Below are 67,498 nucleotides of genomic sequence, written 5' to 3'. Positions count from 1 at the left end.
GTAGGGAAATTTAAACCCCCCCTGGTTTAAGTGCATCTCCAGGGTACCAGCACCAAGAGGGTTAACAGAGCTCCTCCTTAGTATCAACCTTGTAGCTCTGGCGGTTGCTTCCTTTTAAAGCCTGACAATGTTCTTGTTGTGATCCTTATCTCCAGCTGTTTTGCATGCACTCCTTTAACCAGGATCTTGTCTAGGGTTTCCTTACTCCTTGAAAGCCGAGCTGTACTAGCCCTTGTGAGGACTTGTTTTCTCCAGCTAATTAATGAGCTCTGGATGAGCAGGCTAATGGCACGGCCCTCCCCTCTTTTCTAGTGGTCTGTAAGAAGAACTTGGACAGCACCACCGTTGCGGTGCATGGAGAGGAGATCTACTGCAAGTCCTGCTACGGCAAGAAGTACGGCCCCAAGGGCTATGGATACGGACAGGGAGCAGGGACCCTGAGCACTGACAAGGGCGAGTCTCTGGGAATCAAATATGAAGAGTGAGTTTAGGTCTTGTTTTCAAAACTGGGGTTGTTGTGGGCACCTTCTCCCTCACATCTGGTGATGCCTGGCTGTGTAGCCCACGCTGAGCTCCCAACAGTATCTCATCTGGAGAGTGCCGGGGGCTGCCCTGCTTTTCTCTCCTCGGGGGAAACCCCCTGAATCCTATTTGCAGGGTGGGATGGGGCTTGATGGGACACGTCCCCATCGCCTGAGCGTGCTGCCTGTCCCCTCCTAGCACGCAGCCGTGAGGCTGAAATTTCCACGGGGCTCCACACATTGTGCTGAAAGCTCCGGGCCCTTCAAAACTGGGTTGGGATTTGTGATCCCATAGCTCTTCCCTCCTCCGTCTTGCCTGTGCAGCCCTGATCATGAACTCCCTCCCACCCACAGGGGCCAGCCCCACCGACCCACCAACCCTAACGCAGCTAGAATGGCCCAGAAAGTCGGAGGTTCTGATGGGTGCCCTCGCTGTGGGCAAGCGGTGTACGCAGCCGAGAAGGTGATTGGAGCTGGAAAGGTAAGAAGGGGAATGGAGTGGATGGGACACGCACGTGCCACAAGTTGCTGTGTGGCAAGGAGACCTTCTCTGACCTTGATGTGTCCCGCAGGCTGCTGCAGGCTGGGCTGCCAGCGCCCCCAGCCAGGGCTGGGCTTGGGGACCGGTGGCCACGCTCACCTAGAAGCCTGGCACCAAAAGGAGACCTTGGCATGTCTGGAAATCAGGTTCTCCAGGCTGCCTTGCTCTTACAGGCTTGTAGATGGGAGAGAAATACATTTTATACTAAATATTTGGAGCACTGCTCAGCAGAGGTCACGGTGGATGTCCCTTCCTCTAGATGTGTTGGGGCGATGGACAGTGATGTGGGCCATGGCCACTGCCACCACTAACTGAGCAAGTGCAACATCCAGCGAGATCCTTCTCCACCCTCTGCCGCAGGCTGGGATGCCGCAGCCCGAATTCAGGGCAGGGAATGAATTCCAGTGGTCAACATTGCCCATAGTCAGGACAAGTAGCTGGAGGTGTGGGCACAGGCTCGGTGCACCTCTCTTGGACTGTTCTGCTGGTGGACTGGGTCTTCTCAGGGTCCAACAGCTCTGGTACTTCCTATGTCAAGTTCATCACTTCACCCGGGTCCTTTGCCATGGCCTTGTCCTACCCAGCTCTGGGAAGCCTCTGTAAGGCATGGGGACACCTTCTGCTCTGTCAGCCCTGGGATCTCAGGCGAGGTCCCTGCCCTGAAGCAACCTTCCCCCTGAGGTCAGGGGAGGCAGAGCTTGCTGAGGCTGCTTGGCTTCATGCCGCAGGGGCCGGGATGGCCATGCTGGGAAAGCCTCACTCCTTCCTGGTGACACTGGGTCACTCGCTGGTCCCTGCTGTGCTCCCTGGGGTTTCTGTTTGTCCTCTGTCCCCAGAGCAAGGGAAGGAGGCATCGAGTCAACAGAAAGGGCCTCCCAGCATCATGATACCCTGGCTGGCAGTGCAGGGATTTGTGATGGACACGTTGAGGGTCAGCCCAGGGTCAGAAGCCAAACTTACCCTTAAAATCATGATCTGGGCTTCCTGGTAGGCTTCTGGCCTCAGTGTTTACGGGGAACCAAAGCTGGCAAAGCAATTGCACTCAAGCAAACCCGGAGAGGATTCCAGAGCATGTATTTCATGTGCTAATGTTTGCTGGATGACTCCATCTGCTACCTCCTCCTCCAGCCCCTTAATTTCACATTTTCTTCCAAAAAAGGTTTCGTGTTTTCCAAAGTGTTTATTTAAATTCCTCCGTGAGCAGCTCTGGCTACTCTAGGTCTGCTCAAAGGCTGTGAGCTCATTTATCCCAGAGGACTGATGGAGCCGTGGGGGGGTGGTATTTTTAAACACTGGCTGATCTCTGCATTCTTAGTATGTGTTTGCTGCCTTCCTTGGAGCTGTCGTTGGGTAGGGGCAGGTGTCCCAACCCTGCCACCACCCAGCTGAGGTACAGCAGCGGTGGGTCTCAGCTGGGAAATCCGGGGGAATTATCACGCTGCTTGAGAGAGGACAATCTCTAAGGAGGGGGGGTGATTGCTCCTTACAAATCATTGTACAAATGAGTTCTGTGAGTGGGGGCGAACGCTCTCTGAAACCGGATCACCATGGGAGCAGTGACCACAGCTGATGTTTCCTCTCTGTATCTGCCCCCTGGGCTGGGAGGACCGTTCCTTCCAGAATAAAGCTTTCGTCCCGCTCAGACCCCGTTTGCCCCCCCCTCATTGTGGGTCAGACCCCGTGTGACAGCCGAAGCATTGCTGCCCTCTCCCCGGGTGCCGTCTGACCGGGCTCTGCTCCTCTCCCGCAGTCCTGGCACAAGTCCTGCTTCCGCTGTGCCAAGTGTGGCAAAAGCCTGGAGTCCACCACCCTGGCAGACAAAGATGGGGAGATCTATTGCAAAGGTGAGTGCCCCCTTCCCCACTGGCTTGTCCTAGACCCCGAGGGGTGGTGGCAGGGGGAGAAAACCCCTGTGCAGGGAACTAGGGTGGCACTGGGGTTTGGGGAGGTGGTGGCCCCAGAAGCTGCGTGTGGGGACTGGCTGGCTGCAGAGCTGGGGGATTTCCCGCTGTGCCTGGAGCCTCTCTGCTTGCCCAACAAATACGGCAAACCCCGTCCTGTTTAGGCAGTGCCTGCTTCGAGAGGAGGACCCGCTCCTGTTCGGCTGCCGGTCTCACCCGTCTCTCCCTTCCCGTCCTGTGCAGGTTGCTACGCCAAGAACTTCGGTCCCAAGGGCTTTGGCTTTGGGCAGGGCGCCGGGGCGCTCATCCACTCGCAGTGAGGCACCAGGAGCCAGGCTCTCCGCTGGCTCAGGGCTTGTCTGTACCGGCCCCTGCTGCCCGACCCTTCCCGCACCCGCCGTGAGCATCCTCACCATCATCGATAACAACCCGCTACTTCTCAGCACGAGCCCCTTCCTCCCCGCCCTGACCCAGCGCACCCCGAAGCTGCGGCAGTCCCAGCATCGTCCCCATCGGGTCCTGCTGGTGCGGGGGGACAGCTCACACCCACCCGCGGCGAGGCCCCCGCGTCCCAAACGTGCTGCTGCTCTGCGTCGCCCGTCCCGCCGGGATGCGTGCTCAGCTGCGCCGCGCCGTGCCACCGAGCAAGCAATAAACATCAAAGCTGACCGATGCCTGGCCTTGCCGGAGAGTTTATTCCCCGTCTGGGGCTGCGGGGGTGCACTGGGCGAGCCGGAGGTCTGGAGGTAGAGGGAGGACGGGAGTTGTTTGCAATCGTGGCTTGCAATTAAAGCGTGAAGGCAGGAACTGCTGGGTGCAGTTTGACACGGCCCAGCTGTGGCCAGCTGTGCTCTGCCGGACGGGCTCTCCCCCGGCTCCCGCGGTCAATAACCAGTTCAGAAGCAGGGGTTGGTGCTGGGAGGCCCAGGAAAGACCTTCTGAGGTGTGTCGGTAGCACAACACGCGTGGACGCCCTATCCAAACCCCTATCACTGCTTTGAGGTGGCGCCTCTCCAAACAGGCGTGCCTGGCAGTGCTGAATAATTAACAACTTTTCACCTACTCCCTGGATTTTTAGCAGCACCGTGAATCATTAAAGCCGGCAGTTTGGCAGCTTCCCAGATATAATTCGTTTTCATCTAAACTCTTTACTTTCCTCCTGTGATTCTCTGGTTTGACCGATGTGACATACCCATGAGATCAACTTCACTGAAGCTTAGAGTTATGAACTCCACAGGGAATTTAGTTTTGGCTTTATTTTATTTTTTTTTTTAAGTTATAAACATTAGGGTTGAGTAAATGAGATGGGTAGTGTTTTGAGAAGCACAACAGAGGCAGAAATCCTTCTGTGGGGCAGGACTCAGGCTCCTTTATCAACTTAAGCATTGTCTCCCGTTCATCACACCCTGGGACTTTACATGATGCTTTTGAAGCTGAAATGGGGAGCGAGCTCTTCAAACATCTCCAAAAATCCCCCCACTCCAGCTTTCCCAGTCTGGGACCCATTCTAGCTGGTCCCATTGCTCTGGGGTATGTGGCTGGGGTTTGGGGGGGCGATCGCAGATGGCACTTGGTGTGTGGAGCAGCCAGCCCGGGCTTGGGGACGTGGTGGTGGGTCGGGAGCTGTAGCACAGCAGGGTCCCACCACCCTCCGTGCAGAGACAGAAACCTGGCTGCCTTGTTGGGCAGCGGCCCTGCTCTCCCGGGGAGGTGTCGGGGGTTAGGAAGCTCCCTGCTTTCTCCAGGAGCATGCGGTGGATGCTGGGATCCTGCGGCACGTCAGCTGGGTGGGCCACAGGGATTGCACCCAAGCAATGCTATTTAGTCAATAAAGGTAGAACAAGTCTTTCTTTAGTCTCTTCTTCCCATAGTTGTAGAGGTTGTGTCAGAGAGAGGGGAGGTACTGACATATCGCAAGTGTGATGGACCCCAAAGAAGCCGTTGGCTCCTGGAGACCTGCTCAAAGTCAGAAGAAAATGTTAGGTTTGGGTTTCCTGGGGTCACAGAAAGACGTAGGGCAGAAGGGCCCTGCAGAGGTCTGGAGTCCAACCTCCTGCTTAAGGCAGGGCTAACTCCAAAGGTCAGGTTGATCAGAGCCTCTGGTGGCCAGTCAGGTTTGGAAACCCTTCAAGGATGGAGGTCCCGCCGCTGTGGGTCTTGTCACAGCGTTGCACTGTACACCCAAAGAAGGTTATTTTCCTTATGACATCAGGGTTTCCCTTGTGCCACCTGTGCCCGTTGTCTCTTGTCCTTTTGCCATGCACTGCTGTGTCTCCCTTCTCCACAACCCTTCTCTAGGTAGTGGAAAGCTGAAGTTTGGTCTCACTGAGCCCTCTCTTCTCCATGCTGGTGGGTCTCTGGTGAGCTTTCAGCCCCAGGTGACATCATGGCCGTGTCCTGGGACAGGGACCTTGCCCTGAGGGTTTGCAATGGGTGCCACACGCCTGCTGAAGTTGTGTTGTTCACCTGAGAATGGCTTAGGGAGTGACAGAGACCAACACCCCCAGCGTTATCAGAGGCTGTCGGCTCAGAGAGACCAGGACGGGCATTGCTGGGGCTGCACATCCGGACAGAGGGCATGAGGTGGGCTGGAGGATGTGGTGGGGCAAGGCCCAGGAGACACGTGGTGGGATTCGACGTGTGTTTTGGGCATCCCCTGCCCAAACTGCAGCGGGACAGCTGTGACCATCTGCTACCCTCTGCTGGTTACTGCTCCCCGTGCATGGCCGTGGCCCCACACCGGTCAGCCAGCATGCCTGGACATCTGCACACAAGTGTTGTCCAAGTCCCTGTAGAGGCAGCAGAGCTGCGTTGCACCCAGCAGCACCCATCCTTCCCTGCTGCTGGCATGGGGGGCTGCCAGCCCTTGGGAAGGGGGCTGTGGGACCCAAACCTGCCTCCGAAGAGACAAGCCAGAGGGTCGACTCGTTGGCCGAGCACCCTGAGCTTGGAGGCTGGTGGTGATGGTACCACTCCAAGTGGTTGGACTGGAGCCCTCAGAGCCCCACGGCCGGTGGTGCCAGGGGATTGCTTGGCCATGAGCACTTTGTGGTTGTCACCCTGCCCAGCTGAGCCCTGCAGTCCCCGTTTCCTGCCCGTAAGGGGTCTGTGTGGACAGGACGTGCGTGGGGACCGCGGGATCTCTGCTTGCCAGCAGCCTGATGCAGTGAGTCCTGTTGGGTTTGCTGGAGGACAGGAGCTGCAGCCTCGGCCTCCAGGATGAGCCTCCTGCCCTGCGGGTCTGGGCATGGACAGCCAGGGAGAGAGGAGGGGAGAAGGACTTGGTCAAAGCTCCTTCACATCCATGGCTGTGGGAAAATGACCTTTCCGTGGTGGCTGGAGCCCGGAGAGGCAGAAGGCAACGGAGCTGGGGCCTGGGGTGGTGGTGGGGGGGTTGGCTCTCCTCAGGGTGGCAAGGAAGGAAAGGGGGCTGGCTGGTGAACAAAAAGTGCCCACGGACATCCCAGCTCGCCAGAGCACAGCTAGGAGCGACAGTCCCAAAACTACTCACCCCCAGATTTCCAGGGCTCAGCATCCCTGTGCGTGGGAAAGCAGCCTTAGATGCTCCTTCAGGGAGGGAACCCACACATCTGCCCTGCTCCTCCCAAAGGTCCTGGGGTGCTCGGGATGACCTCCGAGGCTGCGCTGCCCCCGCCCCGGCTGTGCCCAGCCCCGTGCTTCCTTTGTCTGTGGGGGTGTCGAGAGCCGCAGGGGTGCCGGGGCCGCCTGACGTCACCAAACTGGGTCTCCTGGGACCGCCGGGATCTCTGCCAGCGTGGCGAGGTTGGCCCCAGGGAGCACGAACCAGTTCCTCGCTCCGGCAGCCGCTGCCCTGCCCTCTTAATGAGGGATAATTAGGTGCATCTCATCAGCGCTGCAGACTTGCCCCCCAGCCACGTCGGCTGAAGGCAATGCCCCCAGCAGGGACGGGGGACATGGAGAGGCTGGGGCAAGAGGGGCTGCAGCTGGGGACACCAGAGGGGTGTTGGGGTCTGTGGGGGCACAAGCAGGATGATTTGGGAGGCGAGCGCGGGGACAGCAGCTGTGAGCCAGGGAGCCGGGGGCCGACCTGCCGGCTACCAGCCCCAGACAGTGACCCCGGCACATCCCCAGGGGGATTTTTTCCCCTTCTAGACCTGGGCAAAGGGACCCGCACCCTCAGTATCTCCTGGGGCACATCCAGCCGCTCAGCAGGCTGTGACCATCACCCCCTTTGGCAGCCCACGGCCAGCATGAAGGTCCCCGATGTCCCCGCTGGCATGGCCCGGTGAGCCCCTCTGTGCCAGGCGCTGGCAGAGGAACAGACGAGGCTGCGGTGGCCGGGAACAAGATGGGCTGGAAAGGAGACGGGTGTTTCGCTGCAGGGGAGGGTGGACTCCGGCGGGACTGGGCTGTGCCGTGCTGCCCCGGCTCTGCTCCGGGGGTGCATCCCACCCTGCACAGGTCACACCAGGCTGGGAGACGCTGTGGGACAGGCTGGGGGCTTCCACCCCCTGTGATCCAGGGGATCTGGGGGACGGGAGCTCTGTGTGCTGAGGGCTGGGCCAGCACCCTTGGGTGCAGGGCTGTGTGGGTGTCAAGGGCTGTCCCCGTTGCAGGAGACATCTCAGAGTGGTGACACCAGACATCTCCTGTCTGTGTGCGTCCCCCCTCCCGGGCTGCCACCCAGGGGTCCCCACAACCCCTGCCTGGCTGGCACTGCACCCCATAGCCCCCTGTCCCAGCTGGCACTGCACCCCACAACTCTCTGCCCTGGTTGGAATGGCTGGTGCTGTACCCACAGCCCCCTGCCCCAGCCGAAACTGCACCCCACAACCCCATCCCTAAAGTGAGACTGTGCCCCATAACCCTCTGCCTGGCTGGTGTTGCACCCCACAGCCCCCTGTCCCCCCCCAGCACTGCACGCTATAGCCCTGTGCCAGCTGGCACGGCCCCCCCAACATCTGGCACTGCAACCCCAACATCTGGCACTGCACCCCATGCCTGGGCTGCTGTGCAGAAGGCTCCAAGCCCTGCCCGGCCCCGCTGCCGTGCAGACCTGCACCCCCCCCGCCTTTCACGGGAGGACCCCGGGGGCAGCGCCTGCCTGCAGGCACCCCGAAAACGCCTCCCGGGTGAAGCGGGGCTGCACCAGGCCTGGCTGGGCTTCTCCTGGGCGTGAAGGGTGCCTGCACGGCAGGAGGGGCCAGGCGAGGCGGGGAGGAATGCGAGTGGGAGAGCGGCCGGGCATGTAGCGACAGCTCCTGGGGCGCGCGGCGTCGGGGATCCCACACGCTGCACGGGGCAGGGAAGAGAGCCCCGGCAACAGGGCTGGCAGCTGGCATGGGGCACCCCATCGCTCACCCCCTCTGAGAGCCAGCCAGCTGAGGGCGGCGAGTCCCCCGGGGGCAGCACGGCTGCCGTGGGGGTCCTGGCCCTGGGGAGCTGGGCTCCGACTGGAGGGGCTGGAAATCCCCCCGTGGGTGATGCCCGGCTGCACCGACACAAGGTGCTGAGGGTCCTGGGGGGGCAGAGGAGCCGCTATGACCCCCGAGAAGGTGCTGAGAGAGGGGGTGCTGGAGAAGCGGAGCGGGGGGCTGCTGCAGCTCTGGAAGAAGAAGCGGTGCCTGCTGACGGAGAAGGGGCTGCAGCTCTTCGAGCCCAAGGGCTCGCGGCGCAAGGAGCTGAGCTTCGCCCGCATGAAGGCGGTGGAGTGCGTGGAGTGGAAGGAGCGGCACATCTACTTCACGGTGGTGATGGACGACAGCCACGAGATCGACTTCCGCTGCGCCCAGGAGGACCCGGGCTGGAACGCCGAGATCACCATGGGCCTCGTCCGCTTCAAGAACCAGCAGGCGATCCAGGTGGTGCGCGCCCGGCACAGCTGCCGAGCAGGTACCGGACCCCCCGCCGCGCCGTGGGTCGGGGGGACAGGACCCTCCGAAGGATGAGGTCCCCAACAGCCGCGTCCCATCTCCGAGTAGTTCCCCATGGGAATCAGAGATTCCACGGGGAATCCCGTGGGTGGGGATGGGTCTGCAGGGTGGTGGTCCCGTGTCCCCCCGCACTGGCTGGGCTCTGCCCTTCACATCCCCCGCTGGGTTTCACCTCCCACTTGCCTGGAGAGGGACGTTCTGACACCCTCCCTTGGTCTGGGGTGGCTGTGAGGGACATGGGGCTCTGCCGTCTTGCACGTGGGATGGCAGTGGGGGCCAGGGCTGGCTCCACTCCCCAGCTCCCCTCGGGGCTGAATCCTGCCCCACGTCCCAGCGCTGGCCGGGGGGTAACAAGCGCCTTCTCTCTGCAGTGGTGCAGTTCGACGCAGCCCCGGTGGGACAGCCTGTGGACGCGCAGCACCCGAAGAGCAGGATGGAGGTGGCCCTTGGCTCGGCGGGCGGTGGGGAGAATGGGATCCCAGCGGGCAAGTGAGGCCACTGCTGTCTGCGGCCCAGGGACAGGGACAGTGGCCCCAGGGAAGCCAGTGCAGGCGCTGGTTCCCCCCATCCTGGGGCACACAGAGGCACCACAGGAGCCGGGCTGGCACAGCTGCAGAGGACAACCCACATACCCTTGGCACAGCGGGGCAAAGGACACAGTCAGGGCCACCACCTAGGGCTCTGGACGTGGCAGGAGGTGACATCCCTGCCTGGGGGCCCATCGTCCTTCAGCTGACATGGCCAGGACATTGGTGGACTGGTGGGGACCCCTGGGCCCCTCCTGCAGGACAGGGGACGGGATGGATGAGGTGGAGCCCGAAGGAAGCTGTGCGACAGTGAGCTCTGACCAAATGCCAGTTGCACTGGGACAGACGGATATGGCCGAGGACACAGCCCCCCCGAGCCCCCACCTTGGGAAGGGGCTGGAGAGCTGCTGCTGCAGCAGGGACCCCTCTGGGCACCGTACCCAGATGGCACGGTGAGACGGCCATGCTGCTGGACACTGGGAAGACAATAGGGACCCCGATGCCCTGTACCAAAAGTATCCCCAAACAGGACCTTCTGCTGCTTACTCTGGTGTTGCTTTGATTTGTGGGACCCCGCAGGGTATGGGAGCGCACAAATCCTGCACAGAGCTTCGCCAGTCATTGGCATCCCCCTAAATCTGCCCCTAATTCCTACAGTCGGGCTCCAAAGCCCCCTGCTGCCACCCTGAGCCTCTCTGGTCACCCATGCTGATGCGCCCGTGTCCCCAGGGATTCCCACGGTGGTTTGTGGGACCCGGGACCAGCGCTGCCCGGCTGCGCAGGCAGGGACGGCGGGCAGGGGAAGGGATGGCTCTGCCCCGACAGGCAGTGCAGACGCCAGCGCCCGGAGCCACTGAGCTCCACAAGCTGGAGCCTGAGCCCCAGCCCCGCGGCCGCGGGCGCTGCAGATCCTCCCGGAGATTGCCCGGCTGCGTGGGAATCGGGGAGCTGTGGCAGCCGCCCCCAGCCTGGGGCCCGCAGAGTCCTGTCCCCGTGCCAGGGCAGCTCCGGGGTGGCTTTGGGGAGGGACGGTGGCATGGACAGAGCCCCCCCTGCCACACAGGGCCAGGCTCCTGCTGACTCTTTGTGAGAGAAAGAGGAAACAATATTCCCAGAGCCTGGGAATAAGCATTTTGGTGTTTTTCAACCCAAGGAAGCCTGCTTGGCCACCCCTGTCCTCACAGCTTCATTGGGCGAGAAACCCCCCTGCTTGTGAGCAGAGATAAGTGCAGGGTCCAAGCTGGGGGGGTGTAGATAAAGTCGGATCCAAACCCTGCATAGACGGAGCTTTGCACTGTCCCGGTGCCACAGCAGGGACAGAGGGACCAAAACATGGTGGGGCTCCAGGCATGGTGGGACCTGGTGTAGGCATGGGATCTCCTGCTCTAGGCACGGAGCCCTGTGTGGACCAGCTCCCCGAACCAGGTCCCCGCACACATTTTGAGGGGAATGGTGTTGTCAGTGGTTGGAGGAAGGTGCTGGTGCTCACACAGCATTTCCATGGCAAGGATCTCTGTCCTGGGGTTTCTCGTAAATCCCCAGCTCCTGGAGTCAGGGTATTCAGTGAAGGTCATTCAAAGTTCTACAAGCATCCTGAGCCTGTGCCATGACAGGGTAGCAACCAGGGGTGGGGAGCACCCATCGTGAGGGGTTTTTCAGTGTCTTTTGAATTTAGAGCCAGCTTTGGGTGGTCTGACCTCATTTTCCACTTTTCTGCTTTCTCACTCACTGTAAATAGGTATTTTCTGTTTTCCAAGTACCAGCAAGGAACTGGGGAAGAAAATGGCCAGGAGGGGTGTGTGTAAGCACCAGCCCTGGCCTTGGACACATCCACTGTGCACTGGTGGACGAGGCATCAGAGGGGCCACGGGACCTGCGAGCTGGGGAGAAATTTAGGCGGTTCATAGAGGGAGAGGGACAGAAAGAGCAAGGCAAATTGCTGTGTCGGTGTTTCCCCTGGGCATGGGGAAAGCCAAGGTTTTCCGTCCCCATTCTCAGCTCTTCATCCCTCTGCAGAAGAATCCACAGCCAAAACCCCTTCCTGTAGCGCGTATCCCCCCAGGTTTGGGAGATTCTTCTGTGCAGACACCCAAATCTGCCAGATCCAGCCTCGGCGGGTGGATTCAGAGCCTGGCCCCGGGAGCAGGCGAGAGCTGAGCCAGCGGCGTGCGGGTGGGAGGCGGGATGGCTTCACCCGCCGCCTGCGAGGGCTGAACTTTTCATGCAGAGGAAAAGGTCACCCCGAGACTGAAAAGCAAATAAACAGCCAAGAGCCTCTGCCAGAGAGCGGAGCAGGGATGGGGCCGGTGGCTGGTGCATCCCCCATCACCAGTAACGTGCTGCAGCACATTGCCCGCCCCGATGGGGCTCAGCATAGGTGGGTGAGGGTGGGGTGAAGATGGGGTGATTTTCCCCAGTGAAAATCTCCTGCAGGCAGGGGCTCAGAGACCAGGGGAGTTTGCAGGGGACAGCAGGAGTTGGGGGAGAAGGGCCAAGGAGCACTGCAGGAGGGCAAGTGCTGGGAAGGTATTCCAACTTGACTATTTGCACAGCGTTAGGGATGCAAAGGAAGGTCACAGGACGCTTCCAGCCAGCCCAAAAAGCAGGCAGAGGACACAAAGGAAGCATTTCTAACATCCCCGGGGGTGGGGAAACTGAGGCACGGTGGGGGATGGTCGGCATGTGGCCTTGCAGTGCCCCCCAGTACCCTGGCTGCGGCTGTAGGGGGAGGCTGGCTCCTGGGGACCCCGTTGCCAGGGACAGCAAGCGGAGCTGGGGCTGAGCCCCAAAACGGAGCGAGGTGCCCTGGAGCCGCCTGAGTTCAAAGGCAGAAGCCTGAAAATCCAGCTCTGCTGCTCCCAGCCCCGAGGTGCCCCCGCTCCATCGACCCTCCCCGCGCTGCTCGAGGATGCTGGGGCTCCTCTGCACAGTCTGGGGGCTGCCCGGTGCCTCCAACCCCGGGGCCAGGGGCTCTGCCGGCACCCAGGGGTGCCGGGGATGGCACCCTTTGTGCAGCACCACCAGGGTGAGGTCGGGTACAGGGGAGGCTACAGAGGGAGCTTCAGGGCCCTTTTTTCCACCAACGAAATCCCAGCGCCCAGCTCTGGCTTTGGGGTCAGTCTGGGGCTGGCTGGAGCTGGTGAAGGCAGTGGGGGTCACGCTGCTGGGACAGGGGTCTGCAGCATTATGGTACCAGTGCTTTTTGGCAGGTGAGACCCGTGTGTACCTCTTCCACCATCGTGTGCCCCACGGGGAGGCTGGCAGCGCCTTGCTTCTCCTGTGAAGGTCGGTGTAGTTTGTGGGTGGTTTTTCCTCAGATAAAAATGAAAAGAAAAAAAAAAATCACACTTGTAGCAAGCAGTATTATTTTTGTTTAGTTTTGGGTCAAGTGTCTGGCTCCCTTCAGATACTCCTGTTGCCCATCCTTAATTATAATTCCTAAATCACTGGATTTTGTTTTGGAATCCAGAGCCTGTCCCAGGCAGTGCCAGGCTGCAGAGCTGCCCTGTGACCTGCTGCACCCACACGCTCAGGGGGAGCCGACGGCCGGGATACCCACACCCGCTGGGATACCCACACCAGCCGGGATACCCACACCAGCCAGGATACCCACACCAGCGCCGTGCTGGGTTTGGCCACCCCCTGTCAAGTCCTCTTGCGTTTGAGTGTAGGAGGAAATGCCACCGACTGTAATATAGAGCTTGGGATGAGGCAGAGGGGTCCAGGCATGGATGGTAGGGATTGCACGTGTGTTAGTTCCCCATCCCCAATGTCCTGATGTTGTGTCTTGAAAGGGTGTCCCGGGGACGTGGAGGTGGTGGTGGGTGATGAGCGTGGTTGTGGACATCACCCACCAGCAGAGCTGGTGGAGCCGGTGGGAGGGAAGGGGCTCACCACTGCGTCCGGCACCGCATGAAGAAATAAAAATAGCGGCCAGGCGATGCTGGAGCTGCAGAGGGCAGCAACGGAGCTGAACACGCGCCAGCGCCCGGCCGTCACCCGCTGTCCCCGAGCAGCAGTCACCAGGCTGCCCCCGGTGATGGGGAGGCTCAGCCCAGCCTTGCAGCAGAAGAGGATGCTGAGATGCGTGGGGTGTCTCAGAGACAGATGGGAAGGCTTGGAAATACTCCAGAAATGTCTAAAAAGTGTGTCAGGATCTCTGCCCAGGCCTGAAATTTTGGATTACTGGGAATGGTATTTTTTTTTTCCCTGTGAATTATTTTCCCTTAGGCTGAAAACCAGGCTGGTTTTTAGGATATTTAAACTGACATTGCCGTTGAACCATGTCAGCCCATTAGCACGGACAGAACAGCCAACATCCCCCTCTTGTATATAAGAGCTGTCAAGGTCGACATTGGGAAGGTTTCATGTGTCTCTTGGCAAAACCACAGAAAGCTTAAAGTCTTCAGTGGGTATCTCAGCTCCATTTTAATAATGTCTTTCTGCTATCCCAAAGTAGATAATGCCTCCTTATTTAATAAAGAGTGGCATGAGGCAGGGAGCATGTGCTGCTCCTAAAGAACCCGTTGGCTTTGGGAGACCCCTCCACAGCTTTGGCACCTTCTGCAAACATTTCAAGTCTCCCTAAAGCATTCCACCTGAGAACAATGACTTGTCCCACAATACTGCTAGAAGCTGGGAGGATTTTTCCCATTTTGTGAAAACTGTCCCGACTTTGGATCCAGCCCCACAGCTGCTTCCACATGGATTTACTGCCTGCAGCCGTGCAAAGTGGGAAGAGCAGGTCTCATGCCAATGGGTGAAGAGGCTGAACGTAGACACCGTCCCCAGATGTTGTCCAGCCAGGTAGGTGGCTGGAGAAGACAGGGCTCTCCAGCTGCAGTAGCTTACCCTGGGACACTGGGACATGGAGCAGCAGATCCCAAATGGATGAGGAGCCTCTGCCCCACCGGACAGTGGGCGATGAGGTGTCCTGGTGGGGCTGATGCAATGGGGTGGTGATGGGCAGGGCGGAGATCTGAGCTGGGAGAGGTCTCTCAGCCCCATAGGGCATGTCTGGGGTCTGGCCTGGGGCCTCGCTCGTTCCAGGTCGGGCTGTGATGATCATCCAAATTCTCGTCCACTTTCCATCTCCACAGCTGTCCCCACTGTCAGCTCTGCCTCGATGCCTCAAGGATCACCCAGGTTTGGTGAGACTCGCAGAGGCAGCAAGCTGAAGGAATCCTTTCCAGGGCTGCAAAAAGCATTGGTTGTTGGAGACCCTCGCCAGGAGGCTGTCACAAATCAAAGGAGCAGTTGGGACAATCTGGATCCCTTCTGGCAGCTCATGAGGGGTGAGAGCTGCCGGACGATCTGCAGGAGAAACACCCAGGCAGGGACCATTTCTTCTGGACAACTCACATGGACCCTCATGTCTTCATTGCAATGTGGCACTGCAGTCCCGCAGCCTTGCAACCGCTTTGCTTGTAGGAGGTGACCTCAATGTCTCTGTGTTTCTGAGCTGCTCCACAGAGGGAAAACCTTCTCCCACGCCATGGAGACTCTGTGGGGCATCCTCTGTCCCAGCCCAGTGAGAAACCTGAGGCAGCTGGTGGGCTCCTGTCATCAACCCTGGCATTTGAGGCTGGCTCTGAGTGTGGCAGCTAAGGGATGGGATGGACCTGTTTGGAGGGTGAAGTCCCAAAGGACAACAAAAGCTCAGCTGTTGTTTCTAAGTCTGTCCTGGATGCCCTGGGAAGCCCATTGTCTTTGTGAATGCCATCAGGGTAGATGGAATGAGGATGGTGCTTGGAAGAGGGTAAGGACAGGATGGGTGGGATGGCTCCAGGGCCTTGAGCAGGGACAGGGATTCCCTGATGCAAGTCTGCTTCTTCAGGGAAATAGGCTTTATGTGGGGCAACCAAACTGCTCACAGGGATCAGATACCTTTGAATTTGGAGGCCCAACATCTCCAGGAGCCAGGGACCATTGTGGCCCCATTGCGGTTCTCCTGAAGCTGGAGGGCAGTCGTGGTAGCCCCTGCCACGCTTGTGGGGCTGATGCCCAATGATGAGGAAACACCAACACCCTCCAGGGACACAGCATGTCCAGAGGGAGAGAGAAACTGCCCACATCCATCTAAACACATGCAGGGCTGCCCACTCACGAGAGACTGAACACAGGTGACTTGTAGGACCACCGGGATGTTTAGACACAAGTGGGCTGTCCTTGGGGATGTGGTCCTGGGTGGGTCTGGCATCCCCATACAGCTCTCTGGGAATTTTCTGTTGGCATCTGTGCCCTCGGTGGCAGCCCATGGGGAATCCTTCACTTGAATCAGTGGCTCCCAGGAGTGGGGGGGATACTATTTTGCTTTGAATTTGGCCTCAGCATTGGTTTGCCCTGTAGATTTCCAGCCTGTGCCCTTCCTACCTGCCAGCAGCTCAGAGGGGTGCCCACAACCTCAGGTGGCACCTAATAAAACAATCCCTCATCTTGAGGCAGCTCATTGTGGTTTGTGAGCCAGGGATGGAGACCCAAAATGTCCTCACCATGTCGGCTGGAGAGGAGGGGTGGGGAGATCGTGGGCTCCTGCCAGTCCTTCTGCTGCCGGCCCCCCACAGCAGTGCTGGGGCTTTGAGAGCGATGCTGAAGCCTCAAATCGAGGGGTCCCGCTAACTCATCCTTTGCTCGCCCTTTCCTCCTCCTCACTCCAGGTCCCAGCAGAGGAGGAAACCCGAGACTGGAGCAAATGGCATCCGAAGCAGCCCCAGCGCCGGCAGTGGGAGCTGGTCGGGTCCCCGGGGCAGGGCTGCGGGGAATGCGGCGCCTTTGTCACGGGCTAATTTTGGCTCCTCTGTGCTCTGAAAACAATCCCAAGGCAGCCGGGAGGAAAGATGCTGGAGGCACGGCCCTGCGGGGGCTTTTGCCTTATAAAGGTCTAAGGGGGCTGGTATAAATTCTCCTCCTCGGCGGCTGGGAGTGGATCCACTGTGCTGGAACTGGGGAAGGAGAAACATCCTTGGAGGGGCCCCCGAGGAGGGTGGGCACAGGGGGGTTTCTCCTGCGCTTGCTGGGACTTGACTAGTGCAGGTCAAACAAGGATGGCCATTGCCATTGTCACTGTCACCATCACCAACTTCGCACCAGCTTGGGGGTGACGTATCACCCGCTGGGCACAGCTCCCCCCTTGGTGTCCAGGTGGGGAGGAAAGAGCCAGGAAAAGCAGCTGTGCATCCCCTGTTCTGCAGGACGGGGGTGGGGGGGGGCTGTCATTGCTCCCCACCACGGGAGCTACCCTTTGCATGCAGCTGTGTGTCCCTCCTCGACCATAATAGCCTCAGGATTAAAATGCCGGGCATTGTCCCTGCTGGGCTGCAGGCTGGGAATTGTTTGCTCCTAAACTTGCCCCTAAAAATATCCCAGGGAACAGGTGCCGCCTGCCCCCGCAGTCCCTGCCTCCCTCCACGGGACACCAGGCAAGGGGCTTCGTAGGGTGCAGGGGGGCAAGACTGCAGGTTCTTTGCCACTTTTCAGGAATTTCATGAGGAAAACAGCAGTGCTTGGAGGGGCTGAAAGTTACTGGAGCATCCCAAGTTGGTGAGTCTGGCTGGTCCTGCTCCCCAACGAGGGGAATGCCCCATCTTTGGTCCTAGCCCACCATCTGGCCTGATGGTGTAACCCCACCTTTGCTGTTTTACCCCATCACTCCTCAGTGATGTGCCCTGTCCTCACCTGGGGTGGCTTTGTCCTCCTCGGGCTCTGACAGCTCCCGGGAGGCTCCTCGGCTGGCATTCCCGTGGGAGCATCGCTCTGTGCCTGCAGCTTTGCAGGGTGTGTGTGCACCATCGTGTGTGCACCACTGTTCACGGGGGTCAGCATCACATCAGCTCTCCAGGCTGCTCCCACTCCCCACCTCCCCTTCAGGCACTTTCTGAAAGAAAAAAAGAAAAGAAATAAAAGAGAAAAAAAGAAAAAAAAAAGAGGAAAAAAAGAAAGAAAAAAACAAGAAAAAAAGAAAAAAAAAAGGAAGGAAAAAAAAAGGCAGAAAAAAATTCAGGGTATCTTCTGGAAAGAAAAAGCACTGCATTGTTTTGGCTCATGCAGACTCAGGGCTTTTCCAACATTTCTGGTGCTGGTTTATGTTGGAGAGGAGCAAGGCAGATGTGACATGAAGAACACACCCCGTCCGCACCGGCATCACCAGGGTCAGCCTGGCCTGGCACATCTGTGTGCTCACACGCAACACGCGTGTGCGTGCAGCATCGGGCAGCAAGTGCCGGCCGAGCTCGGGAGATTGACATGCAAATAGCACAGGAATTCACCAAATCGCGTGGGGGTCCCGGGCGCACTAAACCAGGGGTGGACCAAACCAGGGGTGCCCTAAGCCGGGGGTACTCTAAGCCGGGGGTGCACTGCTGCACAGGGGTGATGTGAGTGTGTCACCCCACGTTGGAGACGGTGCCCCAGGTGTGTGCAGCACGTCACAGGGCTCGCAGCAAACGTGTGCTCACAAGAGGGGATTTGTGCTATTTTTACTGACCACTTGCAGGCGGGCTGCGGTTTAATACTCCCCCTCTGCCGCCGGCCCCCGGCAGTGTGCGGCTCTCCGGAGGCCAGGCATCACCTCCCTCCTGCACGGCCCCGAGGTAAGGCACTGTTGGGGGTCCCCCTACTCATGTCCCCCCACCCATGACTCCCTGGGTGGTGACACGGGCACGAGTGTGACACTGCTGGTACCTGCATGGGGTGATGTGGCAGAGAGGAGCCCCCAGCACGTGAATTTTTCTGAATTCCTCCCCCCTGTCTGAGGGTGCTTAGGCATTTTCTCTCCTCTTGGAGAGGGGATAGGTGAGACCATGAAGGGGAGAAACATCACTAAAATACCCAGCTGGGCTTTGGAGCTGAGATTCACTCGATTTTTCCTGAAAACTGGGAAACAGGATGTTTTTTTGGGAGTGTTTGCCCCTGTGTCCTACCCTGACTGCTCACAGTCACTTGTGTGACAGGGAGGTGAGGATCAGTGTGTGTGTGTGGCATTGCCTTGGATGGGCGCGTGTTGGTGGTATGTGTCCGGTCCCCTGGGATGTGGCAGGACGTTGGGATTGACTGGGGGTTATTTCTCTTAAGGATTTCCATGATTTAATGGTTTATTAAGCTTTTTAAGCTTTTCATGGCTGGGGGCATGCATACCGTGCAGAATTAGCTTGTCCAGGTCCTCTCATCCCCACCAGAGAGCAAAGTCTCTTGTGGATGCTCCAGATCAGGAGCCCAAAAGTCCTTACAAGAGGTGGCTGGGGACGTCTTACCAGAACATCTGAGTCTCAAATGTCCTCTGGGAAGCAAATTTAGAAATATCTGTCCCTAAAAATTGATTGACCTTGGTAGAGGTCGCCAGCCCGAGGTGCGGTGTGGGTCCCACCTTCTAGGGCCACCAGGCTTTGCTCCGACGGGGGACGCTGGAGACACTGAGAGGCTTTGCCCAGTCCTCGCTTTCCTCCAGAGAGCCAACGGCTTTTCTGGCTCCCCCGAAATAAACTGGCGGGGAGCACCTGGGACCCGACCCCTCTATGCACCAGTGTCAGGCAAGAAGAGCTGCCTTCTCTGCATGTCCTGTGGGATGTTTGTTGTACACCAAAAAACTCCAAAAAGACATGAAACCAGTGGCTCTGGCTGCATCTGACTGATGTGGCTTTGGGGACAAAAAAAAATTCCTGTTCTTGGGATTTTTCCTTGTAAATCCAGGGATCTGGTAGGCTCCAGGGGGAGATGATTCCTGCTGGGATTCTATGGCATTTCCCCCATAAACTGCATTCCTTCAGGCCACGGCTCTGGCCAGGCAGCGGGGGGCACAGGGAGGGGACAGGGACAAGCGGACGGAGCCGGGAGATGCACTGAGATTTGCTCGGCACGGGCTCTACATACGCCTGGGAGCAGCTGTTTGAGACCAGAATTGTTCCTTTTTCTTTCCCTCAAAGGAATCTTTGGGGTTTAAAACAGTTCCCAGATTCAGGGGGATACAAAGAGATCAAGGCAAAAAATCCCAACTTTGCCCTTTGAGTTCTAAGGGAAAGGACTAAACCCAGCGCTGGAAAATGCTGTTTCTTTCTGAAATATGTCATCAGTTTGTTACTCCGGGTTGGAAAGAGAAAAAAAATAAATTGATTGGCATTTTCCCACACATTTTTCTATTACTCAGGCTTAGGCAGTGCCTCAGCAAGAGCGGGAAGTGTTAGGGGCAGTGCTGGGGAAGCAGGAGAGGCAGTGCCTTTTGAAGCAGCTGCCAGAGCATGGGATTACCAAGCAAATTTAAAATATGAAACCGTGAGTATTTCACCAGGGTCACGGATGCTAAAGAAATCTGCTCAGCTGCTTGTTCATGATTTGTTGCCCCTTGCTCCGTCACTCCTGAGATGGATTTTGGTTCCACCAAATCTCTTGCGGTCCCCCACGGGGAGCTGTGGGACGGGACTCCCTGAGCCAAGGCCATGTGGGGGACCCTGAGGCACCCCATTTCTTGTGTTATTTCCATCCATACTCGGCTCCGTTCCCTCGCCCCAAGCTGGGGTGGGGGCTGCAGCCAGCGGGGGAGCAGCTCGGTGCTTGGGAAAGCCCCCGAGGAGCCACAGACTGAGTCCTGCAGGGCCGGCTGGAGGCAGGTTGGAGCTTGCCCAAAATAAGGTTTCCTTGGAGCTGGGCGGTTCGTCTCGGTGTTTCACAGCGGGATGGAGAAGCTGCCGAGTCGCTTCCCTCTGCCGACAGCACGGGGCAGCACCGGACCTCAGGAGCATCCCGCTGCCGCCACTGTTTTCTGGGTTCATCTGGATTTGGGATTTGTGCCTTTGTTTCACCTTCTTTCCCCATTATTTTTCTTTTCAGTTGAACAGCACACTGCCACAATGCCAGAGCCGTAAGTAGCACGACTTTCCCTCAAATTTCAGTAAACCCTTGCCTGGCCGCTGTGCTGCTTGTGCCGGCTGAGCTTGTTCATTTTTGGGGGGTTCAGCTGGGAGACCACCCCGTGCTCAAGACCTCTGTGCCATTCCCCTTGCAAAAACTATCTTTCAGTAAAAATTGTTAGTGATTTTGATGTCCCAATTCAAACCTTGGAGCTTTCCCAGATCCCGAAATAGGGATCCGAAGTGGGCAGCACCACTCGCTTTGCCGTGAGGCTCTTCGTAGCACATCATACAGATAGAACATATTCCCCGGCATGAAGAGAAGGGAGAAGCCTCCCTGCAAGGCTTTCATCAAGTGATAACGCGGAGATGCCTCAGCCCTGCAAACCTGAACAGGCTCCAGCATCCCGCGTGCCAGCCCCCGGCTGCGCGGGGAACCCGTGAATGAGGGTGTTGTGGCCCGAACTGCAGGGACGGAGCCAGGGCTGGCACTATGGGCACCGTGACAGCTCGTGTGCCGCGTTTGAGTGGCATTTTGGCTTTCTGAGCAGTGCCCCTGAGCGCCCACTGCATTTCCAGACAGCACGATCATCTCAGACCCGTCTCACTTGCAGTTAGCAACTATTAGATAGAAAAATACGGAAACCAACTGCAATCACATGAAATGCTTTTCTTGACCGTCACCTCTTTTTCACTGTTATTCACTGATGCCCTGTTCTCTTCCCTTCTTCCTTATTGCTCCTTCCTGAACACACGCTGGCTTGCAGGGAGGTAAGTGCCTTTCCTTTTGGGAGCAATTGCAATGCTACCCTGCCTTTGCTGCGAATTTGTTTTCAAAGGTGGGGTTTTTTTTTTCCCTTCCTTCTCCCCTAGAGAAAATCCAAGATCACAGCCTCACGAAAACTCTTGTTGAAGGTGAGTCCTGAGGGTTGGAAACTCCCTGGGGTTTGTCTCGCTGGGGAAGAGGAGCTGGGGTTGAAGTGTGTGGTTGGAGGGACAGCGATGAGGAACGGCAGAAGAATGGCCCTTGGGGAGCAGCTCCCTCTCCCACCTCTTGTCTCCTCAAAAATCCTCACTCATGTGGGCTTTGTGGTCCAGGCACCAAACAAACCTCCCCTCACCTCCCCTTTACTAAGGTGGGGAGAGACTCCAACGCCTTCAGCTCTGAAGCCACAGACCTGGTGTTGGTGCACCAGCAGCTCTGCAGCACAGGCTTGGGACCTCCCCAGGTTGTGGCTTGGGGAAATCTTTTACTGCCACAGCAGAGCAAACCGATACAAAGAAAGTGCTGGCATCAGCATCCATCGGGACCAGCCGGGAACAGCCCCGTGGTTCCTCTGGCTGTGCTGTTCCCCCTGCCCTCAGGGTCACCACACTAAAGGTGGAGGGACTTTTTGATGTGTGTTTCAGCAGCAAAGTGATGTCGGGAGGACAGTTACAGCAGGGAGGAGGTTTGGGAGGCCGACAGGATTGTCCCATCCTACAGACATTGTGTGAGGAGCCTCAGGGGGGACAGAGGAGCTTCTCTGTTCACCCTTCTGCTCTTTACTTGTGCTCGTAGAGTTTGATGCTGGCAAAAGCGAAGGAGGAGTGGGAACAGGAGATCGTGGACAAGCAGGCAGAGAAGGAAAGATACCTGTCTGAGCGGATCACACCACTGCACACCAGTGGGCTTTCCTTGAGCCAGCTCCAGGTACTTCTCAGGTCCAAGGCTGGAGCAAGCTCCTTGGGAGCATGGATGGCCATCGCTCACTGCTCTCCTGTTGTGCTTGGCCTCCAGGACCTGTGCAGGGAGCTGCATGAGAAGGTTGAAATTGTGGATGAAGAGAGATATGACATTGAAGCGAAATGCAACCATAACACTCGGGAGGTAGGAGGCAGGATGGGCTGTTTGCTTTTTTGTTAACACCCTTCCAGATGGTAGCTTGGGCCTTGATGGGGGTCTCTCATGGACTGAGCTAAGCTCTCATGGACTGGATGTGGGGCATGCACCAGGGTTTCCTAAGGGTTGGTGTTTGTTCTCAAGGCATCACTCAGCACCAGGTTCATCCCTGCCTCGGGGAACTCAAACTGTCCGCTGGGTCCACAGGCAGCCTCCTTGCTCTCCTGGCCACCCTTGTGGGTCTGAGAGCTCCTTCTCATGGTACGGCTGCCATCTGAGCAGGCTGGGACAAGGCACTGACAACAGCTCTGTGCTCAGGTGGACATCCCCTTGGTGAAGGTGGTCCTCATGGCTGCAGATGAGGCACAGATCCCTATGGGGATCAGTGTTGGCAGAGATTCCTCAATCACACAGGAGCTTGTTGTGCAAGGCAGCAATGTAAAGACCTCCTGCTCCTCCTCCTTTCCTCAACCTGCAGATTAAAGATCTGAAAATCAAAGTACTTGATCTCCGAGGAAAGTTCAAACGACCCCCACTGCGGCGAGTCCGCGTCTCCGCCGATGCCATGCTGAGGGCTCTGCTGGGCTCCAAGCACAAGGTGTCCATGGACCTGAGAGCCAACCTGAAGTCTGTCAAGAAGGAGGACACGGAGAAGGTGGGTGACTCTTCTAGAGGCCAGACGTGGAGACGCCTCCTAGGGATGCGCTTGCCCTTCTCCAAGGTCCCTGTGAAGCCCATGTGGGTTGTGCTCACTCCGTTTAAGCCTTAGAAATAGCATGGGGCAGTCCTTGTGAGACACTGCCCATTGCAGGATGCTGTGGGACCACATGGGAGCAGTTTGACTGGGCCAAGTAACTGGTAGACAATAACAAGTGAGGTTTAGGTGTGTGTCCATGATGCTTTTCCCTCCCAGAGCATATGGGAGTCTTTCAATGGGGCTCCCTTGGCATGTCTGTTGAGCTACACTTGCAGAGTTTGGTCTTCTAGGGAGCTAGGAGAGCTCCTATTTGGTATAATAATGCCCAGAAAACACCCGGGAAACTCCCAGACCCAGATTAGATAAGACTGAGCCCAGCACGCTTGGCATGAGATAAACGGCCCAGCTCACACCGGCTTCACGGAGATGCAAGAGGGGAAAATCTCAATACCAGAGATAGAGAGTGATGCCCAGACCTGCCTGGGGTGTGCAGGCACCCACCAGCAAGAGCTGTGCTGCTTTGCCAAGGCCTCTCTCCAAAGGGATTTTACCCTTTGGTCTCAGCTCAGCAGATTAGATGAGAAACTCAGTTTTCAATTATTTTTCCTTTTCTCCCCCCTGTTGATAGTATAAAACTGTGTTTACAGTCCTCAACGCCAGGTGGTGAACAGATCTGAGTTTATTTTAGATGTCATAAGATGGTGTTGGGGCATGGCTTGTAATCTATGAATGCTTGTGGGTTGGCAGAGCAGACACCTGGGCATGCTCCCAGAGCTGCCATCATCTCCCCGTTCTGTCTGGGAAGCGGCTGCCGGGCTTTCATTGTCACACCAGCAATCCCAGTCCCCTCCAAAAGCTCAGAGATGGGTTTTATGTGGGCTGGGAGGGTTGTGCAGAAAGTGTTTTTGCTTGCATTTGCCCCGGTGTGCTGGTGTAAATCCTGAGTAAGTCCCGTGTGCTTGTTTCTTCCCCCTAAAGAAATTTTCTGGGATTTTTGTGCCTTCCAGTGCATTAATGCAACTTATCCAGGCTTTGTGGGGGTATCCACATGAATCCAGACCTTCCTGTGGAGATCAGACCACTGTTTGCCATCTTCCCAGTCAGCTCCACATGCAGGGACACATGGCAGAGCTGGCTCCGAGGGAGAGGGTGGTTGCAATGGGGCAGCTGCCCTCCCCGTGCTGCTTTTGCGCCAGGGCCAAGGGCTCTGTGCAATGGGGTGGGACAGCGTGGGGCTGCTGGCCATCCCGTCACACGGCCATCGCAACCCCCATCCTCGTTCCTCCCGGCAGGAGCGCCCCGTGGAAGTGGGCGACTGGCGCAAGAACGTGGAGGCCATGTCAGGGATGGAGGGGCGAAAGAAGATGTTCGACGCTGCCAAGTCCCCCACGGGCCAGTGAGAGGTAGGGGACCTGTCCTCCTTTCCCTGTGATGTCCCATGCTCCCTGCAGCATCCCTGATTTGTACTTGTGGCAGGGCAAATGCAGAAACCAACCCCACTCATTACACAAAAAGGCATCGCATGCCCCATCTCCCACCCTACGCTTGGGACGGGTGTCTGTCCTGCATGTCCCCACCATGGAGCCCCTGCCAGCAGCTACCCTCCTCTTCCAGCTTGTCCTCCCTGGCTCTCTGGGATCTACTGCCCACCCCACACTCATCCTGCACATCAAGGGCATCACTGGCACCACCAGCAGCCCAAAAACTCCTCTCCTGCCCCACTGCTCTGCTCTGTTTCTTCCCCACAGGAGCATTGGGAAGAAGAGCCTCCCCAGCCCTGCTGCCTGCCCCCCTTCCCCTTGCTGCCCCTCAGTGCTCTTTGTGCCCTTACCCTGAATTCACCACTGAGCTGAAACCCGTGGACAACTGTGTGGGAAGGAGATCTGAGCTTCTTTCTCTCAGCACCACCATCATCCCTACTCCCACGTGGCCTCAGTTACAGCGGCTCCTGGTATCACCTGCACGGGCCATGCTGTCTCCCAGGGGCCACTGGCCATCCCTCCCCTCCCACCACTGCAGAGAGCCCCCAGAGACGGCTGCTGGTCCTCCCACTGTCCCATCCTCTGCTGGGCACAGCCTGAGATGTACCCACGCGGCTGCACGTGTATTAAAGGATGGTCTCCCAGGTAGAGTGCTGTGTGGGCTCGTCACTGAGGGACAGCTGGCCAGGGGCAGGTGCTGGTCCACAGCCTGGTGGGGAAGATACCCTGGTCCTTTCCTGCCACCCTGCAATGTCCCCATGCCAGTGCTCAGGCCAGCAGCATGCCTGGGATCAGACTTGTTTTGGCCTCATCTCTTCCAGCCCCTCAGGCTGCTCCCTGGTGCTCCACCAGCTCTGCTGAGGCCCCCAACCCCAGGCACAGGCCACCCGTCTGCCCTCCCACGCACTCCAGCCCTCGCCAGGCTTCAGCAACGCACCAGCCTCCTAGACAGAAAAGCTTGGGTCTTGGTGTGGAGATGGCTGTCTGCCGGCTCCCCCCCTCCTCCTCTGGTTTGGAAAAGCCTTCAGAGCTTGTTCACCCAGGCACCAGTTCCCCACCGGCTGCCCCATCACAGGCACCGGAGCTGTGGGAAGTGGGTCAGCCCCATTTCAAGGCTTAATTTGAGCAATGCATCAGGAGAGCATGAGATGAATCCACCTTTTGGGCCCAACAGCTCACGCTTCCCCACTAGTCCTATCATTTTCTATTTCACAGCCCCCCACACTGCAGCTGGTTGAGTGCCAGTGATTGGGGATGTGCCAGCTCATCCCCAGAGCTGGGCTGGAGGGGAGAATCGGTGAGAAATCACACCAAATTGCATCTTCTGCCTGGCTGCACTGCAGGAGATGCTGAGGCTCAGCCCCCATGAGGTGCTCTTGGTGGTTGGAGCAGTGCCTCGTCCATGTCCCCAGGGTACCCAGAGGAACCACAGCACCCATGGTTTCAAACCTGTGCCACACGGTGGGTGTTTTGCAGCACTCCCCAGCCCCTGTGCTGTGAGCTGGTCAAATACAGAAAATGCTATAAACTTGGAGCAAAGTGCAGGTCGCCAGACAGGCACCAGGGCTGGGAGGAAACGGCATCAAAAAGTGCACGGTCTCCAACAGAGCTCAGTCTTCCCAGAAAAACTTTCCTTTAGGGACAGAAAAAGTTGGCCCCACACAGTTGGGTCTTGCAGGACTTTGTGCAGCAGTCTTGGTAGCTCAGTGGCCAGAGGTGCAAGAGAAGGAAAGCCACTGTAGGGAGGTGGGTTTGGGCTCCAAACCGGGAGGGCAGCTGGATTGCTCTGGGCATCACATCCCTTCCTTTGGCCAGTTCAGGGATACTGAGCCGAACTGCTCACTTTTGTCCCTGGGCATAGAGGGTAAGGGCAGATGGTGACTGATGGGAACACTTATTTCTAGCACGGTCATTAGCACCTGGGCTGCCACAACACCCAGCTGCTCCTTTGCATAGAACTTAAGACTCAATATGAAAACTCTTCCACAAATTAGTGTTAGATCAGAGGTGCCTGTCGGCTGGAAAATACACATTTGCCACCTTAGCAAGCACAGATGCTCAGTCGTTATCTTTCCACCTGACCTTCCTTCCCCATCAGCATCCCACTAACTGGAGCCAGACCACCTCTTGCATGACCGGAGCAGTTGCACGGCACACAGAGCCTTTTCCACATATTTTTTCCTTTCCAACCTTAATTCAGCAGAGCAGCCACAGCCCAGCACAGTGTGAGGACTCACAGACCCCTTGTCCTCGCTCTGCACACCTCAGGACGGGCTCCCGGCAGGAATAGCCCTGGGAAGGGAGTCCCTGTCTTGGCCAACCCAAGCGACTGCTCTCGGAGGTGGCTGGAGATTGTGCGTGGGGAGATCCCACCACTGAAGGCAAAGGGTTTCAGCTACAATCTCGCCCCTCTGAGCTCCTGCCCAAGCAGGAGCCCTGCCCAGGCAACGTCCTGGGATCTGGCCGTGCACGCTATCCCCAGAGGGAACTCACACACTCGGCAGCGATCCTGGCAGAGGAAGAAAGGTGTGCAGGGAGAGGCAATAACTGCTACCTGACCAACTGGTAGAGCTGGAAAATGCAAGAGAGGTTTCACGGAAACAAAGCCTTCTTCAGACCGGGAACAGAAGCAGAAAATGGCAAGCCAAGTCCGAGCCGAGAACAGTTGCTCTGAGCTTAGTGTAATTATGCTAATTTGGTAATTCAAAATAAAAAGGGGGTGGTGTTTGTGGGGTGAGGAGGGATGGTAGTGAGATGAAAGGCAATATGGGTGACGGGTGCTGTGGGACCAGGCTCCTGTCGGTGCTTGGCAGCCTGTGCCCGTGCCCAGTTCATCGCCAGATTCTCAGACCCGAAACTGCTGCAGAGCAAAACTGAGGGCTCGCCAGCACGTCCCCGCAGCCACAGAGAGAGCCAGCCGGGGTGTGCACATACACTCATCGGAGGCTATAGCTGACTTTGCACGGCTGCCTTGTGTTTGAGATTAGCGGGGGGAAGAAAAACCCAACCCCAAACCTCTTTGCTCTGCAAATTCCCCTGCTTTTTCAAAGTATGATGTTCCCCAGTCACCATGTCTTGCTTTCCTCCTTCTCCAGTGGAAGAACCCCTTGATTGGTCATGGGGAAACAAAGGTTTACGGATTTCAGCTTTATTAGAAACATGGAAACCCCCCACCTCTTTATAGGGATTGAATCTCGAAGGGAAAATGTATCTGTCTGCTCTGAGCACGAGCCTCTCCTGGTTGGGTCGGGGGGTGGAATCCAACTCTTGTCCTCCACCTCTGCTCTGGAGCTGCTTCTGTGGCTCTGGGCCAGCTGGGAGCGCCCTTGGTCAAAGGGGCAGGTTGTGCCTTTCATCTCACCGTCCCTGGCTTCCCTTGCACCAGGCAAGCTCTGCAGTCCCACTGTTGCTTCCCTGCTGCGTGACAATAATCTCAGTTTCTTCTCTCTGAATTAGAAGGGAACCCTATGGTAATCCCTTTATACTGAAAAATCAGCCCACATGTAGGACTTGCAAGGCTCTTCTTAGGCAGAGCAGGTGATGCTGGAGCTAATGAAATCGTATTTATTTCTAGAAGGACCTTGTGAGTCAGTCCTGTCTCCTTGAACTGAACAGAGCCCTGTCCCTACTGTCCTCCAGGTTGCTCCATTGCAGCCAAGAGCCCTCAAAGCAAAGCAAAGCACCGGAAGCTTGAAACAGCAGAAATTACAAATTAAGTTGGGCAGTAGAAAAAAATATTAGTCAGCCCAGTGATTTTCTACTGGAAAGGTTTTGCTGGCAAATCTGCAGCGAGGGAGAGGCAAAGGGCTTGGCCAGATGTGGCCTTTCCAAAACATCCCTCCTAGTTGGTTGTAAGATTGTCCCTTCCTTTCCTAGGATGCTCTGTGACCTCCTTACTAATTGGTGAAGCCTAGAGACATCTGAATGGTGCCCGAATACTTCCCTGAGTGTATTTGCAGCTCGGCCAGTGGCTGGAGCTGCAAAAGGAGGAAGGGGAGGAGGATCAGCGGTGATGGGCAGCCCTGGGGTGGGAAGGGTAAAGTTTATCCCATGGCCTCCGAAGACGCCCGCAGCACCCTGCCCTGCGCAGGGCTAATGCTGGGCTGCAGTCCCTGTGGGTAAAGGTTAAACATTACCCCCTGCAGCCCCCGCGGAGCTGCCAGGGCAGGATCAAACCCGTGGCTGCAGCTGCACAGGAGGCGACGCAGGGCTGTAGCATAACCACCCGTCACCCCGGGAGCCGGCACTGCGGGTCCCACGTGTCCCCTGCAGAAGAAAACGGGGAGAAATGGGGTTCTTCACCCCTCATTTTCTCCTCCTGCAGCTCTCCAGGCTCAGGTCTTGCAGCCCCGGGAGAGACAGGGCTGGGTTGGGGTACGGCACTTGGTGTGAGCGGGGTACCTCCATCTTGTCCATTGGCCCTTGCTGTGGCCTGAGCCCTCTCATTGCTCATATCAGAGGGGGTTTCTCATTAAATGCAACTAATTTCATGTGCTGTGAGGAGTGCAGTCTGCCACACAGCTGCTGGTGATGAGTCACACTTATTCTGTACATGACCTGAAAAGTTTCAACTGACACTGAGACCACTTTTGGGGATATCCATCGTTCTTCATTGTTAGACCTGGGGCATCACAGGAGATGGCATCTACTGAGGACGCCAACCTGCAGAGGAGAGTGGGAACCTGAAGGACTCTATAGCATCCATGGGGCACCACGATGGCATTTCTGAACAAAGATTTGTCTAAATTATTTTTTTTCTAAAAAAAGTTAAATTATAAATGAGAAATAACCCTCTGATAGTAAGGTGCAAGGCAGTTTGGACAATGGTTATTTCTTTCCTTCAGGACACAGAAAAGTCTGTGGTTGGGTTTTGTTCGGTTTCTGAGCAAACACCAATCTCAGACATTTTCTGGATTTCTTCACACAGCAGAGGTATCTCTGTACTATCAGTCTCTAGTGCATCACACACACCTTCCCAAAAGCTGAAGGAACCATTGCTGGGGAAGGACAGCCCTAGACCATCCCAGCACCTGCAGAGCACCAATGTGGGGATGTTGGGAGACCTCTATGCATGGTGGGGAGCGAAGCTTTTCAAAGCATTTGCTGGTGGGACCTTTGGGAGCTGTTGCACTGCTGCAGCGATGGGGTGGCAGCTGAGCAATGACCCCTTTTCCTGGCCATTCAGCCCCACCCCAGCCCAGCGGGGAAGCCTGGGCAGATGATGCTGCTGACTCCACTCCACCGCTGGCAGCGCAGCAGGGATGAGCCTCTGGAGCCAAGGGAGGAACTGGGCCATGGCTGATGCTGGGGGACCGGCACGGGCAAAAAGGGTGGAGGCGGAGGGTTCACCGCTGGGCCCTGGGGTGAGGTTGAGGAATGCCCTAATTACAGCACAGTTGTGGAAACTGGAAGAACTCCACTGCCCTGTAGCCAAAGAAACAGGCTCTGTGTAGGGATGAGACACAGGACACTGTTCCCAAGGGAAAAAAAAAAACCCAACCCTGCTGATACTGGTCTAGCTCCTTAGTGGGTATAAATGGGTATCTTCTGCTGATCTGCATCAGATGAAGATCTGGCCTCCCTTAGCTCCTCAGGCAGATGCTGGCAGAGCCCTCCTGTGAAAAACCACCCTGGGCAAAGTGGGCACATGGGGAGAAGTGTGGTTTTACATCAGAGCCTTGCCTTGCAGAGTCCTGCGGCACAGCTCCCTCGACCAAGAGGACAGAGCTTTCCTCTGCTGGTGTAGACCTGGGACAGCAGATATGACAGCCTGGTGCCTAGGGCAGACCTGGGTGAATGTCAGACTGGTTCCCCTGAGCACCCCTTCCCCGCATGGACTCATGCCCCCACCCAATTTCATCACCTTCAGCTTTGAGGACCTGCAGTTTGGTCTGAGCTTTGGTGATGACCTTGGGGTGGCCAAAACAGATCTTGTAAAGGGAGGTCCAGTGACTGGCATACACTGAAGGCATCAATGAGCTTGCTGATAAGGGCAACCTGGTAGATAAGAGTTTTCCTGGATTTCTAGGAGCAAAGACCTTCAGATCAGCCATGGCTAAGAGGGAAAGTCCAAGCAGAGGTAAATAAGCAATTAGCAAATAGGAAATTATGGTGAGATAACAAACTCTGCTGATAATTCTTGCATATTTGGCATAGCAGAGATGAAGGCTGATGATGCAGACGTTCAGAAGGATCTTGCAGGACTTTGGAGTTTGGGCATAACATGGCAGGGGATGTTTGGGGCAGTATAAAGTGACACAGAGAGGGAAAAAGCCAACATGACTTCATATATGAGATGATGGGCTCTGGGTTGCTGCTGCCTACTTGGGAGGGATGGCTTGGGATTATGGTGAACATGAAACAACATGAAGGATATCAGGGAAAACATGAGCGAAATGCTCCGTGGCAGCAAAAATCTCAAACCATGAGATCAGTGCTCTGTGCTGCCAAACAGCTCAGCAGGACCTCATCCAGATTAAAGGAGAGGAAGGAGCTTTTCCAGCAGCAGGGAACAAACTTGGGGAACTCCTTGCTGAAGGATGTTTTTTATACTAACAGCTTTCCTGGGTTTGAGGGAAACTGGGCAAATCCATGGCAGAGAAACCCACTGAGGGTTCTCAAATAAAGAGGAAACAGTGTTCAGCTCAAAAGGTCTCTGAGCTGAAAATAAAGACTGGGGGGATGTGAGGGGTAAGTGTCATTGAGGCTCGTCCTCTGTCTAATCCCCAGACGTTAAACACTTGTCTAGAATTTCTTCATCTTAATAATAAGAGGAATCACAAACTGTGAGGTTAGATATTCCTTTGCCGTGTAGATCCTGGCTGGGGGTGTTCTTTCCCTACGTTCAGTCTAATCCTTTTTAAAATCCTGTTAAGTCCTATGCTTCAGTGATATCCTTTGGCAATGAGTTTTGCAAGTAAAGTGCTCGCTGTGCATTAGTCAGAAAGGTTTATTGCTTTATAGTGGCTTACTGATGCTGAACTGCTATATATAGTTTGTCAGCAATTAACAGGACACTTGCAAGGTTATTTAAGTAATATTTTTTTTTATGCCACAACTCGCTGAATTTTCTGTTTGTATGAAAACACTTGAAAGACAACCAATTACTGCAAGAAAGAAAAACAGAACGAGCCCCGCTCAGAGCAGATGGCTCATTTGACAGGGCTATCTTTTAGAAATGTGATTTTAATCAGGGACCTTTGATTAAAATAGTACCTTTGGTTGCTCAGGTCCCGGGCACACCCCTGTGGGCTGGACGCGTGCGTGGCAAGCCCAGCCTTGAACCAGTCCCTGGGGCTGGCAGAGAGATGGATCTCACCAGGATCAGAGACCAAATTTGCACTCAGGGGGTCCCGGATGGCTTCTCCCACAGGGATCTGCTGCAATAGCTGCCTGGCTGCCCCTGCGGTGGGAGAGTTGGGGTCCTGGCCACGCTTGTGTGCAGGGCTGGTCCCAGGTAAAAACCAGGCTTGGACCCAGCTCTGCTGTGTGGGGGTGTCCCCCTTACCCCAATGAAACATCCCCCCCCGTTGCCTTCACACCTGCCCTTTGAAGGAGAGTGTTGCCCGATGTGAGCATGGGGGGACGGGGTTTTGGGACCAGCCCGGGGGGGACGATATGTTTGATAGGTTGGGTCCAGGCGTGGGATGAGCACACACAGCCCCCCTCTGGCACAGGGCTTCAGCACCCAAAAATTGGACACCCCCCCCCCCCCCAGACTTCAGCCATGTCCTCTGAGACTTTGTGAGTGCTCTCTACTGCAGCAAAGCTCATAACAATGGGGAGGCCATGACAGCTCAATCCAAAACATCCAGAAAAGGCTGAAAGGAGGAGAGCACCCTCCCATGCTCTTTGGAAAGGGCTGGACTGCACCCAGATGGAGGTGTTTTAATGACTGTTTTGGATCCCTGGGAGCCAGCCTCCTCCCACTCAGCCCAAGGTAATTCACCTCCTCCACCGGTGCTGGAGGAGTTGTTGACTGGTGGAGAGTGGCTGGTAAAACAGGTTCTCCGCAGGGAGTTGTCTCCGAAACCCTGGGAGACCTGGATGGCTGGAGCCCCGAGCGCGGGTCTCCGCTCCAGCCCTGGCACAGCAGGCAGCGGGGAGGGATTTGCTTTTGCGTGGCACTCCTGGGCAGGGCGTCTTTCGCTCGGCGCTGCTAGTAGACAAATTACAGCCTTGCCTCTGTCAAGGTAGATAAGAAACCATGTGATGCAGCGTGGTGGTAAACGGGCTGCGGGCAGGGTAAAGGTGCACCGGGAAATAACCTTGCAGGGAGTTCCTCCCTCCTCGGGAAGCCGAGTCTCCGGGCAGCGTAGATCCCCACGGCTCCAGTAGCACCTTGGCCTTGATGTCTGCGCAAGTTTTGGGGGCTCTCTGAAACTCTGGGAAAGCAGAAATGTCGTCTGGGAGAAGGAACTGGTCTGATCTCTCCAGGTAGGTGTCATGGTTTAACGCTTAACCCTTTCTGCCAGCGGGAGGGATGGGGTAAGGGGGGGCTGCTGGCGCTGCGAGTCCCAGCCAAGGGGTGGGCACTGGGGAGGATGAAGAGAGGGGGCAGCCACCATGGGGGTTGCTGCTTCTAGAGATGGTGCCAATCCCGTTGAGTGCTCGGTGCTGCTGGAGTCCCTCATGAGTGGGCAAGATCAGAGGCAGATTTGTTTCTGCTGCCTGGGGAAGGTGAGCGCTGCATAGGAAAATGGCTCTGGAAACACATCCTTGCCCCATGTTGGATATATTTTTGGTCTGGTTTGCCTTTATTTGGGGTAGGGTCTGACTGGCTTACCCCAGAGCCGGCTGTGGGGTTTTTGTCACTGGTTCCATGGCCATACAGACCCTGGGTGCCTGTCCCAGCCCCGCTGTGTGGAGGTTGCAGCCTCAGCCCATCCAGCGCTGAGCAAGCCCTGATTCATCGGCAGTTGCGGAACGATCCCCGCAGCCCCGCGGCGATGGACACTCCGCTCACTCCTTCCTAAAAAGTGATTTTGACTCCGATGGGAGCAGAGGCAGGTGAGGCTCCCGGGCACCGCAAGGTGAGTCAGGGGCTCACCCAAAGCCTGGGTGATGTGGGGATGGCTCCTGACCTCCCGCAGAGCCCGGGGCAAGCACCGCCGACCTCAGTGACTCAAATGCAGCTGTGCTTTCCCACAAAACGGAGCAGAAATCCTAATTTGACTGGATGTGACGGCTCCGAGACTTAATTACAAACCCCAGTACTTAGGATAGGGCACCCACCACGGCCAGCCTGGGAATGGGAATGGAGACAGACGCCATTACTCGGAGGCTGCCAGCTCATACTCTGCCTCCATCAGGGGTGGGATGGATCCAGAGAGCATCCCAGCCCCATCCAGATCCTCCTCCTCCCAGCCACAGACCTGCCCGAGCACAAGTCCAGCGGGGTCCTGCACCCAGGCTGTTTCACAACCCAGGAAGGCAGTTTCTCCTCTCTCATGAGATGAGACAGCATTCACTGGAACAGCAAATGTCAGATATCTCAGCACTAATGATTAACAGGGCAGGAGAGGACAAGGCGGGGGAGACTCACCAATCTTCTTTGATCCATCTCTTTGAGGTTAAAAAAGGCAAGACAGTGAAAAAAAAGTCCCTCTTTGAAAAGAGGAGGGAAAGATTGGCAACGCAAATCCATAGCCTAATGGGTGGATTACTTAATTACAAATAACGAGAAGCTGCATGTTGATAATGCCAGGTTATGTGCTGCCTCTGCAGGAGCCAAGCAAATTCAAGGCAGGAAAATCTCATTTTCATTTTGAAGGAGCCCATGCATGCAAAAACAAAGCAGTAACTGGCTTTCACGTGGCTTTAAACCGGCATTCGTGCTCCGCGCTGTCACTGCTGGAGGGACAGGAGGGAAGAGCAGAGGCACCTGCGTGCAAATGTCCCCACACACATGCTCACCTTGCAGGGTGGGAATGCATGTGCAGTGATTGCTGCACCAGGAAATCACGCCGTGCTGTGCAAATAAAGCCGTGCTGCCTTCCCAGGGCAGCGGAGCTTTGTACAAATATTTACAGGGTCAGGTCCGTGGGGGTGAGCACGGCCACGAGGAGCTGAACAGGGAGATGCCCCCGGCTGGGGATGCTCATGGGCTCCCTGGGACAAGTCCCAGCCTTCTCCATCCCCATCTCACCTGATGCCATGGCACCAGGGTCCACCTGGACCCCCCCCATCAGTGGGTCAGGTTGCTGTTAATTTTTCACTCTGAGGGTGGTGAGACCCTGGCCCAGGTTACCCCGAGAAGCTGTCGCTGCCCCATCCCTGGAGGGGTTCAAGGCCAGGTTGGATGGGGTTTTGAGCAACCTGGTCTGGTGGGAGGTGTCCCTGCCCAGGGCAGGGGGCTGGAACAAGGTGATCCTAAAGTTCTCTTCCAACCCAAACCATTCCGTGACTCTATGATTCTGCTGGGTTGTGAAGGCTGCTTGGGGCAACAGGGATGGAGGCAGCAGGGGGCAAGGCCAACACACCCCCTGTCATTGCCCTGTCCCCAGGACTTGTCCCCTCTTCACTCTCCGTTCTGCTCTGCTGACCCTTCCGCGCTCCCCCGCCTCCCTTGACCAGGAAGAACAGAAGCCGCAAATACTTGCGGGGGGTAATGTGGTTTAATTTATGACCCAGCTTTCATTACACAGTAACTCGTAAACCACGCTGCGAGTCACCGTGTCCGCAACGAATTTAGCGGTACCGCAGGCCTGGACCTGCTCTGACTTTCACATTCTTAAAAGTCAAATTCAAAGTAAACCCTGAGTCTGGAGAGGAGCGGGGTACCAGCTGCGGAGCTGGGATGCTGCGACAGGACGGATCCCCTGCAGGGAGGTGTCCGCACCGTTGTGCTGTTAGGGGTGCTGGGAGCTCCCCTGGGACCCCCGCATGTGTTTAGAGCTGTAGGTGAATGAACATTGTTGTGGAAAGCTCAATCCAGCCAATAAAAATATTTTCCAACACAGTTCATGCACTGGACAGGGGCGGGCAGGTTTTGCAAGGAGAAAGGAAGAGAAAGTTTTCCAGCTTTCCATTCAGGGTGGCATTTTACTAAAAAAAAAAAAAAAAATTATACATTTGGCTTGTGCCAAATAAAATCTATAAAAATGACTCTTTAAAGATGGTTGCAAAACTTGTCTTTTGCTACAACCTGTGAGTGTACACAATTCCCAGTCCCAGCCACATGCAGGGAGTAAGAGGAGCTCCTGCTGTCCCTGTCAGGGTCTGTCAGCAGTCACCTTCAGCCTCTGAGGCTTTTGCATCTGAGGGTTTTTACTCAATAAAAATTAAAATGCCATCGCCACAGCTTGCGTTGGGGCTAAAGTCTTCTGCCACTAGTGGTTACCCTTCCAGGTTATGTGGTTGAGATCTATGTGGTGGCTCTAGGGTCCTGCTCTTGCTGAGTTACAGGTTAAATATCCTTGCCCAGGAAGGTTTGCTTAATGTAGGGATTCCTTTTAAATGAGTGCTCCCTTCAACAGAAGAAATTAGGAGTTGTAAGTCAAGTGCTTGTGTTGGGAAATGCCTGCATCAGCTGGGTGGAACGAGAGCAATTTGCGACACCTGGCTCGCGTTGGCGTCCCTCTACCCCAGCCCCGCGCAATGGCTGGGGAAGGCAACCTCCGTCAGCCCCTCGGCCCTCGCCTGAGGGTGTCTCAGGCTCCTTTCTTGTCTGGCATCAGGGCTGCAAGCTCCCCATGTAGGACACAGCCTCATCATGTTCCTGGTGTTTCATTCCAAACAGCCTGGCCAGGCAGAGGACCCTTGAGGATGAGGAAGAGCAGGAAAGAGAGCGCCGGCGAAGGCACCGGAGCCTGCTGTCCTCCACATCCACAGATGAAGAACCTTCTAGTCCTATGAAAGACACCAGCCCAGCTTCCAGCAGGTATGTGAGGTCCTGCTAGTCCATGACTAGGACTCCTAGTCACGATGCTGATGGCTTGCAGCTTGCTGCCTTGTTTTTCAACCCTGAACCAAAGCTGCTGCAGTCGGTGGGAGGTTCTTCTGGATGAGAATGGGAAGAGCAGGGGTCCAACAGGCCTTGAGGCAGAAGGATGGGCTTTACAGGAGTAAAAGAAGAGGGGCATATCTCTGGTGGGCTCAGCCACAGGCCTCAACACATCCCATGGCACAGGGAGCTGATGTGCCAGGGTGAGGGCTGGTGGGTGCTCACGTGAGTGCTAGTGGGATCTTAAGCAGGTAAGAACCCATCTCTGCAGGGCAAGTGAGCTGAGCATGCAGAGCCTGGCTGGATGTCCTCCTCCTCACCTTGCAGTGATATTGTACGACCTTTGCTGAAGTGGGGAGGTGACCCAAGGGCTTTCCAATGGTGCTCCCAAAGTCCCTTGCTGCAGGGAGCTGGGATTTGAAGGTGGCCTGAGATCAGGCTGCCCTTACACAACCTGACCCACTCTTCAAGTTGATCCTGGAGATGTCCAATATTTAGGTGGGCTTTGTCTACACTGAGACTCATGCTCTAGAGGTGTTTCTCACTGTGTCTCAGACAGGATGGAGTTAAGATGCTTGGGTTGGGTATGGGTTGAATAGGGGCTGAACATAACTAATATGAACAAGCTGGATAGGTCAAGCCCCCCTTCCCTCGTCATGTCATGATTGTAATTCAGGAGGAGGGCAAATATTGTCCCATCTTCTTCCCAAGCTCTGGAGACTGTGAACAGTCCAATGAAGAGTCATAAATGCCTCATCCAGAGCAGCAGCAGACCCAGCAGACCCACCGCTCCTCGGCACAGGACTTGGTGGATGCTGACGTCCTGGCATGAGGCTGCAGAAATGCTTAATCTCTGCCACAAAAAAAGGAAAAAAAGCTTTTTAATCCAAACTTGTCCTCTGTGAGCCAAGGTGGGGTGACGGGGATGAGTGTGGCTACAAGCCCTGCTCTGTGGGGATGGCTCCAGGGTTTTGGTGGGATTTTTATGCCCCACACGGAGCCTTTCACCTGAGTTAACCTCACCTGCAGCACAAAACCCAGCCCTCTGGCCCTGGAGTGCTGAAGTTTGCCCCCCATTTTGTCTCTCTCTATAGACCTCAATCCCTGGTGAAGCCGGTGTCTCCAGTGGATGGGGAGGAGCGTAAGCTCTCGGAGGTGCTGAAGATGCAAGAAGGGAGACGGACAAGGTCCCCGATGGCTGTCTCTGCAAAGCTGAGGCAGGAGAAGGAGCAGCAGGATCCAGGGGTGGGATCGAGCTGCACGGAGCCAGGGATGCAGCCACACGCGGGGCAGGACCAGGCTGGAGAACGGGGTCAGGATGTGGCCAAGGGCAGAGGTGACCCACCAGGAGACCAGAACCTGGATCCCACCTCGGAGAGGAAGGCAGTGGTGAGGGGACGGCTCCAGGACAACGAGGGACAAGGTGTGGGCACACCTCAAGGGGAGCAGAGGAAGGAGGCGGGAGAGCCGCAGAAGCAGGCATCGCCTGAGCTGGGGGGCTGCCGGCTCCGCGAAGTGAAGATCCTGACCAGACAGGGAAGTCGCAGCATGGAGGAGAAGACAGCCTCAGTGGTGACCTCATCTCTGGACCAGCAGGTGAGCAGGAATGGACAGGGCACCAGTCCTTGGAGTGTGAGGTCCTGGGTGCTCGGAGGAAGACAGAAAGGGAGAGCCCAAAAGTACCAGGAGGGAAATGGGACCCATGGGCTTTTGGGGAAGGTTTTTCTGAGAGATGCAAACCAAGAGGTGGTGGGACCCTGTCCCTCCATGCATGTCGTTTCCGTCCCTTGCATGTACTACTCTGATCACCTCCAGAAAACCCCTTCTGATTGCCATCACAATTTCACTGATGAGGTGGTTGGGGCTTTGCATATCCAAATGAGACAGCCAAGGATTAGAGGATTTAGATCTCAAATTCCTCCCTCCAAACCGGTTCCCACCCTGGCTGCTCTGCTCCCTGCTCCTCAGCCTTCTCTGCAGACTCTGCAGGCTTGCATCAGATGTGTGCTTTTTCCTCAGAAACCATCCAGGAATCCCCCAAAGGAGGTAATACAGCTGTCTCCCACTCAAGATGAACCTGCAGAAAAGTCAGATACTTCTCCAACCCCTGTCATCTACAGCAGCTCCATAAGACGAACCAGCCCAAGAACTGTCTCCTTTCGGGTAAGAGCTAAAGCAAGTGGGAGAAAGACCCCCATTTAGTCAGCAGAGAATGGGGGGAAGGAAGGGTTCCTTTGGTCTCCAAGTTATGTTGGCAGAGCCTGCTCCCAAAAGTGTATTCAAAATCCACCCTTGATCTGGGCATCGCAGTTCTGATTCAGTCTTTCCCCCATTCTCCTTCTCTGTGCCTGACCAAAGGCCTGTGGTGATGAACACACCCACGCTCATACTCTTTGTGCTGGTGTGGAAACCTGTGGGAAGTGATGAGAAAACAGGGAACTCATTGTCCTCAGGTTTTCCAAAGAGCCACAGGAATGACCACCCATCCTCTAGTGGAGCACATCCTCTCCTTTCTGAGAGCACAGGACAAAAATCCATCCTCCTTCTTGTCCCTTGTTACATCCCTGAGAATATCATCAATTCTAGCCCCTCCAAAAAGATGTCTAGAATGAAGTGCTTGGGGAGGCTGGGAAAACCAAGAGCTGTTGAGATCCTCCCTGCTGTGAATCAGGGCTGACTGGCCTGGCTTAATTGACTTTCATGGTGCTTTATTGGGAATAAACCTGTTAGCACTATGAAGTGTCTTTAGTATGGAGAGCTTTGAGATATGAGATAAGCTCTCGTGGGTGTGGGTGAAAATGGAGGTTGCTTGAAAACAGTCTAAGAGGGTTTCTGCCACGTTTATCTTTGATAACCAGAGATGACTCCAGTATTTCCTCTCTTTGTGTCTTCCAGATGATCTCAAGAAAACAGAAAGAAGAAAGCCAAAGCCCTCTCACAAGGAGGTCAGCACCTCTCTTCATGTTGGTTTGGTCTTGCTGGGCAGGAACTGTCATCCTTTGTTTTCCAAGGGAGGAGAAGGAGGTGATGGGACCTGGTACCGGTTAGTGAATGCCCTGGCACAGGTCTGCTGAACGTTGGTCCCTGGGGTGCCTGGCTGACCGGGCAGCGATGCTTAGCAGAGAACAGGACAATGTCCAACATACAGCTTGCATCTGTACAAGATCCCCTAAGGTAGTCCCTGCTGTCTCGGGGTTGATGTAGTGTCTCATCAGTGTTTGTGTCGGCACAGGAGTGATGAAGTGTTGAGCGGTGCAGCACCACAACAGGGTCCTATCCTTGGAGATATCAAAACCCACTATACAGGTCCATGAGCAACCTGATCTGGCTGTTTGTGGCTAGTCTAAGTGATCGTCCACATCTCCATGGCAAGTTTGGACAGGTGGCTTGAGGACCCAAGGGCTGAGGTCTGAATGCAGAGAGTCGATAGGATGCCCTCTCCCACCTCTGCACGCAGGGCAGGGGAGTGGGCTTTACAGGCACCTGGGCTTGCACCTATGGATACTATAGGGAAACTCATGCTGATACCGGTGAAGATGCAGTTCAGACATGGCAGCAGAGAAGACAGGGAAAACTGAGGAGCTCAGAGCTATTTTTCAATGTACAGCATGGCCCTCAAAATAGAGAAATTCAGAGACCTCAGTCACCAGCAGGGAACAAGCTGCCTTGGTTCACTTGGCAGATGGATGCAGGACATGTGCCTGGGTCAGACAGGGTCTTCTCCTGCCAAGTGGAATCCCCCAAGACTATGGGCTGAGTCCCAGGAGATCCCCAGGGGTCTGTGTTCAACTCTCTCTCTTCTTCTTCACCAGCGCGAGTCTGAGGATCCCAGGGAGCAGCACCACCACCATTGGGGAGAAGCTGGAAAAGTACAACTCGGCTGTGCAGGTACCTAAAACCCTTGGCATAGCTGGAATGACGTGTGAGGTGTGTGTGGTGAGAGGGAGGGGGTGGCCTGGAGCTCAATGGGGAAGGCAGGAGAGACTGAGCTGCACCATAGAACTGGTGCTAATGGGGTTGAAGAAAATGGTCTCAGGCAGAAAAAGGCATAGGCCTCAGGGTCTTAGGAGCAGGAGGGGATATCGGTTGGAGATGACCATGGATATGCTGCACAGTCCTGCTGGGGGGAGCACTGGGGCAAGCCCATGAGCTGGTGATGGGCAGGGAGGGAGCAGATGCCAATGGGCTCAGGACCTGAGCCAGAAGCAGGACTTTGGCTTTTACTGTTTGGGGTGCAGCACGGCCCCTGCTGATGCCCTTCTCTCCTCCCAGCGCTCGGAGGTGATGAAATCTTCCCTGACTATTCAGAAGAGTCTCGTGGTGTCCTCGGACGGGGTGGCCAGCAAGCGCAACATTTTTGAGGGAGGTTCTCCCAGCAAGGCTGAGCCACTGGCTGCCAGGAAGGTAAGGGCAGGAGCTGGTGTGAGCGAGGACCTTCCAGCGGGGTCCTGTGCCGGGGCAAGCACTGGCTTTTTGGACATTCCCTTTGGATACCAACACCCAGCCCCTCAGGCTGCTGCCTGGATGCAGTTTGGCGGGAGTTTGGTGCTTGTTGAGCGGTGCCAGGCAGGGCTGGGCTCGGGCACCGGCTGCCACCGAAACTGCTCTGGCGGTGTGTGGGCTTGTGCCAATGTGCTGGTATTTGAGGAGCTGGGATGGAGCCAAGGTGTAGGCTGGTCTCTGCCTGCTGCAGGTTTTCTCAGTTTCCCTGTGCCCTGGGGACTGTCCTGGGTTATGTTCGTGCAGTGGGAGAGCTGGTGCTGTAACCCTGGTGTCCCCCTCTGTGCCACAGGACAACCTGAAGATCCCAGGATCAGTGACATCCCGCATTAATCTGTGGATCAGCCGAGCTCAGGAGCCTGCCAAGGAGGAAAAGAGCAAGGTACCGGCTTGTGCTGACACCTTGGGATAGAGCCCTGAGTGGGACATGTGCCTGCATCTGGGGTGGAGGGGATTGAAGGGTTGATGAACCCTTGGCTGAATGAAGCCAAGCTTGAAAGGAGCTTAGCCAAGGTCGGAAGTTTGGGTGCCGCAGGGCCACTGCAGTGAGATATTGGGGCTCTACTTGTTGCTGTCCCCTGATCCTGAGCCCAAAGTGCCCAAGGCAACTGCTCCCAGCCCTTGGTGGGTTGAGAAAGGAGCAGACACCAGCTGGATGCATGTCCCAAGGGACATGGAGGGGGATCTGACCCTGCCACCAGGGAGAGAGATCACCCCAGCCTGATCCCACCTCTACCAGTGTCTGGAGGACTAGCTCTGACCTGGAGGCCACTGGGAGATGAGCCGTGTGCTCGGTGCTTTGGCACCAGGCTCTGCAGGGCATGGAGAGCTGTGTGTGGACTGAGAGGTCCTGCTGCATGTGTGGTCTGGAGTGATCTGCATCCCTGTGTGCATCACAGCCCCAAAAAGTAGGGTGTCCTGTAGCTGTGGGGCAAAGTGCCCAGCTAAGGGGACTCACAGGTCAGCACTTTGCCACTGCTGCTGCTCCAGGGACATGGATGCGAGGAAGAAAGACAGGAGACCCTTTGTCCTCAGGGCAGTTGACTGTACTTAGAAAGGAGAGGCTTGGCAAGTCCTGGAGAGGTATCACTGTTACAGCAATAAGGTGTTTTGTCAGTGCCCGTAGCATCCGCCTGGGTACAGAGCTGGGGGGGGCAGCTCCAGCCCAGCCCAGGCAGACAAGCCTGGGCACCCCCTGTGCCGAGCTGCAGAGATTAGTGCTGCCCAGACGCGTCTGTGCGAGAGGCCGTGCTGGCTCCGTGTCTGCCAGGAAAGGGTTTGCTCCGGGGGTCGCCCTTGGGTAAAGCTTGCAACTCCTTTATGATTTTGCTATAGTAACGCCTGCTGCCCTCCATCTCTGTGAGCTGGAGCTGCACTTGGTTTTGAGGGTCTACCAGGTGCAGGTTCTCAAAGCTGGCTGGTTTCACCTGGGGCATGTGTGCTTCAAGGTTTGGTTAAAGTCAAACCAAGGCAACAATGCACATGATGCATGGGGAGAACCTTCTTGTGCCACTTACGACCCTCATGTTTGCAGGACATCAGGAGAATAAACAGCCTACCAAAACGTGATGTGTGGGTAAAGCAACCTGGAGACACCCCTGGAGACACCAAGGTAGACATGGAGCTTCTCTGAAAACTGGTGCATCCACTGAGGGGGACGAGCTAGGGCCTGAGCTGGGACCTCCTTGCTGGTGGGGGAGAACCAGGCCACGGGGTGAGAAGGGTCCTGTGGGACATTCAGGACCTCATGATTGGGGGAGTGAGCGGGAGGGGACAACTGGAGGAAGCTGTAAGGGTGAGAAGGGGTCTGGGTTGGGAGAGGAAGGGAAATGCCACGTGGTGGGATTTACGGGATGTCTGCCTGCCCCATTCCCTGTTCGGGTCAAAGTAGCTGCCTTTTGGGGGGTTTGCAGTCTCAGGCCCAGCCTCACTGTTTCTCACTTTCTTTTCCAGTCATAATGGTATCAGTTGCAATAATATCAGATGATCTGGGAAAAACTGTTTTGCTCTGAAGATCAAAGCCCAGCCCCACCCAACCATCCAGCAGCCCACTGCCACAAGAGTCACCCGCGCCGTGTGTGGGTCCCAGGTCGCCCCTGCTTGTGGGATGGGGAGGAAGAAGGCTGGAAGACTATCCTTGTGCCCTGAGTCCTCACTCGCTGCCTCTCTGGGAGTGCTCAGACCTGGAGGCTCCTTGTCAATGCTGAGGGCAGACTCTTGCTTCGTTTCCCAACAACATTTTGGTGTTTTGCTCCCAATCTCTGCCTGTGCCCCATAACTGCACTTGGAAAAGGGGTCAACCTGTACGTCTCTCTTGCAGCTGGATGATGTCAGTGGGGCAAGAAGCTGCCTGGACAAGGGAGTTTCAGCTTCATATCCATGGACCACGTCCATCCCTGCTGCCCGGCTTGTGTGGGGTGAGGTGGGGCAGGCAGATGTCACCCCACCTCCCAGGGTGTCACTGCTGGAGGGACCCAACCAAAGGCAAATGGCGTTTGCAGTCACACACGCACTGGTGTAGCTTAGAGATGTCTCATGGAAGAAGGGAGGACCTGATGGCCCTGGTGTTTCCCTTCAGCATGCAGCTGAGCTATAGCCAGAGACTTGGCCTTCTCCATCCTGCCCTTAACATTCCCCACCACCCACAAGCAGTGACCCCTTTCGCTTAGTGACACGGGAAGGGCTGGCCATGGCCCTATTTTGGGGGTTGCATGGAAATGAGTGCCCCATGCTGGGCCCCCACTGCAAACCCCATTTCCTTCTCGTCTTTCCTCCCAAGCCCTTTGCCCGTGGCTGTGCAGACGCCTGGTCCTGTGCTCCCTGGGCTGCTGAGCCCACCCAGCAGGGAAGAAGGGTGCTCTCTCAAGGTCAGCTTTAGGGTGCCATGGACAGCCCATAAAATGATGCTCAAATCCTTGTGCTGGGGCCATTCAATGGGCTGGGGCTGGGCCTTGAACAACCACTGCGGTGTCCAAATTGGTGTGTGACTCTGCTGCTGCCCTGGATCTGCTCTTGCTTCTTGGGCTTTGGAAAGGACTTGGTTTTCTCTGTGCCTTTTTTTTTTTCTAATAAAAGTTGCTCTTTCTAAGATGCTCCTGGTCACCTGCTCCTGGGATGGGACTGGGAATGGTTTGCTTCACTTCTTCTGGCAAGGGGAAGAAAGGCAAAAAAGCAAGATAAATGTATCCTGGGAAGGGGGGGGAGGGGCAGGGAGGAGAGGTAAAAGCAGCCTAAGACTCTTCACAGAATCACAGAATGGCAGGGGTTGGAAGGAGATAATCTCATCCAACCCCCCCTGCCAAAGCAGGGTCACCCAGAGCAGGTTGCATGGAACATGTCCAGGTGGGTTTGAATCTCTCCAGAGGAGATTCCACCACCTCCCTGGGCAGCCTGTTCCAGGGATCTGCCACCCCCTAAGGAAAGAAGTTTTTCCTCATGTTCAGATGGAATTTCCTGTGTCCCAGGTTGTGCCCGTTGCCCCTTGTCCTGTCCCCGGGCACCACTGGGAAGAGTCTGGCCCCATCCTCTTGCCCTTTAGCTATTGCTCAGCATCCATGAGATCCCCTCTCAGGCTGCTCTTCTCCAGCTGAACAGCCCCAGGGCTCTCATCTCTCTCTCCCCTTCTCATTGCAGCATCCCAGGCTTGGGACAGTGGCAGATTAAGCCCAGCTCAGGGGGCTGCGATGGAGGGTCCCGTCCTCTGCTCATGGCAGCGCTGCCTTATCAGTGTCCCCGGCCCTAGAAAGTGACAGCTGGCTGGCTTGTGTCAGCCCCTCGGGCACTCACGTATCTCAGTCCGGAGGGTTTAAAATAGCAAATCTCTGCGGCCACACAATAGCTTGGGCTTATATGGGCTCCTGGGGGGAAGGGGGAGCGGCGGAGGGGGCCAGGGCTGCGGCTGCCGAAATAGCAGCTCACAAGTGTTGCATTCCTTGCTGGGCGCCAGGCACATTCCTGCCGGCGCTGCCCGCCCCGGGGTGGGCGCTGGAGCCCCCTTAAAGCCTCCTGCCCCCAAAGAGCATTTCCCAGACGCCCGCTGGCTTCCCCTCAGCTCCCTGGCATCCCTCTGGCGCCCCAGGGCAGAGGTAAGGCTGGTGCCTGCTCGTGGCACAGGATGCTTCATGGAAGGGCAGTTGTTAAGACCCAAAAGGCATTTGGCTCAGGGTTAATGGTCCTCCCCAGCTGCTGCACTGGGATGTCTTTTTGCCATGAAGGCATTTCCATGGATAAAGCATCAGGATCTTCTCCAGGGGGTTGTGTTTGCAACTTGTCCAATGCCTTTTGAACCACCCCGATGGGTGCCAAGGCAGCTGAGAAGGATTTTGGTTGCCCTGGTGCTGGGGGATCTCACAGATCCCTATTCCCTGTGTCTCTGGAGGGGACAGGAGGGATGTGATGCCGTGGGGGAGCCAGGCCAGCCTGGCCCTGGCTTGCTGGCAACCCATGGGGTGGGTTAGAGGTGGGATGCTCCCATGCATGGTCTGACCCAGCAAAGCGGGAAGGGAGCAGCGACCTGACCCATGCTGGAGGAAAAGCCGGGAAATGAGAGCTCCGTGTCTGGGTATCCTGGAGGAAAACAGAGACTGCAAAATGTGGAGGATTAACTCAGCCCCAGAGGTGTGACCAGCCAGACCTGAGCTAATGGAGAGGGGGATTTTAAGGAGCAGGAGGGATATTTGGAGTATTTAATACACAGCAAATGATTGGAGATTTTTTCAATAACATGTGCAATGTTTCCTATTTAACTCTATGTCTACTGGGTTCTCATAATTCTTTCAAAACAAGATTTCAAAGCTTTAATGGGAAGGTTTATCTGTTTCTGTGCAGAGGATGGATAAATATTTCCTAGAGCTACTTTCTGGTGTAATGTTAGTTTTTCTTGCACGCTCATTTAACAGTCCTGGTTTTGTTGATGTTCCTTGGCAAATGCTCTGTGGGATGTAGTGATGTATGAGAGAGGAGGTGAAAGGAAACGTAGAAATAGGCTTTCACAAATGCATGTTTACACTGTCATGGCCAGGAGGGAGTCTCCTCTCTTGTGTCATAAGAGGACCACATAAAATCTTGGGTGCTCAGAGGCCACATAAATGATTTGGCCAAACTCTGGGGGTAGCAGGACCATGCCAAGCCTGTGGGAAAAATACAGCCAAGAATTGATGTTTGATGGGGAGCAGAGATTGAGGGGATGGTGCTGGAGGGCTGTGCTTAGGGTCAAGCCCCGGGTGCATCAGAGGGAAGGGAACAATGATGGCAGAAGCAGGTGGTGAACCCGAGGCAGATGGGGCTGTGTTCTGACTTCATTTGTCTCCAAAAAGCACCTTCTGAGTCATTGCTCAGAAGTGAGATTTGACAACCCCCTGGGAGCCACGGGTATGCAGAGGCACCCCTCCTGTAACACATCTTTCCCGTGCCTGTGGATTCCAGTCCTGCATTCAGCATCTTGAATAAGCGATCCTGAAGCCTGTCCTACCCATCCTGGGTAATAAATGCCCAACAGATGTAGCCAGGACCAGTTGTTCCCAGACCCCGGCAGCAGGAGAAACGAAGCGGGTCTGCTCTGGGAACAGGTGGTTTAGCACATGGGGGTTATTTCTAGAGATGCCTTGAGTTCTCCTGCTGCATCTCAGCTTTGCTGGGGCCTGTCATGAACGCGAGTGGTGGGTAGGCTGTGTGGGGGCTTGGGCTTATGCTCAGGTCTGCTCTGGGAATGCCCAGGGCTGCGGCTGATCACGGGGCTGGTCTGTGCAGAGCATTGGGTGGAAGCAGATGAGGTGGGATGATGAGTAAAGCCCTCCTGGCCATGGCTGGGAGGGAGATGGGTGTGCCGGGAGGATGAGCTGTTTCTGTAGTTATTAGCCCTATTGCTAAGTCAGGCTGTGATTTATTCCTTTTAGCTAACCTCAGTCCCAGGGCCAGGACCAGGAGTGAAATGCTCCTGCTGAGCCCAGATCACCCCTTTCCCAAGCACGCTCTTTGTTTTGAGGGCTGGGGTGGGAGGTCTCACCGAGATCTCATGCTGTGGCTTGTGCAGGGCTGTACATTTGAGATAATGGGATGTCCCTGTAAGTTTCTATATCCGAACCGAGCTAAGAATAGTCAGGAAGAAAAACAAGCTGAATGTTGGGTTATTTTCCCGTGCCCTGAGCAAACGCAACACCCCGAGATGGCTGTGGCAAGGGGAGCTGCGTGTCCTGGACATGGCTCCTGACAGCAGTTATCAGTGTGGCGTGAAGCTCTGTCTAATCGCCTGTCTCCTATTTGGGGTGAGCTGTGATACTGAACCGGGAAGGGAGGGGGGAGCCTTATCTCTGCCCAGATAACGCTGTCACAGCCTGGCTGGAGACAGCTCGGAGCTCCAAGCGCTTTGGAGAGAGGCAGCATCTCTGTTCCCGTGTCTCGGGCGCTGGAGGACAGGCTGTGCTTGTCCTTATCTCAGCTCCTAACCCTCGCTTTTTCCAATCTGCCTTGAATTCTGCTAGATAACCAGGCATGTCGGACTCTGAAGAGGTCGTCGAAGAATATGAGCAGTAAGTGGTGTGGTTTTAAATACATTTTCTTTCTCCTTATTCCTGCCTTCCCACAGGGTTGCAGCATCGCTTAGGGATGCTGTTTGGGGAACACCGGGTCTCATCATTACCCCAACACCCAGCGTGAAAGGGCTTTGAGGTTCCCCCACCCTGTGCCCACCTGCACTGCTGCTGTGGTCACGTTGAGACCCTCAGCAGTGGCAAGTCCTGTGTTAGGAGCTGGATAAGCATATACGCAGCAAGGGACAGTCCCCAAATCAGTGAGACAGAGCTGGGAAAAGCTGGAGTCATCAGTTTGGTGCTGCGGGGGTCCTACCACCACATCCAGACCATCACTCCCCAAGGCCCAGATTTGAGGGCAACTTTTGCTGGTGAGGGCTGCTGGACCATGAGGTGCATCCTGGAGAGAAGGGGCTCAGTATCTGAGCTATGTGGTTATAGGGATCAGTCCAAACACAGCTCCTACTTCTCCTCCACTAGCATAAAATGTAGATCTGAATCCTTCTCTTCTGTTTAAATGCCACAACAGACTCACATCTCTCAGCAATCAGTCTGACCCCTGTGCCCAGCGTCCCCAGGGCACACCCGAGGACAGACTGTGCATTGCCCCCACGGTCAGGAAAGGACTTTGGGGAAAAGGTGGGATGTGAGATGTCCATTTCTAGCATTACAGGCCATGGTCACTTGATTGTCTCAAGCTGCAAAACGGTGTTGTGCTCTGACCACTGTTGAAGTGTCAGTTGAGCACTTCAGCTCCTACTGTCCCCAGTCCACAGGGTGACCTGGGTCTTGTCCTGTCCACGCTGCCACCTGACAGTCCGCCACACAGCAACCTGCCCGGCAGTCATTGCCCTTTCCTATGAAAAGGGGAACCAGCCTTGAGGAAATGTCAGATTCCCCTTTGGCCTCACTGATGGACGGCCGTTGTAGCACATCTCAGTAACTCCGCAAACGTGTTTTGTGCTTTGCAGGGAGCAGGAAGGTAAGAGGATGTGGAGCATCTGCAGCTGCCCCAAGAGTGAATCTAAGAAATGACCAGAGAAACTTCAATAACCTGTGTCTTCTTTCCCTTCCCTCTCTCCTGTGCGCACGTGTGCTCTGTGAAGAGGAGTACGTGGAAGAAGGTAGGTGTTTCACTAGCGGTTGCAAGCATCAAGAGACAAGTGCTGTTGGTTCAGTGTTTTGCTTGGGCAGGTTGTGGTGGTAAGGTCCTTGACTGCAATGGGCAAATCATGACCAGAAAAGGCAGATGAAACTGTGTTCCAGATTCTTCCATGTGGAACACCAGTAGGATCAAAACCAGACTGAATTTTCTCAGGATCTCTTATGTCAGAGTGATTCCTTGACTCAAAACAGGGGTGGAAATGCTAGATTTGGGTGTTGACAGAGATGTGAGCACAATGATGCAATAGGAGCTGAAGCCTCAGCTGAATGTATATTAATGATGCTCAAGCACAAACCTCCAGCTGCCTCAGTCCTATGAAGAAAGACATTGAGATGCTGGAGCATGTCCAGAGAAGGGCAATGGAGCTGTTGAGGGGTCTGGAGCACAAGTCTTGTGAGGAGCGGCTGAGGGAGCTGGGGGTGTTCAGCCTGGAGAAAAGGAGGCTGAGGGGAGACCTTCTCGCTCTCTCCAACTCCCTGAAAGTGTAGCCAGGGGGAGGTAGGTCTCTTCTCCCAAGGAACAGGAGATGGGACAAGAGGAAATGGAGTCAAGTTGTGTCAGGGATGTTCAGGATGGATATTAGGAAAGATTTCTTCACTGAAAGGGTTGTCAAACCTTGGAACAGGCTGCCCAGGGAAGTGGTGGAGTCACCATCCTTGGAGGTATTTAAAATCTGGGCAGACGTGGTGCTGAGGAACATGGGTCAGTGGTGGTTTGGGCAGTGTTGGGTTGCTGGTTGGACTCAATGATCTGAGAGGTCCCTTCCAACCCAAACGCTTCTATGATTCTATGAAGAAACAAACCCCATGATGCAGCTGCTCTGGGACACGTTTGGGCTGTGCATTTGGGGCTGGGTTTGGGAGCTGGGTTTTGCTGAGCCTCTTGCTGCTTTGGGGCTCTGCCAGGCAGCCTGGGCTGCTGCATGGCAAAACCTCCTGAACGCTAAAAGCACAGAGAGGCACAAGGGGGAAACCACTGCAGTGCTAGAGTCCTCATCCATGCCATAGCTACACTCCACAGCTTCATGGCATCCAACTAACCTCTGCACTTATTCCTTTCCCTCCTCCCCGGCTCAGAAGAGGAAGAATGGATAGAGGAAGAAGACGGTAGTTATTGCACCTTTCTTTATTTCATCTCTCCACTGCTGCTGTGACTATGTTGTGGGTCGGTGTGTCTTTTGCCTCTCCCTGGTTGGGAAATGGTTTTCTTTCATTCTTCCACTTCTCTCTCTTGCTTCTTGCACTCCTGCCCTGCTGTGCTGTGCGTACCTGCTCCTGTGTCTGTGCCTTCTGTCTTACATCTACCAACCAAATGCACTCTTGGTTTACTACCTTCTTTTTCTTTCCTTAGCTCTTGCTGTGGGACCACAAGTCTTCCCAGGACCTGTGGGCCCCAGCATCGCTCTGACTCCAATGGAGGACTTGTGTGGGGATACTGCTCCCTCCAGTGGAAAAATGCTCAAACAGTGTCATAAATAGGATTGTAAAGGTGCTGAGGGCACATTCTCTAATGCAGCCAGTCTTGTTCTTCACTGGCAAGAGGAGAGCAATAGAAATCACTCCCCCTGATCCTGGGGTATAAGAGCATGGTAGCATGAGAGGGAATGAGGGAAAAAACAGGAGGTGGCTATAAATCCTTTTATTCTTTTTGCCCTGCCCAAGCACAGAGAGCAGCCCTTGGGTAAAGGTTAGAGCGAAGCCCTTTACTGTCTGAGCTGTTGCTTCTTTCTCCTATGGTTGTGTCTTTCCCGGGTCTCTCTCTGGGCTGTCTCCGTGCCACGGTTCTCCTGATATTGGGGTCCACAGGGAGCCAGTGGGAGCGGCGGCTGCCAGACTCACGCTGCCTGTTATTCCACAGGTCAGGAAGAACAGGTAGAGGAGGCGGAGGAGGAGACCGAAGAAACCAAGGCAGAAGGTGTGTGGTGGCTTTGCCAGAGAGCTCCTATGGCTTGGATGGAGCCATGCTGTGCTTCGGTGGGGTGCCAGGCAGGGTCTGGGATGTCCCAGTGTGGCCTGTGGCAGCAGGCCAGCAGCACAGAGGGGTGGCTCTCGCCGGTAGCTGTGGTTTACAGTAAGGAGGTGTCAAAACTGAGCTGCCCTTTCCTGATCTACCACGTGTCTTGGCCCTGCAACCATGAGGATAATGGTGGTTTCTGCTGGTTGCTGATCAAACAGTTTGTATCCAGCATCCTGAAATAATGCCAAAAATGATTTAAGGCTGTTTTACCAAGAGGTCCCCGTAGACTTAGAGGGAGAATTTCCAGAGCTGGAGTTATGCTCTGCTGTGTCTCACCATCCAAAGATCACTGGACTTCATGAGAACTCTTTGGTGTATACTGGGTTGCATGATGTGTGTCCCTGTGCTGTCACGGCTGATGGGGCAGAGTCGGATCCCAGCCTGGTGTTAGGGTGCCGGGACTGTGCCGTGCTGGGGGATGTGGCTGCCCTCACCCACGGGTGCTCATATTCTCCCCGTTGCTTTTGAAACAGAACAGGAAGAGGAAACGAAAGCACCAGGAGAAGGTAAAGCAGGAATGGAGGAGGGGAAATTTTGGTCATTTCAGTCCTGATCCCAGTCCCCAAACACTGGCCCCACTGGGGTTTTTGGTGTTGAATTCATTTGCTGCTGAAGAGACAGAATCTGTGGTAAATGGGGCAGAGCTGCCCTGACCCCCTCCTCTGCCAGGTCTGGGGCAGCAGGAAGCCTGCAGGAGGGATGGCTTTGTGCTTCCTAGGTAAGAAGTTCACCCAAAATAGAGAAGGAGAGGGTAGTATTATTGCTTTCCCAGCCTGTGCTCTTGCAAAGCTCGTCTGGGTTCCTCCTGGAGAGGACCTGGGGCTCTCCTGGTCTGTCTGTGGGTGAAGGATGTCCATGAGGGACCTGCTGTCTCCCCATTCATCCTGGAGGCATGGATCTGGGTTTTGCAGTGGGGATAAGCAGAAGGCAGGGGGGAAGAACCTGTCTGAATCACCCTGCTGTGTCCAAGGGCACAGTGCACAGCAGGGCTGGCCTCCAGGAGCCAAAGCTCTGTGTTTTCCACAGGTGGAGAGGGGGACCGAGAGCAAGAGCCTGGAGAAGGTGAAGTATCCATCCTCGTTCCTCTCTGGGGAGGGAGGGACTGTCCCTTTGCCTGTCTAAGGAGGTGCCAAATGCCCTTATGCTCAGCCAGCAGCATCAACGTGTGGCTCAGGTGTTGGCACACGGATGGACACCTCACTGCTGGAGGATGATCCATGGTGCAGCCTGGGGAGAGGGGTAGCTCAGCTCAGTGCTGTGGGGTTTGGATCAAGGTGTGAAAGCAAATGCCTCTCTGACACTAACCTTGTCTTTGTCTCCTGTTCCTGGGGACCTGCAGGTGAATCAAAGCCGAAGCCCAAGTAAGTGTCAATGTATTTTCTCTGGGGCAAGGTCTGACTGAGGAGCTGTGCCAGGACACAGGCTCCATGTGATGGGCTTAGCACCATGACCCATAAAGGACAGGAGACAGCAAGGCCTCAAAACCAAGGTGTGGGCTGGCACATGGAGAGAAAAAGGGAGAGAAACAGGCAGATAAATACGGACTCTGAAGAGAATACCAAGCATGAGGTGTTTTAGCGGTTTTGAAGCATTTTGTGTGTTCCTTGGGGAAAGCCCAGCTGCCCTGTGGCCCTACAGCTGGTAACAATCTGCGTGCACTCCAGCCTGGGGTACATGGTCCACGGCACAGCCAGGGTCTTGCTTCTCTAGTATGCTCCTGGCCACAGTTGGCATAAGGCGGGAATTGGAGTACCAGCATCACTGGGAGAGGAGCTCCTACCTGAAGGAGTAGGACCGTGAACCATTGCCAGGAACCTGTGGGTCCTCATGGAGCACTGGGAAGCTCCAGTTTGGGAGGCAGATCTGTCCTCAGCCGCTATCCCCTCATCCCTTTGTGTCTTTATGTGCCCTTACTGAGCATCTCCTGCCCTCCTTCAAGCCCACAGAGGATGAGAGGATGGTTTCCAGCTCCCTGTGCCAGGTCACACTGGAGCACATGGCTCCTCTGTGCTCTTTTGGGTGAGCACAGGAGTGGCTTCCAGTCCCAGGATGCCTGGCAAAGGGTCATGGCCAAGTTGCCTGCAGCTTGCGGAGTTATTCCAGCCATGTAGGCGCCTTGGAGTGCTTCCCAGGAATGCCAGAGGTCTTCCTCTGAGGCTGTCCAGCTGGCAACCTCCATCAAGCAGCAAAATGTGCTCGCTCTGCATCCCCGGGGGCTGCAAGGCTCAGAGAGGAGGGCTGGGTAGATCAGTGATGGATGAAAGGCACATCCCAGGTATCTGCTGCAGGCTCACCATCTTCCTGCTCACCTTTGATTGCAGGGTCTTCATGCCCAACCTGGTGCCTCCCAAAATCCCAGATGGCGAGAGACTGGATTTTGATGTGAGTAGTGCTCCCAAAGTCAACTCCCACGAGGTGCTCCCCTCGGATCGCTCCTCCACAGCCCAGCAGCTCCTGGAGGGCTTCACTCCTGGGAGTGTAGAACCACCGCTGCTGCTTCTATCTGGTGCAGGACATCCACCGCAAGCGCATGGAGAAGGACCTGAACGAACTGCAGGCCCTCATTGAAGCCCACTTTGAGAGCAGGAAGAAGGAGGAAGAGGAACTCATCTCCCTCAAGGACAGGATTGTACGTCTGTAGCCCTCTCCCTCTATTGCTATGGCCACCCTCTCTCCTGCAGGCAAACAGCCACCATCCTTTCCCTGCAGTCCCAACAAGACCTGAGACATCCCATGTCCCTGCAAAGACAGAGCCTGGGATTTGAGTCAGATTTTGTACCCCAGTGCCTGGGAAGACCCTGGCCTGGCTGCTGCAATGCTGCGGTGCCTAATGGGGATGCACCTTCCCCCATGGTCACTGCTCCACGTGCTCCCCCGGGGAGAGGTGAGAGCTGCAGATCTGCCCTTGGGTGTCTCAGGGCTTTTGGAGTTAGGGATGTGTCCCCAGGGACAGAGAGGATGCAGATTCCCTGGGGTGTCCAAGCCAATGTCCTCTCCTGCAGGAACAGCGGCGAGCAGAAAGGGCAGAGCAGCAACGGATTCGCAGCGAGAGGGAGAAGGAGCGCCAAGCCCGCATGGCCGTGAGTCTCCTCTGGGGATGGGGTGTCAGGCTGGTCTTGGGTAGGACAAACCCAACCATGGAGCACCTGGGAGCATGAGCTGTGTGTTCCATGCAAGCCAGTCCATGGGGTCTCCATCCATCCACTCCTGACCCACTTCTGACCCTGGCAGGAAGAAAGAGCTCGCAAAGAGGAAGAGGAGGCACGAAAGAAGGCTGAGGAGGAAGCGCGAAAGAAGAAAGCTTTCTCCAACATGCTGCATTTTGGAGGCTACATGCAGAAGGTGTGATTCTACCTGGGCTGGTTGCAGTGAAGCCAATGGTGCTCCTAGGAATGGCTCAAGCATACGGGCTGGGCCCACAGGACAGTGCACGTTCTCACTGCTGGTAGACTGTGGTTTCTACAAACAGAAGAACACAGGCCACCACAGTTGGGTCACAGCAGTGTTCAGAGGGCCAAAGTGAGCTGAGAGCTTTGCTTTGCACATGCTGGTCAGGGGAAGTTCACCCTTGCCTTCAGGGGGTGTCTTGTCCACTATTACCAAAATTTCTTTTCTTTCACGTGCTTCTGGAGTCCCAGAAGCAGAGGGTGTTGGGGACAGAGTTGGGGCTAGGGGTAGAGCAAAAGCTGGGCGGATTTCCATCCCTCCAACGTAGTGATGGTTTCCTCAGTCAGAGAAAAAGGGTGGGAAGAGGCAAACAGAGCGGGAAAAGAAGAAGAAGATCCTCAGCGAACGGCGGAAGCCCCTGAACATCGATCACCTCAACGAAGACAAGCTGAGGTGAGCACAGGCTGCAGGAGGGACCTCCAGGACGGGGGTTCTGTTATGGTCCCATCTCCTGGGGCAGGATCCTGGGCAAGGGGGGGCTGCCTGGGGCTTTCAGCCTAGACAAGAAGATGATGGCACAGCTGGGTGATGGGCTGGGACACTCCACCGGGGACACGGGCTCGGTGGCTCTGCCGGGCCACCACCACCAGGCTGCTGCTGACAGCGCTGGCCATCAGAGGGAGCCACGCTCACATGCGTGGGACATGTATGTCCCCATGTCCCCCACCTCACCTATGGCCCATGCATGGGACTGGCTTCACCTCCTGGCCAACACATCCCCAGCTGCGCATGGAGCCTGCAGAGGCCTGTCCTAGGGGAGCAGGCTAGATGGTGGCATCACTGTCCTGTCCCCTGCAATGAGCTCCCTGTGAGCCATATCCCTTTCCTGCACTGACTCTGGTGGCTCTTCCCACAGGGAAAAGGCCAAGGAGCTATGGCAAACCATCCGCGATCTGGAGGCTGAGAAATTTGACCTGCAGGAAAAGTTCAAGCGGCAGAAATACGAGGTGAGCTGTGAGGTCCTCTGTGAGCTTGTTCTCCCTCCGTGTCCCTGCCTGCTCCTGCTGCTCCCCAAATGAGAGAGGAGGTGGGTTGTCTGAGTGATGGTGCAGTTGCAGGACAGTTGGGTGCTTCAGAAAAGGACTCTGTCCCCCTTGTGCACGGGGTGACAAACACCCAAGAGGCACCACTGAAAGCAAAGCCACATCTGCCTCCCTTTTGGAGATGAGCCAGGATCAAAACAACCCTCCCAGCAGTTGTGGCCACTCTGGCAAGGCTGAGCACACAGCTATGAAATGCTGGGGGATGTGGCAGCTGGTGAAAGGGCCTGTGTGGTGGCCCTGTGACCTCCCAGCTCCTGGGGTCGTGTGCTTTGCACCACAACAGGCTTCCCGCTGTGCACATCACAGCACGGTGCTAAACCCCATGCAAGAACCGCTGGGGAAGAGAGAGCAGCGATGAACCTTCGCCCCAGCCCTCATCCCCAGCCGGGCGTGGGGCATCTTGCCAGGCCTCACCATCTACCCGTGTTTCTCTTGCAGATCAATGTCCTCCGAAACCGCGTTAGTGACCACCAGAAAGTGTAAGTGACCACCTCCCCGGTCAGGCTGAGCATCCTTCCTTGACATCTCCTGCCCTTCCATCTCCCAGCTCCCCTGGCCCTAATTCCCTCCCTGTGTACATCCTGGCTCTCTTGCACCCTCACAGAGCCACCTCCTGTCCTTCTCACTCCTGTTCCTGGTCCCACTGGTATCTGGTGTTCATGGACCTGCAGTTCTGGCCCAGGGACTTCAGTCCATGCTGCTCTGCCCCCGTTGACAGACCCCCATTGCCTCCCACCTTCACCAGCTTCCCCCTCTCCCAGACACCCCAGATGGGCCCACCTCTGCACATGGACCCGCGTGTCCTGCGGGGTCCTGCCAGCCTCCAGCTGCCCCCATCCCTGCAGTGGCTCTGGCCAGCATCTCAGGGAAGGTGCTGGAGATCCCAGCTTGTGTAGGAGGGGAGATCTCATGGGCTGTGGGAGCTGTGGAGCCCTGCAAAGTCAGGGAAGCCTCTCCCCGTGGCCATGTTCCCTGCACAGGACTGGGGGACCTTTCATAGGAGGATGGAAATGGGTATTTAACCCCCACTCTTGGGAGCACCATGCTGCTCTTGCATCCCCATCCCACCCTGCCGTCTCCCATGAGGAGCACAGCCTGCCCAGTGTGTCAGGTAGCAGCATCTCCCACCCACTTACACCAAAACTCTCTTCTCTTCTGCCCCGACATGGCCTGTTACTGCAGCAAAGGGTGAGTATGGATGTCTTCTGAGTGCTGTGTGCCCCCCACTGCACGTGTGCTGCATGGACACCGGGGTCCATCAGGCCAGTGGTAGGGCTGAGGGAGGAGGCATTACCAGGGATTGGCAGCCAAAGCTGCATTGGCGACTCAGGGTGACATGCCAGAAATGTCCTTCACTCTCCACCCCAGCCGCCTCCTCCTCTCTGCTGATCCACACTCAGCCTGTTCCCCTGATTCTGGTTAAGGGGAGCGATGTGGTGGGTCCTGGCTAACAGCTTCACAGCTTCTGGTTCTTGGGAGAAGGATCCTGCAGCTGTTGTTATCCCGCCACAGCTGGAGACCCAACCTGTTGATTCTTCTCTGAAGGATCCTTGGGAGGGAAGAGCATGGAAAGGGAATTGGGGCTCCTTAGAAAAACCTGGCAAAATGCATGCGCTTGTTCCCATAGGCCCAAAAGACATAGACTGACTCAGGTCCCAAGGTCTTACCTGGGGCCACTGAAGACCTTCCCCGGAGGGAAGAGCATGGAAAGGGAATTGGGGCTCCTTAGAAAAACCTGGCAAAATGCATGCGCTTGTTCCCATAGGCCCAAAAGACATAGACTGACTCAGGTCCCAAGGTCTTACCTGGGGCCACTGAAGACCTTCCCCACAGGGAAGTGAGCCTCAACCAGAGATGGCTCGGTCCTCTTTGCAGGACCGCTGATGGACCCACCTTGTCCTTCCTTTCACGGTCACTATTGCCTTTTTGTATGTGCTTCTCTGCTTCCCTTCCAGGTCAAAGGCTGCCCGTGGGAAGACCATGGTGGGCGGCCGGTGGAAATAGATGAGTCAGAAGGCCCAGGAGGCTCAGCCATGGAGAGGTGTATTGCCTTTTTTTCGGCCAGCTGGCTTCCCCATGCTGTGGAGGCCACACCGTGCGCCCACCCGCCCTCCCACCGCACGGAGCTTGCAAAGACCTTGCTGCTGGCACAGCGCTGTCTGGGTGGGCAGATGCTTTGCGAGGTGCCATCTCCACGCCCCCCACTGATGTTGTGTCTGTAAATAAAGAGAACCGTGAGGGGGTGTGGGTGTTGTCTCCATCCTGCGGCTCCGAGCCCAGAGGAGACAGGCACGGGACAGTCTCAGCAGAGCTCGACTGAGCAGGCACCATCACACACCCGCTCCCTGGGGTGCAAGAGGATGCAGCAACGATACAGGACCTCCTGAATAACATGTCCCCTTGCCTCGCAGCATCTCACACCTGCAGTCCCTGGGAGGTTTTGTAACAGACCTCAGTGGTCTGACCTGCTTTTCCTGCTGCAGTTTGGGGCAATTCTAGTTATGGCCACTTTAGTGCATGATTTTGCTGTACCAGAGACCCTCTCACTCCTCTCTGTGTCAGGGTTGGACCTGTGGGACAGCAGGGACAGGGGCACTGCTTCCAAGTGTCTTGGTCCACGGATTAGACACAAACCTTGCTTCCAGGCAATTTTCATTCTATTTCTACCTCTTCTTAAATGGCCCAGACCAACTGTGTTTGCCTTTTCTCCATGTTTCTGAGAGCATTCAACGAAGACTTGAGATGAGTCAGTGTGGAGAGACCATTTATCTGTCCTTTCAGGGGTGCAGATCTCTTTCATCTAGCTGTAGGCATCTCTGTAGCGCACTCCCACATGCAATGCCCATGGGGGCACATCAACTGCCTAATCCCAAGTGTTCCTGGTGCATGGATCTGGACTGTGAGCCAGCAGAAGACGCTGGGCTTGCATGACTGTGGGGCAAGCTGTCCCTTGATGTTGTTAAACAGCATCCGTGAGGCATTCCCCAGAGCAGTGGGGAGGGGATGGATGCACAGGATGGTAGATCTTCAAAGGCTTCTTGTCCCTTGGCAAGACATTTTGCCTCCCCTCTTGCTGGGGCTGCCTGTCCTCTCCATCCTGCAGGTTTCTCCCCTGTGCTGCCTGTTGGATGATGATGTGTTTTGCCTACTTCAACACGTGCCATCAGGTTTTGGGGAACAAGGTTCTGGGAAGCCTCAGCTTCAGTGAGGCAGCAAGTGGAGGGTAACCAGCCCCCTATCACCCGCCTCCTCAAAAACCAGGTGTAGGGGGATGAATGTGATCCCTTATTGGGACAAAAGGGGAGAGCTTGGGAGGGTGGAAGTGCTGGGACACGGAATACCCAGAGGGTGGCTGAGTGAAGGTCCAGCAAGTTGATATTTTCACCCTGCCTGATGCATGGCCCCAGGAGAGGGAGGTGCTCATGGCAGAAAGGTACATGTGGCTTGGAAAAAAATATCCCCTTTTTCCAGACTCTGAAGGTCCACCCTCAAAACCTTTCCGGCAGGCAAAGGCAGGACCCTGCTGGTGCCGGTGCCCGCTGCCACAGAGAGGCACTGCAGCCGCTCTGCCCGTCCCTGCAGGGCTGGCAGCGCCCAGGGTGGGGGTACGGAGGCACTCCCTGCTTCCCACAGCGCTGCCTGTCTCGGCAGCGCGCTGGCCCCCCGCCAGCCTGGGGCCGAAACCTGCGCCCTTCCTCCCCGCCCGGCGCCCGGTGGCACAGCCCTGCCAGAAGAGCCGAGTCAGCACCCAGTCCCGCCACCGACCCTCCCCAGCGCCCTCTCCCACCCGTATCCCTGGCTTTCCCTGGTGAGTGGGCTTCTGCCGGGTGCAGGAATCCCCTGGGACATGGCAGAGCGCTCTGGGATCTTCTGCGGGGCCTCACAGGGTGCTGGCATCACCCCAAGCGTTGCATGGGCTGCATGACGATTGCGATGGCGCGGTATGTTGTGCCAAGGTTTGCTGGAGCGTGGTGCAGGGCTGGTGAGCAGCTCTGACGTGGTGTCCCCCATCCTGCCATGCGCTGCATGCATTTTGCAAGTGGATGAGTCCTAGGTCAGCGCAGTGGGCCGGGGACCGGCCACGCTGCTGTGCTCTGCAGAGTGAGGGACCCCTGGCAGCATGTTTTGGAGGGTTGTTCAGGGTGTTAACAACCTCACAGTGACATGTCCTTGTGGAGATTTGCAGCACCGCTCTGTGGTCTCAATGTCCCTATGGGCAGCAGAACCTCTAGATTCCAGATTAAAGCACCAGTGTCCTCTGGAGCACGGTATGAGGGGCAGAGAGCACTGCCTTTCCCTAGCATGATGTCTTCCCAGGAGCTAAGAGGTGTAGCATCCTCTAGCATGTTGCAGAGGAACAGCACCTTCTGCCACAGCATGCAAACATCCTGTGGTCCTTTGAGGAGCACTTCCTTTCCCTAGCATGATGTCTTCCCAGGAGCTAAGAGGTGTAGCATCCTCTAGCATGTTGCAGAGGAACAGCACCTTCTGCCACAGCATGCAAACATCCTGTGGTCCTTTGAGGAGCACCTTGTGCAGCACCACTCTGGAGCACAGTACGTGAGACCAGTGTCCACTCAGGTGTAGTTCCGGTGTCTCAGCCAAAGCACCAGACAGGGATCAGGTTGTCCCACACATGGTCTGTGCAGTGCAGGACGTCAGGGTCCCCTTGGCTGCTCTACAGAGATGATGGCAAGTGGCAGAAGCATGCGTGCTGGTGGATGCAATGTCCTACAGCACGGTGTGGCACAGAAGGCCTCTCCCATCCCCAATGTCCTGGCCAGAGTTCAAAGCTCCAGAGACAGCTGCCATGCCAGGGTACAAATCCTCGTCCTCTGGTGTTCAGCACCGGTGTCCCGACATTACTGCGTGAGCCCAGACCACAGTTGTGCCCAGGTCTCACAAGCATGTGCACCTCATGGCCTGTCGATACAAACCCATGGCAAAGTGCTCCCCAGGGTATCAGTGTCCCCACATGGTGGGATGGATGCTAAAGAAGATGTATTTGTTACCCAGAAGGTGCTGGTAAAATGTTGAGCTGATGTTTTGAGCTGTGGTTGTGCTAAACAAGAGCTGTGTGTAAGGCACCCTCATGCTCTTCTCTGCCTACTCAAGACCCAGGACCATTACCACTGTCTGCTGAAATACAGATACTGTAGAGCCTGGCCTTGCCACTGCAGCTACAAATAGAAACAGCCCGCTCATGTCTTTGATCAGGTCACGCTAGCCACACATGGTCCAGACAGCACAGGAGATCCTGGGATTGCTATCCGGGGGCCACCTGGCCAATGCGTGGCCCAAGGAGCTAGGGTCATGCATGTGCCCATGCTACCAGAATTATGATCCGTGGTGTAGCTGCAGTGGTCCACAAGGACCTGTGGGACCATGGAGCAGTAGCTCTTGAAGCTGAAATGCTGCCAGGCCCCAGCGTGTCTCACCAGATGGGGATGTGGAGCCTCTCACTCTCAGCTGGGGCACGTGGTGAAGGATCCCCTCACCCCCATCTTGGAGATGTTGTAGCCTTGCTTCCACCAACAGGCACAACACTAAGTTTGAGGTGGCCCCAGGGTCTATGGAGCACTCCAGGCTCCATGGCCTAGACCTAGAGCAGCGTGTGGAGGAGAGACAGGCAGGGCCAGTGCAGGGGGTGGTGTGGTATGTGCCAGGAAGAGAGAGCCTGCTGAAGGTGCTGTATGAACACGGTGAGTGTGGGCTGCTCTGCACCTCCTGCTTTGCTCCCTGGGTGAGCCTGTGCCCATGCTCCCTGGTGCAGGACAGGGGACCTGAGTCTTCTCGGGTGGGAGGGGTGATGCCAGCACCAGCAGGATACAACACACCAATTCCTGTGCCGGTGGTGGATCCTGTCTGGCACACAGAGTCCCCACTGCCCAGGCATGGCCCAGTATGGGGTGTATTTTTCCAGTGGTGTCCCAGTTGTTCAAGGGTGGCACAGCTCTGTAGAGCATGGAGCAGATGGTATTGGATGCCATGGCTGTGGGGAGTGGGCATTGACCGTCCTTTGGAGTGTGGTGTGGGGTTCACCACTTTCACCATCCACGAACCTTAGACTGAGGTACAGGGTGGCCATGACACACCACCCCACGGTGGCAGTGTCCCCAGAAGTACTAGGGTGCCCAGCCTTGAGTTCAAGCCAAGGCCAAATGCCAACACAGAACTACAGAAAATGAAGCAGTACAACCTCTGATTTTTGCAGGTCAGGTCTAACAACAGGCTGTATTTTAAGAGAGAGAAAAAGGATGTAAATGTTGAATTTTGAAACACCTTCCAAACCTGGAGCTCTCATCTCCAGAGTCCCAAGCCATGTGTTGCTGTGAGATGGCTCTCCTCCACACGCTGCTCTGCAGGGCAAGTCCATTTGTTTGTGCAAGCATCTGACGTTTGCAAGTTTTTTTACGATTATTTTTAAATGCCTTATAAAACCTTATGTTTCATTTAATATCTTATCCCTGTAAATCACTGCTTATAGTAGCTAATTCACAGGTATCAATTAGTTGTCTTTAATTGGTTAAAATCACCCCTGGTTTATGCTGATTCCACAGATGTGTTAAATCATCAATGAAGTCTTTAGTGCAGCGCAAGCACAGTTTAGCATCTACGCAATGACCCGTGTCCATGAGGCGAGTCCCGCTGACGAAGCAGGCAGCAATGCTCTGGGATGGAAGGGAAGAGGCTTTAGCTGTTGTCTGGAAGAGGCATTTTATTGGCATTTAGTGGAAGGAAAATAAGCTTCCTGATGATGTCTGAATCATTGTTTTTGCATGTGCTCTCATGCCCAGGTTTCAGTTGAAGTCCTACATGTAAACTACACTCTTCTCTGGTGCAGGACAGCAACCAGTGGCAGGAGCACTGGGAGGCTGAGATCCTAGGGGAGCAGGGATCAGCCCTTTGACCAGCAGTGGGTCCATAAGGTTCACGACTGCTAAAGGTGGTGGTGCACTGTATGCCCTGACCGGGAGTGGTGCCGAGCACTGAAGCTGCTGTGACGTTTGCAGGAGGTGGCTCTGGCAGTCGCAGGCAGTGCCCAGGCCAGAGGACGGCACAGATCTGAGGCAGGAGGGGAGGACTGGAGGGACTTGGTCCTGCTCCTGCACCCCACCATTGGCCTCAGTGCATGGAACCTGACCCATCTCGCCTCCAAAAAGGCACGTGGAGACCAAGCTCACCCCTGCTTAGCTGGTGCACAGAGCTCTGCAGCAAACAGCAAGCTGCAGACAAAAGACAAAGATTTTTGGCTTTTTTTTTTTTTTTTTTAAAGCCCTTAGGGTATCTCCCATGGTATCATCTCTGGGCAAATCCTCAGGAGGTGGGTCTCAGAGCCCCACATTTGCAGCTGAGTTCAGATATCTTCAGAATATTCCTGTTTCTGCTACTCTCCTGCTGACACTGTCTTCCTCCCACAGGTGAGGGGGGCTGTGTGTTCCCTTGCACACCAATACACACACACACACAGAATCCTAGACACGTGTGCACACACGCAGACACCATCACAGGTCCTCACACGCACAGTCAGAGCCTGCTGTGCCGGATCCCACAGCCCAACTCCAGAGGGAGGGGAAAGAGCAGCCATGGCAGAGGGGAACTGTGCCCATGGCGTCCCCATGGTGGTCCTGGTGGAGGGGCTGTCCCAGGACATGGGAGCCCAACAGCAGGGGATGCACTTTAGGGTATCATTCCTTTATAGTGGGCTGAGTCTGTGCTCTGGCAGAAGAAGCAGAGGTCTCAGCAGCTCTGTTGGCAGTGGGGAGTTTGACCAGAGGAGCCTGAGTGCGCTGAATGAGCCTCATCAGAGAAGTAGATGGGGTGGTCCAAAGGGGATGTGGATGCAATGCTGAAATTTATTTTTTTTCTCTCAGATGGCAGCACTCAGGTTCTAAGTCTGTCAACAGCCAAAGACCCAGTCATGAGCACATTTAAGGAGGGATGTGATTTTGTTCACCAAGCGCTGTCACCTTGGCCAAGAGCAAGGTCCTGCACCCTGTACTCTCACTGCATGAACCCAGCACAGGCTATGTGCCCTGCTCCAGATAAGCATCAACTGGGCCCATTGGAAGCTGAAAGAGATGGAAATACCTGCTGGATGTCAACTTATAGAATCACAGAATGGTTTGCGTTGGAAGGGACCTTAAAGCCCCTCCAGTGCCATCCCCTGCCCTGGGCAGGGACACCTCCTACCAGACCACGTTGCTCCAAGCCCCCTCCAACCTGGCCTTGAACCCCTCCAGGGATGGGGCAGCCACAGCTTCTCTGGGCAACCTGGGCCAGGCTCTCACCACCCTCACAGCAAACAAGTTCTTCCCCACATCTCAGCTCAATCTCCCCTCTTTCAGTGTCAAACCCTTCCCCCTCCTCCTATGGCTCCCCTCCCTCATCCAGAGTCCCTCCCCAGCTTTCCTGGAGCCTCTTTAGGGACTGGAAGGGGCTCTAAGGTCTCCCCGGAGCCTTCTCTTCTCCAGGCTGAATCCCCCCAACTCTCTCAGCCCATCCTTACAGCAGAGGGGCTCCAGCCCTCCCAGCATCTCCATGGCCAGCAGGCTTTGCCTTCAAACCTGGCATGACCCGTGCCTGGGAAAATCCTCATTACACAGCAATTCTCTTTGTGTGCCTTCATGCATGAAGTGAATATGCAAGAAGCTGGTCTGCTGCATATTATTCAAGTGCACCACCAGACCCAGGAGTGCCTGAGGGTGCCTGACCCCCACCCCAGGTGCCACCACGCCTGCCTAACCCCTGCCTGCTACCAACCCACACACCGCGGCTGCTGGGGTTGATGCTGCTGAAGCCTGATGCTGCTGAGCAGCTCAGCACCTGCACAAAGAAGATGGGTTTTTTTGCCCAGCTTGCCTCCGAGGCTGAGCCTTACAGAAAAGATGCAGGGGGAGGGAGAAGAGTAGCAGAGGAAGGCAAAACATCCCTTATCTAAAAGCTCAGAGTTGGTGAGGTGGAAGCATCACTTGCTGGTGAGGTGGAAGATTCAGGTTCCTATCTCTCTTTGTCTTGATCGGAGCATGGCTTTGAGCTCTGGTTTTTAACCCCAGCTGAGCTGCAGCGTTCAGTGCTCTCTTTATGTGGCACTGGTTCATAAATCCAACCCGACACACTACAACTGATGTGTTAGATTTTGGTGCAGTGCAATATTGAACTTGCTCTATTGGCGGTGCTCTCCTGGTTTCGGAAGCGTTGAGAGCTGCTCGTACCTTTTATCTGCAGCTGTAAACAAACAGAGTAGTACCGTCACAGAGCAATAAATCTAACTTGGATATCATGACAAAGATGGAACACTTTGATCCAGGGAAACTCTTTGATCTTTCACTGTGTACCAGATGCTTTTGATTAGCTGTAAAAATAGAGCAATTTTCAGGTGGTGTTGCAGTGCTTTACTATTACCTGTCAGTGCATTTGCTCTGTGCCATGACATGCCTTAAAATAAAATAGACAGAATATGAAAGTCAGCTAAGTTCTGCAATTCTCAAATTCTGCTGATTTTTTGGACCAGCACATTTTGGAAAGGGAACATTTGTCTTTGAGAGGTTTTCCACCTCAGAGTTTTTGTCCAGGCTGGAGTTTCAAACACTTTGAAATAATTACAAGCACAATCATCCTGGCAAAGACTAAGAAGTATTTCTGGGTGCCGGAAGAGGTGCCCAAGGGCCCTGTCAGGAGGACAGGTCTCCTCCCTTGGGATGAGCATCTTGTGGATCTCCCCGTCACCCTCCTCACTGCCCAGAGCACATCCTCCGTGGATGCCAAGTTGTGTTGGCCATACCAAGGGCTCCACGGTGGAGCAGCCACAGCATGGAGGAGATCTCAGCATCACTGGGCTCCAGATCCCTCTGTAGGATCCCTGGAGACCATCAGCTCCAGCCAGGGATCAACCTGCTGCTCCTCCAGCTACATGGAGTAAATCAGGCACCATAGGTCCAGATCCATCCCAGCAAGGCTTAGCAGATGTACTCATTGCCTGATTGCAATTCCAGGTCTCTCCTGGCAGTGGGCAGAGATAAGCATCTCCAGAGGGTGATTCAGTGTTATGTGACCTGGCAGAGCAAATCCAGGAGGATGGGGTCCTGGCTGGAAGCAGCACACTGTGGCAGGATGGGAACCAGCTCCTGGCTATTTGCTCAATGGGGCAATTAGTGCCATAAGTTCCTGAGCCCTGTGATTAACCGCAGCCATCCAAACATTGTCATTGTGAAGGAAGAGTAACTAAAGTATTCTGGAAATTGTTGGCATTTCTTGGCGGCTGCGGAAAAATCCCAATTGCAGCTTGCAGGCCCTTGGGCTAAGGGCAGGACAACCTACTGGCACGCAAACTGATAAAGAGCTCAGAAGGAAGCACTTTTCTTTTGGGAAGAATGAAAAATGATGCAAAGGTCCCCAAATCTCTGCCCTTAGACCAGGCGAGGAGCCGAGCGGGAATAATTGCTGTCTGCTCCAAGTCCCATGGTGGCTCCATGCAGACAGGGAACAGCATAAAGAGCAAGCCTGGATTTTCATGAAGAAACAAGCTCTCATGGGCACAAAACTTCTCCATGGATTTGTTTTCCAGAGAGACAGAGATTTTGGAAATATGGCCCTGTGCTCTATGGAAGAGTGTTTGGTCCATAACATCTGCCGCACTGATGTGAGGGCTACAGCTACAGACAGGTTTCTTTAAGGCACCTGAACCCTTTGGTGGAAGTTGCAGTTTTGAATCGGGCTTTCCAATGCCATTGACCAAACAGAGGGGCAGCAAGTGCTTCACCCTGGGGTCCTCAGCAGCCTGCACCATAGATGGGATGGATGCCTAAGCTACAGTTAGACATTGAAATCCCAGCACCCCTGAAGTGTGTCCTAGGATTTGATGGTGTGTCTCCTAGGATTTTGTGGTGTGTCTCCTAGGATTTGGTGGTGTGTCTCCTAGGATTTGGTGTCTCCCTTCAGCAAGCCCCACAGCTGCATTTCCTCCCCAGCAGTCCCCCACAACCTTTGGGCTGAAATTTGCTGAGGATCTGGGGTAACTGGGTTTAATTTGTTCCATCAGTTAGAGGTTCTGCCTCAGAGACAGGCCAAGGATGCTTCCTGGTAGAAATACATGCAGCCAGGTAGGAGTTTCCAAGACAAAATTCTTGGCCTGAAATGTCTAAATTCTTTTGTAGGGCTGAGTCTGTGAGTTCATTTACCCATAGAAGAAAATGACGTTCTCATCTCTATTTTGCTCAAGTAAATGTGACCCACGTTCCTCAAAAACCAAGGACCTGCAAGAGAAGCCACATTCTTGCAGCAGCTTAATAATTTGCCCAAAGCAAAGAATAAGAGAGCTGGGACTTCAACACAGCTCTTCAAGCTGGAGACACAGCTCCGAGGCCAGGTTGATAGCACCCGAGGTTACATTAAGGAAAATTAATTCTCGACTAACAGACCCTGGTACAGGATGCTCTTTCTGAATTAATGGTCTTGGAAAAAGGCTGTTTGGAAATAAAGTTGTCCCAAGCAGGGCGGGATGGGCCCTCGTTCCGCAGAGGGACTGTTAGCTCAGCAGTTTCAACTCACGGCGAGCACGCGTGCAAATTAAAAGGAGGAAGCCACACGGTTGGTTTTGGGGCATTCCTGTCGAGGTGTCGCTCTTTTGAAGTCGGTGGGGCTTCTCCTGGGCTGGGTCCATCCGCGCCGCTCACACCCCTGGAATGCGGCCGGGGATTGGTGTGACCAGTCGGGCCAGTAAACAGACCTCCCTCCAAAATGAGTTTTTACTGAAATCTGCAAAGAGCTGTTGCAAGTGGATTGACTCACATGGCTTCTCGCCTCTTAGTCATGAGCTTCTTCTCCGGACAGTTAATTAGTTTTTTCTTGTGGAGTGCTTTGAAGATGCAAAGCAGGCTGGGAAAGTGAAGTGTTATTAGCTCATTATCTGCAATCTCTTTTTTTTTTTTTTTGTGACAGAGCAATGAAGTCCAGGCACAGCCTAAGATGCTTAACAGCACTAAAAACTGAATTGTCCACACACCCAGTTCTGCCCTTATTTCAGCACAGCTCTTTGCCAAAGCTTGGTACCTCTTTAGACGAAAGCTCCTTAACACCAGGCAGGCAGAACAGGGTGGCTTAGCATCACTGCACGGGTAATTGGCAGTGACTCTATAAGATTTAGCCTTGCCCTGACAGAATACCTAAATATTTGGAAGTTCAACCATTCATTTCAATCTTCTTCCTACTACTTTCCACTTGGAGGTGAAAGGGGAGAATGAGGCCACGGATTTTTTGGTAATTCATACCCTGATATGAGTGTATTAAGGGTCAAGTTCAGCATCTGACAACTTGAAATTTTTATAGAGAGCTGCAAAATTAAATAGCCCAGAAGGCTGTGAATAAGATGACTTAGCATCTGTCTGTGTAAAGCAGCTCATGTGTGTCTGGTTACGTTCAAAGAGAAGTAATATTAAAAGTATTATTTTTGTGTCTGCGAAGGGCACGCTGGCCAGACAGCTGCCGTGCCCTGTGGAGTATAGTGGATATAACAGCTCTGTCTACATAGCTGGTCACTAGTTGTGTATCTGGC

General features: G+C 55.3%; 5 protein-coding genes across 13 annotated transcripts in view; all 5 read left to right on the top strand.

Moving 5' to 3' along the window:
- CSRP1 (cysteine and glycine rich protein 1) overlaps positions 1–3,636 on the top strand; it is a 15,189-nt gene extending 11,553 nt beyond the window's left edge. The window contains exons 3-6 of one of the 2 annotated variants that reach the window (XM_074163281.1): positions 313–481; positions 876–1,002; positions 2,813–2,906; positions 3,207–3,636. In XM_074163281.1, the coding sequence (XP_074019382.1) occupies positions 313–481; positions 876–1,002; positions 2,813–2,906; positions 3,207–3,283 (467 nt within the window). In that variant the 3' untranslated portion in view covers positions 3,284–3,636. The remainder of the gene's footprint in view (positions 1–312; positions 482–875; positions 1,003–2,812; positions 2,907–3,206) is intronic. The other variant, XM_074163282.1, reaches the window with a different exon arrangement.
- Positions 3,637–8,485: 4,849 nt separating this feature from the next.
- On the top strand, positions 8,486–9,371 carry PHLDA3 (pleckstrin homology like domain family A member 3). Its single transcript, XM_074163454.1, has 2 exons — positions 8,486–8,837; positions 9,250–9,371. Exons 1-2 carry the CDS (start codon positions 8,486–8,488, stop codon positions 9,369–9,371), a joined length of 474 nt encoding a protein of 157 aa, XP_074019555.1.
- A 5,159-nt stretch (positions 9,372–14,530) lies between these two features.
- On the top strand, positions 14,531–24,950 carry TNNI1 (troponin I1, slow skeletal type). 2 transcript variants are annotated; one of them, XM_074163337.1, is made up of 8 exons: positions 17,938–17,993; positions 20,224–20,258; positions 21,117–21,158; positions 21,805–21,936; positions 22,024–22,113; positions 22,604–22,780; positions 24,115–24,225; positions 24,571–24,950. In XM_074163337.1, exons 4-7 carry the CDS (start codon positions 21,811–21,813, stop codon positions 24,220–24,222), a joined length of 501 nt encoding a protein of 166 aa, XP_074019438.1. In that variant the 5' UTR covers positions 17,938–17,993; positions 20,224–20,258; positions 21,117–21,158; positions 21,805–21,810; the 3' UTR covers positions 24,223–24,225; positions 24,571–24,950. The 2 variants fall into 2 exon arrangements, with proteins under 2 accessions (XP_074019437.1, XP_074019438.1); XM_074163336.1 differs by lacking the exons at positions 17,938–17,993; positions 20,224–20,258 and adding an exon at positions 14,531–14,550 and having other exon boundaries at positions 21,119–21,158.
- A 7,399-nt stretch (positions 24,951–32,349) lies between these two features.
- Positions 32,350–42,706, top strand: LAD1 (ladinin 1). The gene is given in 13 exon segments (XM_074163552.1): positions 32,350–32,418; positions 32,420–32,495; positions 32,617–32,669; positions 32,672–32,739; positions 36,044–36,184; positions 37,342–37,843; positions 38,267–38,410; positions 39,143–39,192; positions 40,060–40,135; positions 40,520–40,651; positions 41,040–41,129; positions 42,282–42,359; positions 42,701–42,706. Coding segments are annotated over 13 exon segments (1,485 nt in total).
- Positions 42,707–44,780: 2,074 nt separating this feature from the next.
- TNNT2 (troponin T2, cardiac type) lies at positions 44,781–57,692 on the top strand. Of its 7 annotated transcripts, none has more exons than XM_074163370.1 (17): positions 47,237–47,274; positions 48,246–48,256; positions 48,381–48,398; positions 50,297–50,353; positions 50,929–50,961; positions 51,204–51,206; positions 51,482–51,517; positions 51,795–51,816; positions 52,777–52,837; positions 52,968–53,084; positions 53,458–53,535; positions 53,687–53,797; positions 54,186–54,295; positions 54,759–54,849; positions 55,384–55,424; positions 56,128–56,133; positions 56,901–57,692. In XM_074163370.1, the coding sequence occupies exons 1-17, from the start codon at positions 47,237–47,239 to the stop codon at positions 56,947–56,949; spliced, it is 882 nt and encodes a 293-aa protein (XP_074019471.1). In that variant the 3' UTR covers positions 56,950–57,692. The 7 variants fall into 7 exon arrangements, with proteins under 7 accessions (XP_074019468.1, XP_074019469.1, XP_074019471.1 ...); XM_074163369.1 differs by lacking the exon at positions 51,204–51,206 and adding an exon at positions 49,516–49,545; XM_074163371.1 differs by lacking the exon at positions 51,482–51,517.
- Positions 57,693–67,498: the final 9,806 nt, after the last annotated feature.

The sequence above is a fragment of the Numenius arquata genome, chromosome 24, assembly GCF_964106895.1.
Source record: "Numenius arquata chromosome 24, bNumArq3.hap1.1, whole genome shotgun sequence".
Classification (NCBI taxonomy): domain Eukaryota; kingdom Metazoa; phylum Chordata; class Aves; order Charadriiformes; family Scolopacidae; genus Numenius; species Numenius arquata.
Note: the sequence above shows the minus strand (reverse complement) of the source record. Positions and strands in the feature narration are given on the sequence as shown.

Coding starts and splice junctions, on each gene's coding strand:
- PHLDA3 (XM_074163454.1), top strand. CDS start 8,486: ATGACCCCCGAGAAGGTGCTGAGAGAGGGGGTGCTGGAGAAGCGGAGC. Junction 8,838..9,249: donor CCGGCACAGCTGCCGAGCAG/GTACCGGACCCC, acceptor TTCTCTCTGCAG/TGGTGCAGTTCGACGCAGCC.
- TNNI1 (XM_074163336.1), top strand. CDS start 14,531: ATGCCTCAAGGATCACCCAG. Junction 14,551..21,118: donor ATGCCTCAAGGATCACCCAG/GTTTGGTGAGAC, acceptor TCTCCCCTAGAG/AAAATCCAAGATCACAGCCT. Junction 22,114..22,603: donor GCAACCATAACACTCGGGAG/GTAGGAGGCAGG, acceptor CTCAACCTGCAG/ATTAAAGATCTGAAAATCAA.
- TNNT2 (XM_074163367.1), top strand. Junction 54,296..54,758: donor CTCAACGAAGACAAGCTGAG/GTGAGCACAGGC, acceptor CTCTTCCCACAG/GGAAAAGGCCAAGGAGCTAT. Junction 54,850..55,383: donor TCAAGCGGCAGAAATACGAG/GTGAGCTGTGAG, acceptor TTTCTCTTGCAG/ATCAATGTCCTCCGAAACCG.